The sequence below is a fragment of the Equus przewalskii genome, chromosome 2, assembly GCF_037783145.1.
Source record: "Equus przewalskii isolate Varuska chromosome 2, EquPr2, whole genome shotgun sequence".
Classification (NCBI taxonomy): domain Eukaryota; kingdom Metazoa; phylum Chordata; class Mammalia; order Perissodactyla; family Equidae; genus Equus; species Equus przewalskii.
In genome coordinates, this window is record NC_091832.1 from 106,580,367 (window position 1) to 106,652,455 (window position 72,089).

The window sequence follows — 72,089 nt, forward strand, 5'->3', positions numbered from 1 at the left end:
AAATAGCTCTCCTACATTCTGCTTTTGATTCTTTTTGGGTGTATACCCAGAAGCGGAATTGTTAGACCATACAGTAATTCTATTTTTACTTTTTTGAGGAATAGCCATACCATGTTCCATAGTAGCTACAGGACTTTACATTCCCACCAACAGAGTACAAGTCTCATCTTAACAACACTTATCTTCTGCTTTTGTTTTTTTAATAGTAGCCATCCTAATGGGTGTGAAGCAGCATCTCATGATTTTGATTTGCATTTCCTTAATGATTAATGTTGTTGAACATCTTTGCATGTACTTGTTGCCCATTTGTATATCTTCTTTGAAGAAATGTCTATTCAAGTCTTTTGCCCATTTCTAATCAGGTTGCTTTCTTGTTGCTGTTGAGATGTAGGAGTTCTCTACATATTCTGGATATTAACCCCTTATCAGATATACAATTGGAAAATATTCTCTCCCATTCAATAGGTTGGCTTTTCACTCTGCTGATTGTGTCCTTTGATGCACAGTTTTTCATTTTGATGTTACCCAATTTGTCTATTTTTACTTTTGTTGACTGTGGTTTTTTTGGTCATATTCAAGGAATCATTGCCCAATCCAATGTTATGAAGCTTTCCCCTCTATGTTTTCTTCTAAGAGTTCTATAGTTTTAGCTCTTACATTTAGGTCTTTGCTACATTTTTGGTTAATTTTTGTATACTGTATAAGGTAAGGGTCCATTCTTTGGCATGTGATATCCAGTTTTACCAACAACATTTGTTGACAAGGCTGTCCTTTCCCCATTGTGATCTTGACACCTTCATCCAAATTGTTTGATCATATAAGTGAGAGTTTATTTCTGGGCTCTCTATTCTATTGCATGTGTCTATATGTCTGTCTTTATGCCAGTACTACATTGTTTTGATTAATGTAGCTTTGTACTAAGTTTTAAAATCTTATTCTATTCTTAATCTATTCTTAAATGTGAGCACCTGACCTGGTGGCATAGTGGTTAAGTTGGTGCACTCCACTTCAGCAGCCCAGGATTTACTGGTTCAGATCCGAGGTGTGACCTGCACACTGCTTATCAAGCCATGCCGTGGCAGTGTCCTACATACAAAATAGAGGAAGATTGGCACAGATGTGAGCTCGGGGCCAATCTTCCTCAACAACAACAAAAAAACTTAATATATAAGAAACAAAATCAGTGTGAGACCTCCTACTTTGTTCTTCTTTTTCAAAATTGTTTTGACTATTCAGGGTCTTTTGAGATTCTATATGAATTTAGGATGGATTTTTCTATTTCTCCAAAAAATACCTTGGGGATTTTGATTGGGATTATATTAAATCTGTCTACCACTTTGGGTAGTATTGACATCTTAACAATATTAAATCTTCCAATCTATGAACACAGGATGTCTTTCCATTTATTTGTATCTTTTTTCATTTCTGTCAGCAACATTTTGTAGTTTTGAGTGTTAACTCAACCCACAACTAAAATATACAACTATGTACTGGGGGGATTTGGGGAGAAAAAGCAAGAAAAAAAAGAAATTTAAATTTTAGAGCTTCTCAGCTCTCCCTAGCGAGTTTCTATTTTAGAAACTCTGGCCAAGAGATTGTATGGACCTTTCTAAACATCCTTCATTTGGTTTCTTGAAGCTTGGAATCCCTTTCTGACTGTATGTGGCACATCCTACCTCACCTCACACTCAGAGTTTACAACACTCTTCTCAAACTTTCTGTCACTCCCACCACACCGCCAACTCTTTCCTCATTGGTCAGAATTAAGAACAGAATACCAGTTGTCCCAGATCCTTCTTCCTTCTGAGTGACAAAATTCTCAGCCAGGTGAAGAAAACATTTACCACATACTATGCTTTTAGACTACCTATACCTTCAGCCATGTCTAGTTAATACCCCACTTCTGACAATTTTGTAATCTTTTCTAAGGAAGACTTGATTATTACACTCTCTGACTGGCAAGATAAACTCTAGAATGTTCCCAGAAAAGTACCACTTGCCTCTTCTTTTACATTTATGCAAACACTTTCTCCCTTGTTCCTACCTTAAGGGTAGAGAGCTCTTCTGTGCTTCTCTTTCACTCGGTTAGCTTGCTTCTTTTTGAAAAGGGACCCTCTTTCACTGCTATCTTACAGTCATGAGCATTGGCAACAAGTATCAGAAGACAATCCTACCGTCCCTTTTTGTATTTCCCAGCATATCTTATCTCTAGCATCATCACTTCTACCTCAGTGCCTTTGAGAAAGCTGTTCCCCCAGCGTGAAATAAGTGGCCTGCCCTTCGTCTCTACCTTTCCTGCTAGGCCCAGGTCACACTCTCCTTTCTCTATGCAGCTTTTGTGGATGTGTCTTTGCTTGGATTTGTGGAACATGTCTTTTCTGTGTATGGATGCGGCACTTACCACCTTGCTTTGGGCTGTGGATATTTGTCCATCCTGCCTCTCCAATAAGAGCAGGGATTAGCAAACATTTTGTGCGGTAGGTCAGAGGGTAAATATTGTCCGCTTTGAGGGCCATACAGTCTGTCACAAATATGCAACTCTGTCATTGTAGCATGAAAGCACCCATAGACAACACATAAACTAATGAGCATGGCCGTGTTCCGATCAAACGTTTTTATTTTTATAGACACCGAAATTTGAATTTTATGCAATACCCACGTGTTATGAAATATATTCTCCTTGTGAAAATTTTTCAACCATTTGAAAGCATAAAAACTATTCTCTACTCATGGGCTGTACAAACACAAGTAGTGAATAGTCTTTAGCCTAGGCTGTAGCTTGCTGGCCCCTGAACTAGATTACGAGTTGCCAAAGGCTGAGCTGTGTTTTATGCCATTGTATGCATGCCACAGTGCTCTGCCCAGCAGGAGTTACCTCTTGAGGGCAGGGCCTGGGCCTGTTTCTTCACCACACTCCCCATGACAACCACAGCGCTTGGTATACTGCAGACATAAAAAAAGTTATTGAATGGGGGAATAAATGTTCATTTACTTTTTCAGTTTTCTAGCAGTAAGCAGAGATCTGAGGAACTGGGCCAACTAAAGGTTCATGGGGTTGGGATGGTGGAGAAGGTCAGGAGTAGTGGGAGTGCCTTGTGCGATCAGGCTTGGGTTGCCTTAATAGGGCTGTTTTCATTGAGATGGGGATTGGGAGTGCATGGGCAGGATAGAGTGGGTTGAAAGGATGGGGGAGTGACGGTTAAAGAGGTGTGGAGAAGTGGTGGAAATGAGGACTGGTGCAATTGCAATAGAGGGAAGAAGAACAAAGAGAAAGTTTGAAATTCCAAAGGTGATTCTCATCTTTTTTCATATTTAGCTCCAATACAACACTAACATCAATCAAGTATTATTTTGATTAAAATTCTCCTTCTCTGGCTCCACAGGGCTTTTCAATACATCCCAGGGAGCAACAGAGGGAGCTAAGCTTTGCTTCTCACATCTCCCTGATTCTCTAACACTCCTTCACCTGTTTTGAAGAGTGCTGAGTAGCCCTAGGGCTGAGACATCAAGGGCAGTGCTACTGCTGTCCATAGTAACATGTGTCCACATGGCACAAGGTATTGAATATGGTGACACCAGAGTCACTCCAGCCTCTAAGAAATCCTGCGAAAACTTCCCTGGAACACCTGGGGTCAGGATTGGTGTGCAGTTTTGCTGCTGGCCTTCCTTGATCCCAATACCAAGAGCCAAAGAGATATCTTCCATCTCTGCACCATTTGGGGGCTGCCCTCTGTGACCCAAACCTTCAACTCACAGCCCAGAGAATCATGCTCACAGATGTGGGCTATCACTCCTTCAAGGAGGTTTAGGTAGGCTGCAACCATCAAGACATCGTCTTTCCTTAGGCTTCCTTCAGTAGTCACAATGTCACCCTTTGCTTATCATTGCTTGTTTGGAATGCCAGACATGTTTTATACAATAGCATGAAACTGTTGCATTATTTTTTAAAATTACCACAACAACATTCCCAGATGTTTTCACTAACACGTGGGTAGATGCTATAGTTAGATTTAGACATCCCCTGCATTTCCAACACCAGTACACTCTTAGACATTGGTCTTAGAAGGATCTTTTCGAATACCATGTCTACTCGGGCAAGGGAAACAAAAGAAAAAATAAACAAATGGGACTTCATCAGACTAAAGAGCTTCTGTAGCATAAAGGAAAGCAGGAACAAAACAAAAAGACAACCCACCAAATGGGAGAATATATTTGCAAATCATATATCTGACAAGGCGTTAATCCCCAAAATATATAAAGAACTCACACAACTCAACAACAAAAAAACAAACAACCTGATCGAAAAATGGGTAGAGGATATAAATGGACAATTTCCCAAAGAAGATATACAGAGGCCCAACAGGCACATGAAAAGACGTTCAACATCACTAATCATCAGGGAAATGCAAATCAAAACTACATTGAGATATCACCTTACACCCATTAGAATGGCTATAATCACCAAGACAAAAAACAACAAATGTTGGAGAGGATGTGGAGAAAAGGGAACCTTCATACTGCTGGTGGGAATGCAAACTGGTGCAATGACTTTGGAAAACAGCATGGAGACTTCTCAAAAAATTAAAAATCGAAATACCATACAACCCAGCTATTCCACTACTGGGTAGTTATCCAAAGAACTTGAAATCAACAATTCAAAGAAACTTATGCACCCCTATGTTCATTGCAGCATTATTCACAATAGCCAAGACGTGGAAGCAGCCCAAGTACCCACAACTGATGAATGGATAAAGAAGATGTCCTGTGTGTACACACACACACACACACACACACACACTGGAATACTAGTCAACCATAAAAAGGACAAAATCATCCCATTTGCAACAACATGGATGGAACTTGAGGGTATTATGTTAAGCAAGATAAGCCTGACAAAGAAAGACAAACACTATATGATTTAACTCATATGTGGAAGATAAAAAAATACATGGACAAAGAGAACAGATTAGTGGTTACCAGAGGGGAAGGGGATTTGGACAGTGGGCATAAGAGGTAAAGGGGCACATACATATGGTGACTGACAAATAATAACGTATAACTGAAATTTTACAATGTCATAAACTATTACGACCTCAATAAAAATCAATAATAATAATTAGATCTATAAGTAATAACCTGTGAAGAGAAAAGGAAAAAAAAGAACGTATAACTTACACATACATATAGCATATAACTTATATACTAGTACTTTACATTTTTCCTTAACATATACATGTGTTTCAGTGATATAAATAGATATAACACTACCAAAGCATTATTATATCAATATATACAATTGCATAGTTGTTTTAGTTTCTGCATTTAAAACATAACTGTCAGAGCTGTATTTTACCGATGTTCTCAGCATGATCACATTTACTTACTGAAGTTACTGAACTTTTAAGAGCATCTAAAAATACAGAAAGAATTACAAGTACTGTATATGTATAAATACATGCACATATACACCCCTTTGCACATAGTAAGAATTCAACACACATTTGCCGATGGAATAGAGTGAAGTAACGAAGTAATAAACTGTTAATTAGTGCTTACAGAAAAATAATAAGATAGTACCCTAGAGCATATATGCAATATATATGCGTATTTTCAAAATATTAAAGGTACATGCATTTTTAAAGTCTAGCTTTACTTCAATATTTTAATACCTTTTGCATATAATTTAAATGTTGATTAATAAATTACTAAAAATGCAAAATATGTGAAATGCATATGTAAGAAAATTTCCAAAGTATTAGAATGCATAATATCTAGTCTAATATATTTAATTTTATGTTCAAACATAGCCCTTTTTTACAATATTATCACTTGTAGAGATATATAGATTGTGTTTTAGAAAAAACTGCTTCTATAGAAAAAAAAATTACATTAAACCTTTGGAAATGTTGCCAAGTCAATAATGTTCAAAATATTTGTTGGCTTCAGCAAAGTTTTAATCAGGCTTTCTGGAGTTATTGAAATTGCTTAAGTTGAAACACACAATAGTTTCTACAATCTAAGTACAAATAATGAGGTGAATAAAGCAAAAGAAAACTTAAAAAAAGCAGGAGCCACTATATTACTGTGACATAAAATAAACTTCAAAGCAAAGATAATTATCTGGGACAGTGAGAGACATTATGTAATGATTAGAGAGTCAATGCATCAAAGACATGTCAGGGGCCGGCCCAGTGGTGCAGCGGTTAAGTGCACATGTTCCGCTTTGGCGGCCCAGGGTTTGCCGGTTCAGATCCCAGGTGCAGACATGGCACCGCTTGTCAAGCCATGCTGTGGTAGGCATCCCATATATAAAGTAGAGGAAGATGGGCATGGATGTTAGCTGGGCCAGTCTGTTAGCTCAGGGCTAATCTTCCTCCAAAAAAAAGAAGAAGAAGACATATCAGTTCTAAACGTGCATTCATCAAGCAACAGAGCTACCATATATGTGGAACAAACACTAAGAGAACTGAAATGAAAAATAGACAAATCCACAATTATAGTTGAAGACTCTCTCTCTACAATTAATAGAATAAGTTGAGAGACAGTCAGCGAGGAAATAGAAGAACTCTACCACATCATTAACCAACAGGATCTAATCAATGTTTAGAGAACACTCCATCCAAAACAACAGAATACACATTCCTTTCAAATGCCTTTGGAACATACACCAACATAGAGCATAGCCTGGACCACAAAAAAAAAAAAAAAAAACCTTAACAAATATAAAAGAATTGTAATCATACAGAGTATGTTTTCTGACCACAATGAAATAAAACTAGAAAAAAGAAAGACAACAGGAAAATCTTCAAACATTTGGAAACTAAAAAACACACTTCTAAATAATCCATGGGTGAAAGAAGAAATCTTAAAGGAAATTAGAAAACATATTAAACTGAGTGAAAATGAAAATACAACACATAAAAATTCATGAGACACAGCTAAAGCAGTGCCAAGAGGGAAATTTCTGGAACCCAATGCTTACATTAGAAAAAAGGAAAAATTGCTAGTCAATAAATTAAGCTCCCTCCTCCAGAAACTAGAAGAAAAAAGCAGCAAAATAAGCTGAAAGCAAGTAGAAGGAAGAAAATAATATGAGTAAGAGCAGATATCTATGAAATTGAAAATAGTAATATAATAAAGAAAATCAATGAAGCAAAAAGCTAGTTCTTTGGAAATATCGGTAAGATTGCCAAACCTCTAACAAGATTGACAAAGAAAAAAGAGAAAAGACAAGAATTACCAACATTAGAAATGAAACATGGGTTGCCACAATGTGCCCCACATTCATCTAAAGGATAATAAGAGGATACTATTAACAACTCTACACACATACATTTGATAAATGAAATTTATTAAGTACTCCAAAAACACAAACTACTAAACCTTACTTACAATTTGCCCAATCTGAAATAGATAATTTGAACATCCCTATACTATCAAATTAATTCAATTCACATTTGAAAACTCCTTAAAAAGATATCTCCAGGTTCAGATGGCTTCATTAGAGAATTCTAGCAAATTTTAAAGAAGATTTAACACCAATTCTGCACAATCTCTTCCAGTAAATAAAAAAAGAGGGAATATTTCCCAATTCATTCTATGAATGAAGCCAGTATTACCTGGATACCTGTAAAGGAAAAGTACACTCTTGTGTATCTCTCCTTTAGTCCCACACTACTGCCACACTCACAACATTTCTGACACCAGGTGTGTGGGTTTACCACATATCAAGAAATTCTCTGACATCAGCTTTGTGACCTACAACTGAACTCAATTCTGACACTATATACTTGGAGATAGTTGCTAGAATGGCCAACAGAGCTCAGGGAAACACTTACATTTATTGGTTTATTATAAAAAGCTATGATAAAGGATACAGATGAACATCCAGATGGAAGAGATTTGCAGGGCAAGTTATGTCATAGGAAGGGGCACAGAGTTTCCATGCCCTCACCAGGTGCACCACCCTTCCAGTACTTTCATGTCTTCAGCAGCCCAGAAACTCTCAAACCCTAACTATTGGTATTTTTATGAAGACTTCGTCACATAGACATGATAGATCATTAACTCCATTTCCAGCCTCTCTCCTCTCTCTGGAGAACAGGGGATGAGGCTGAAAGTTCCAAGCTTCTGGTCATGGCTTGGTTTTTAGGGTGACTAGCCCCCATCCAGGAGCCCACTAAGAGTCACCTCACGTGAACAAAAGACACTCCTATCAACTAGGAAATTCCAAGGGATTTAGGAGCTCTGTGTCAGGAACTGGAATCAAAAACCAAATATTAGAAAAAAAGATGCTCCCAGTGTTCTTACCACTTAGGAAATTACCTCGGTTGCAGAAGCTCTTTGCCAGAAACTGGGGGGCAGAGACCAACATGTATTTTTTATTATTTTATATTACCAAAGCCATGCAAAGACAGTACAAAAAGAGAAAATTATAGACCAATATCCCTAATGAAGACAGACATGCAAATCATTGAAAAAATAACAGAATTCAGCAATATGTAAAAATAATTACATACTATGAGCAAGTACTGTTTATTTCGGATACTCAAGGTTGGTTCAATATTAAAAAAAATCATTATAATCCACATTAACAGGCTGAAGGAAAAATATCATATGATCATAGCAATTGTTGCAGAAACAATATTTGACAAAATTCAATGTCATTTATGATAATATTTCTGAACAAGTTAAGAATAGAGGGGACTATCTTCAAATTGATAAAGACCATCTGTTGCTAACATCAAACTTAGTGGTGAAAGACTGAATACTTCCCCCTAAGACTGGGGATAAGGCAAGGATGTCCACTCTCATCACTGCCATTTAACATAGTACCAGAAGCTCTAACCACTGCAATAAGGTAAGAAAAGGAAATATAAGGCATACAGATCAGAAAGGAAGAAATAAAACTTCTCAAACAACATGATCGTTTATGTCGAAAATCCCAAGACATCTCAAAAAAAACCTTCTAAAACTAATAAGTGAATTCAGCCACATTGTAGGTTTCACAATCAACATACAAAGTAAATCACATTTATATATACTAGCAATGAACATATGGAAGTGAAAATTAGAAATACCGTCCCATACACAAATGCTAAAAAAAAAAAAAAGGAAATATTTAAGTGCAAATCTAACAAAACATACACAGGATTTCTATGCTGAAAGCTGAAAAATGGTTATGAAAGAAATCAAAGAAAATCTAAACATATGGTGTGACATACTCTTTTCACAAATTGAAAGGCTCAACATAATAATAGATGTTAATTCCTATCCAAATCCCAGCCAGGCTTTTTTGTAGACATAGACAAGTTTATTGTAAAATTTATATGAATAGGTCCAGGTCCTAGAATATCTAAAATAATTCCGAAAAAGGAGAATAAAGTGAGAAAGAGAAATCACTACCTGATTTCAAGACCTACAAAATAGCTACAGTGTTCAAGACTGGGTGGTATTGGAGGACAAATAGACATATAAATCAATAGAGCAGAATAGAGAGCTCAATAGGTCAACTGTAAAACTGTAAAACTTTTAGAAAAAGACGTAGGAGAAAATTTTGAGGACATGGGATTTGGTGAAGAGTTGTTAGACTGGACATCAAAAGTATAACCAATAAAAGAAAAAATTGATAAATAGGACTTTATCAAAATTAAAAACTTTGATCAGTGAGAGACTCTGTCAAAAGGATAAGCAACAAGGTTCAGTTAGATGAAAATATTTGCAAACCACGTATTTGACAAATGAAGGGTATCTAGCATATAAAAATAACCCCTAAAACTCAAGAGCAAATAAATCAAACAATTCAATTATCAAATGGGCAAAAGATTTGAAAAGACATTTCAGTGAAGGAGATATTGGAATGGCAAATAAGCACATGAGAAGATGTTCAACATTGTTAGCTATTAGGGAAATATAAATTAAGACAGTGAGATGTCACTACACACTTATTAGAACAGCTAAAATAGAAAATAATGACAATACCAACTGCTGGCAAGGATGTGGAGAAACCAAATCTCTCATACGTTGCTGGTGGAAATGCAAAATGGTAGGGCCACTCTAGAAAGCAGTTTGGTAATTTCTTAAAAACCTAAATATACAAACCATAGACTCAATAACCAAACTTCTTGGCTTTTCCCAGAGATATGAAAATGCATGTCCACACAAAAATCTGTTCATGATTCTACATAGCAGCTTTATGTGTAATAACCCCAAACTGGAAAAAAACAGAACGTCCTACTCTGGGTGAATGGTCAAACAAGCTGTGGTACACCCTCAGCAATAAACAGGAACTACTGATATACCCAACAACTTGGATGGATCTGAAGGGCATCATGCTGAGTGAAAAAAATACATATATCAAAAAGTTATACACTGTATGATTCCGTTTATATAACTTTCTGTCAAAAGTATAGGGATAGAGAAATAGTGATCTGCAGGGGTTACACGTGGTGGGGGGAGGGGCTGGGTGCGACTATAAAGGGGTAGGAGGAGGGAGATCTTTGTGGTGATAGAAAAGTTTTCTATCTTGATTTTGGTGCTGGTTACAGGACTTTACACTTGGGATAAAATGACACAGACCTATACACACACATTGCGCGTTTGTCAAATACCTGGTTTTGATTTGTACCATAGTTAAGTAAGTGTAATCAATGGGAGAAGCTAGGCGAAGAATACACGGGACGTCTCTGTACTATCTTTGCAATTTCCTGTGTGCTATAATTATTTTTTTAATACAGAAAAAAATTAAAAATAAATTCTATTTTGCATTGGCTACCTGTGATCCACATTATTTCGTAGGAGGAGAAACCGTGAGACTGCGGAAAACCCCAATACTCAATTTTACACAGAAGCATAACCCGGGGAACGAGCAAGGCGCTGGGCGGCAGAGTGGGGACCGCAGGTTCCCTCCCGCCGAGCGCACGGGAGGCGGAGTCGGCGCCGCGGAGCCCGAGGTGAGCGCGCGCGGCCGAGTTCCAGCCCCGCCCTCGCCGCGCGGAGCTGGGGTGGTGCCCGCCCCGCGCGGCCACCCGGCTGGGGAGCCAGAGGCGCGAGTACGCTCTCGCAGCGCTCCGGGCTCCGGACAGCCGCAGCGCTCGCCTTGGAGAAGTGCCAAAGAAGAACTTTCTTTGCGCTGCAAACATTCTTGGTGAATGGGATAGTCTCCCTCTTTGGCTTCCCGCCTTTTGATTGTGGGTTTGATCCCTGCGCTGCTTTCCTTCTCCCGAACCTCCCGGGGTGCAGCCGGGAGCCCTCCCGCGCACCCGAGTCCGGAGCACAGCTGTCCCGGCCTCCGAGGGAGAGAGGCGGCCGCCGCGCTGGTCCCCCCGCGGCCCGCGCCCCGCCGCGCAGGAGTCCGCGTCCCGGGCGGTGGTTGCGGGGCGGTAGCGGGCGGTGCCTGGGGCTCGGGGCGCGCGTGGCATGCAGTCGCTCAACATCACCCCGGAGCAGTTCTCCCGGCTGCTGCGGGACCACAACCTGACGCGGGAGCAGTTCATCGCGCTGTACCGGCTGCGGCCGCTCGTCTACACCCCGGAACTGCCTGGGCGCGCCAAGCTGGCCTTCGTGCTCACCGGCGTGCTCATCTTTGCCCTGGCACTCTTTGGCAACGCGCTGGTGGTCTACGTGGTGACCCGCAGCAAAGCCATGCGCACCGTCACCAACATCTTCATCTGCTCCTTGGCGCTCAGCGACCTGCTCATCGCCTTCTTCTGCATCCCGGTCACTATGCTCCAGAACATCTCTGACAACTGGCTGGGAGGTGAGTCCGCGCCTGCTCCTTCTCTCCTAATCCTCGGGCTTCCAGGGGACACTGACCTCCCACCCCCCACTCACCGCCACCACCACACACACTATTCTTCTGACTTCTTACATTTCTCTCTGTACCAAATGAATCCAGTGCCCTTTCTCAGAACTTCCTCGCCTGCGCTCACTCGGAGATAAGTTTTTGGCCGCTTTTGATTCGGTGCAGCGTTTTTTCTCCCTGTCCTTTAGAGATGCGGGTTACGGAAGAGCTTGGGAAAGGTTCAGGCAGTGAGATGGGGGTCGGACTGCTCTCCGGTTATTTCAGCTCCCTTTTCCATAATTACCAGAATTTTTTTCTATTTTTAAAAATAAAAGTAAGGTAAAATTATTTCAAATAATAAAAACCGCAACATCCGCTCATTCCCCTAATCTCCAGGCTCGGTCCCCAGTTGCCCGTATGGCTTCCAGACAGGTACTTGTAGTTCAAGTATATACATGGACTTAAAACTTCTTAAAAACAAACATACATTTGCAGAAAAAATATCATGGACTAGTCCTTCTTTTTAAAAGTTGGATTAACAGAGTCACACAGGGAGAAGGAGCACCGAAAACATATCCCCTCCTGACTGATAAAGGAGGAGAGACTCGTTTCTCCTTCGTCCTTAGAAGAGGGGCGGAGAAGCGTTCGGAATCACGGAGTTGGAAGCAGTGTGTGGAGGTTGGGAAGAAATAGACACTGCACGTCCCAGATGAGCCAGTCTTTCCAAAGAGAAACAGCTCGAGAGTGCGTCCTTGTAACCCACATGCAGCAATGCGTTGTTTTCTCAGTCTTATGGTGTACCTGGGGAGGAAGCGTTGGTTGTATCTGCATTTTTATGGGTGGGTGTATTCTTGTGGCCACATCAAAATTCTTAGAAAGTAGTTGGAAATACAGAGAGAATGTGAGAGAAATGGATCATTTTACTTCAAGCCCTGGCATTTCCACCCCTTTGCTAATTCCTTTTAATCTCATGGGGGGTGTTTCTTTCATCCCATCTTTACCAATTTGAGATCTTCGATTTATTTCTCTGGCTTTGTTTTTTTCCATTAATTCGCACTAGGCTTTTTGTTAGTGGATCAGGATGCTAAAATCTTTGATTCTCATCTCACCTATAACATAAATATTTCCAAAAATGTATTAAACATTAGAATACATAGCATTGACTTAAAGTGACACACGATGCAGAAAGTTAAGTTGATTTATGGATTATAGACTCTGCTATGCACTCTGATGAAATCGTTGTACAGAGGCATTTTAAAGTTGCCCAGTACAGCTAACACCATAAAATTAATGGGAAGGGGGCCCACCCGGTGGTGTAGTGGTTAAGTTCGTGGACTCTGCTTGGGCAGCCCCGGGTTCCTGGGTTCCCATCCTTGGCCGCAGATCTACACACTGCTCCTCAAGCCATGCTGTGGTGGCATCCCACACAGAAGAGCTAGAAGGACTTGTAACTAGTATATACAGCTACGTACTGGGGCTTTGGAAATAAATAAATAAATAAATAAAAGAGGAAGGTTGGCAACAGATGTTAGCTCAGGGCCAATCTTCCTCACCAAAAAAAAAAATAATAATAATGGGGAAACTTGCTCATCATCTATAAATTATTTTTGGAGAAAAAGGGCACAGGAGTTTTCATTTCTAAATGTTTGTGAAGTCAGATTTATGAAGCATGTTTGTATTTCTGGGTAATTATAGCTCCATTTGTAAAGGTAAACATATTTAAGCTAAGGGGGGGTCTTATACTGAGAATAGTAAGACCCGAATTACTACTTTTACTCTAATACGTGTTAATTCAACATACCTGGGCCTCCGTTTTTCAATTAAATATTAGGGGTTCTAGGAGCTTGGGAGTGGAATAAGGCAGATCTTCAGCCCCTAGCCGTGTTGGAGAGTGACGCCTGGGGAACACTGCCTGGCGGTTCTTCCCTCCTGAGGACTTAGGTAGGCCTTTCTCAGACTTTCTGCTTTCCTTGCTTCCTAGTTCATGAAGGACATTTCACTTGAGCTTCGAACTGCTGAAAAAGGGTAAAAGGTTGCTTGTGTATTTTACAGGGTTAGTGTGAGGATAAAGTGTATTAGTAAAAATGCTTTGAAAAAAATTGACTATTCCATGAAAATGTAAAGTATTAATTCTATGAAGGAGTGTTTAATTGGAGGTGGCTTATGTTTATCTGGGACCAGATTTACAGAATTAACATTCTTGTAAATCAAGTAACAGCAAAATGGAACTTCAGGGAAGGGGAGGGCTTGCAGAGGACGGGAGATAGTGACGTAAGGAGAATTGATTTGTACCTTATCGGATAGGATGGTCATTGCAAAAGTCCCTTTTAAATTAACGAAAGAGAGTTCAGGGATTGTAATCTAAGAGTTGAACATTAATTCACAATTAATTATTTCTTGAAGCTGTTGAAGATCCCCTTTATTGCAAAGCATTCTACCTTGGGAATACAAAAATGAATAAAGCTCGTCTGTGCTTTTGTGGGCCTCAGAGAATAGGAAATACCCCAAATGAGCAAACATAGGATTTGATAGAAGAGGATTCGCTCTGCTGTGGGGTCACGGAAGAGTCAGAAAGGCTTTACCGAGGCGGGGATGTGCGGGCTTGATCTTGAAGAATAATTCAGGCTGTTTCCAGCAGGGAAAGAAGGATGAGGTGTGCTCTAGGAGCAGGGGTCAACCCAAAGTTTGGAGGAAAAGAAGGTGTGTATTCCAAAAATACAGTGTAAGCCATTTCAAGAATATACGGTTTATATGCGGGATGGTGGGAAATGAGACAGAAAGGTAGGTTAGTGCAACTAGGGAGGAACAAGCATAGTGTAAGATATTTAAAACCTAAAATATGAATACCCCTCAAATTCCTTCAGAGATGAGGTAGGAAATATAAAGCAGTGAAGACCACCAGGAGCCAACAGTGGCGGAAGAGACATTCTGTGCCCCCCTAGAGGGGGCAGGATGCCTTGTCACATCTTCTGTCGTCGTTGTTATTGCTTTTATTATTTTTTTTCAGAGAAGCTGGGAATACATATTTTTATGATATTGACATTTAATTCACATTTAAAAAGTAAAATACAATTGGGTGAAAGAAAACCTCTCTGTGGGTTTGGCCACAAATAATTCTTGGACCTCCAGTTTGTGCCTTCTCCACAAAGCCTCTGTCTCAAACATTTCTGACAATGGCGGGGCTGGGAGGGACTGGTTTTTCTTCCTCTCAGTCCTCTCATCTCCTTCGCTAGGGACCAACAGCACCTGAGTTAGAACCTGCGTTTTTGACAAGATCCACAGGTGGTTCATATGCACATGAAAGTCTGAAAAGCACTGCTTCAAATAATGGTTCTCAGACCTGGCTGCACAGAGGGTCTCCTGAGGGCCTTTACAAATGATGTCTGCCAGCCACAGTCCAGACTAGTTACCTCTGACTCTACTGCACTGACTTCCGGAGCCCACTGTGCACATCTCTATCCAGTTCCCCATTCAAGGACATGTTGTTGGCTTGAAATCGGTCATGGCAGGAGTATTTACATGTGGAAATCGGCAGCTACAAATTAGACCTTTAAAAAAACACACACAGTTGTTTTCCAGCATGCCACTGAGGAAAGACGTTGGGTTTCCTTTTGTGCAGTGATGACACCATGAATGACAGGTGAGACAAAGTGTATTCGTAATCATTTAGTGTGTTTACATGAATTACACTCAGTCAGGAGATACAGCTGGTCATCAGCATCTAGGTGTTGGCCAGCATTGAGCCAAGCTGGTGGACGATCCCTTTTATATACTTCCATTACCATCTTAATGTCAACCGACTTTGGTCTGCCGATTGCCTCGCTCACACACTGCTCCCCAGAACTTCTTCCAGCATGGAGCTAGCAGGAGCGGGGATTCTCTTCCCCCAGGAATAAAAAATAGCATTTGCTTATGATTTTTCTTTTATCACTAATATGAAGATGGGGTTGTGTTGCCATAGCGAATAAGGGTTGGTCCTTGGAAGTTCCATCTCCATCCTTACTCTCTGATCTGTTTGGTCAGATTCCAGCAGTGAACTTGCCCATTGCGCTGTTGGTGCCACGGAATTTACCGAGCCTTATCTACAGCCTGTTCCTCCTCAATTGTCTCTTTCTTCTTCCTCCTTTTATCTCTTTCTTCACAATATCTGAATGTTCCTCCAAATTCACTGACTGAACATGTTCTGTTTTTTCCAACTAAATTCAGTACAATAAGATTTTGCTTCTGAACAATGTTCCGGAACATTTTGCTCTCTTCTCTAGGTTTCCATGAATTTCTCTTTTCCTTCTTTTCTTTCTGTCTCTGTCTCTTTCTTTATGTTGTGCATTTTGATAGTTCTCACACTTCCTGTTATTTTTGGTGTGGGCCAGTGAAGCCCGGAATGCAGTCTCTTCTCTCTCATCATTCGTTTCTGTGTAGTGGCTACAGTCAGGACTCGCACTTTTTTGATGATGATTCCCAAATCAGTATCTAGTCATCATCTTAAGCTGTAGTCTCTCACCTGATCTGAAACCTAAGCATTTACACATGGATGTCTTATCAGCATCCAGCTTTCTCTCGTCCTATCTTGTCCCTCTGCCCAACATCTAAATTATTATTAATAGTACCATGAGTTGTTCTTGTATTCAGTATTTCCTGAGCATCGCTGTGTGCACTGGGATATTGTAGGTATTGAGAAAGCTGTGTCCTTGTGGAATATCCAGGTTTCAGTTAGTGCAAGAGGGGAAGGAAGCATTCAAAGAAAAGATGGAGAGTGCGGTGGATATTGTTGTTGTTAGGGTTCTGGAGTGCACAGTGGAGAAAGCACACTGGAAGTGTTGGGGAGGAGGGAGCTTGAGTCAGAATGGGGGATGTTCAGAGACTGGATTGGGTCCAGGAGTGAGGGATGGGGAAAATGGAACTCATAGTGACTCAGGTAAATGTGAATCTACAGCATGGGGGGATTAAGTTTGAAGACCTCCCAGAAGGAGGTAGAAAATCAGTTCTCATTCTAGCCTTCTTTTGGCTTGCAGCCTTAATAAGGTGAGGTGGGGTGTTTGGGGGAGGAGTAGAGTGGTGGCCTTGCTAGGAGCCTGCAGGGCTCTCTGCCCACTTTCGTCCTGCTGTGGGTGCAGTCACAGCCAGGGGAAAGGATGGTCTCCGCAGGTGCCCCCAGAGCTCTGTGGCCCTCCCTGCAATCCTGCTGTGGGCATTGAAAAGAATTTTTTTAATGGAGGCAGGCAAATTGACTAAAAGCAATTCCAAAAATACCATAAGTAAAGGCAGTCATTGGCAGAAGTGCACATTTGTATACACTTACTACATTTGAAGACTGCTCGCTTGGGTAAGAAAATGTAAAAATTAATTTTCTCAGCATCTGATAGGAAAATTTCTCTTCAAGCAGTGGTTCTCAATCTTAGAAACCCACAGGAATCACCTGGGGAGTTTTTAAAATAATACCTGGTTCCTCCCCCAAAAGATTCTGATTTAATTGGTTCTGAGTGTGATGTAGGTATCAGATTTTCAAAAGTTCCCCAATAGGAAAGATTATAATTTGCAGCCCAGGTTGAGAACCACTGACATAGTGTCAATGCTGACAGCACCAACACTTGAGCTGTTATGAAGATTAAAAGGAATAATGGATGTAAAGGGCTTAAATAGTCACATGTACAATATAGCTATTATATTTTTTTTAAATAGCAATTGGAGTTAGGATGCTCAGAAAATGCAGAAGTAGGTTGCATAAAATGGAGTCCAACATGGAGCTCTGAGGCTGTTCTTCCACTGGACGCGGCCAGTGACATCTTTACTAAAGCCCTTCACGTTTTTGGAGTCTTTCACGATGGATTTGGAAGGAAGTCAAAAGTGATGAAAATGTTGGGATATAAAACATACAAAGAGAGATTAGAAGAATTATTCTGCTGTCTGGGGAATAGAAATCTAATTCTAAATTAGCACAGCCCACAGCAAGGTTTTCCGTCGGTTTTATCCAGAGCCATAGTGGCAGCTGTGGGTGGCTGAGGCAGTGTGAGCTCCCAGGCCTCCTCAGAACAGCCCCTTTCCCTCTTTTTAATAGATAGAGTTTTGCATAAGATTTCACAGGGGGAAAAAAAGAGATTTTCCTGGAAGGAAGAACCAGAGAGAGGGCAAGAAAGAGCACTCACTCTACACAGCTAAAAATTTTAGGTGAGTTTTTAGAGGTTTCTAGCTGATGAGTTGTGAAATGGGTTATTAAAGGAAGTTGTTGATCTCTTATTTGGTCAAAAGATCTTAATTCTTTGGGCCAGTTCAGAGCAGAGGGATGAGACTGCTCTTCTATTATTTGATTAGTGGTTAGAAAACATCACTTACACTTGTTATAATAATTTTCCCTTTTCTGTAACATTTCAGAAACTACAGAGTTCCTGGGGAAATTTAAATATGGTGAAATTGTTATAAAATCAACAGTATTATGGGGCTTTTAAAACATATTTTAATGGGAACGATGAAAGCCTTTGACAAAGAGTTGTCTCATTAGAGTAGAGAAGTGTAAAGAAATAAAAGAAAGAAATCAAAGGGAGGCGTAAAAATTGTGCCTTGGGGCAGCCTCTGGATGAGCTTCCCTGGAGTCAATGGTGTACACACTTTGAGAGGAAAAGATGCCACGGGTCAAGAAAGTCACTCACTTTTCTCAGGAGGTAGCAGGGGATAGTAACAGCAAAGGGATTTCTATAAAAGATTCTCTCTACTTTGGACAACAACATTTTACAGTTAAAATAAGGACAGGAAAGGATTTAGCAATGAGAAAATTTGAAAACCTTCGTTGTGCACTTAGGAGACATAAAAAGAATCCCCTTTTTAATTTGCTTTTCTAGAGCATAGCTCAGCATGTTCACTGACAAGTGGTCAGTTCATTAGGATTTTTGTTTGCAAGTAGAGAAGCCTGACTTAAACTAACTTAAGAAAAAGATAGGATGTTCTGCCTCATGGAACTGAAAAGCTCAGGCTTAGTTCTAGCTTCAGGCACAGCTGGATCTAGGTCCTCCAATAGTGACTCTAGGCCTTTGCCATTCTCCCTCTCTGTGCCCATCTTTACTTCCTTCTGTACTGGTTTCATTCTTGGTCTGTCTTTTGTCAGGTAGTGTGAAAAGTGGTCTCTGGAGTCACATTGTCTTTAAAACGTTCTATCTCAGGCCAACCTAGTGTCATAGTGGTTAAATTCATGCACTCGGCTTGAGCAGCCTGAGGTTCATGGGTTTGGATTGCAGGCGTGGACCTACACACTGCTCATCAAGCTACACTGTTGCACCATCCCACATAGAAAATAGAGGAAGATTGGCACAGATGTTAGCTCAGCGACAATCTTCCTCACCAAAAAAAGCTTTCTGTCTCAACTTAAGTGAGTAGCCACAGATGAATGGATAACAAACAGTGGATATATACACAATGGAATATTACTCAGCCATAAAAAGGAATGAAGTTATGATACTAAGCATTATGCTAAGTGAAATAAGCCAGACACAAGACAAATTTTATATGATTCCACTTTTATGAACTGTCTAGAATGGGCAAATTCATAGAGAGATAAAGTAGATTAGACGTTACCAGGGGCTACCGGGGAAGGAGAATGAGGAGTTACTGATTAATGGGTACAGGTTTCTGTTTGGGGTGATGAAAATATTTTGGAAACAGTGGTGATGGTTGTACAACGTTGTGAATGTATTTAAGGCCACTGAATTGTATATTTTTAAATGGTTAAAATTGCAAATTTTATGTTATATATATTTTACCACAATAAAAAATTTCAAAAAAATGAAACTCCCCTATCTCAGCAGGTAAGAGAGGATCCTTCCTAGTAGCTGCAGAAAATTCTGGAGGATTCCAACCAGCTTGGCATCATTCTTTTCCTCGTAGAGCCAATCACTGTGGACTGTGGCCCAAGCTATGAAATCCTCTGCTCAGCTTTGGTCATGTGCCCCATGCTGGTAGGGAGGTGGAGGTAGGGACCGGGGGTCACCCCTACCTGAATGTCTTGGACTGAGTTTCTACTCTGGAGAAAAACCGGGGGACAGCTCCACTATGGCATCCTGGCAGCCTTACTCCTCTCCACCTAGGCCACATAGACAAGGTTTAACCACTGTCTCACAGGAGTCTTGGCACGATGCCTGGAGACACCTCCTGGAGCAAGGGGAAAAGCCTGGTGAGTAGCCACCACAAGCAGTTCCTTTCTCGACCTTGTGGGAGACTGAACGTTTCTCATCCATCTCCCTAGTGTGGTTTCAGTTGAGCACAGGACTTCCCACTGTGCTCCCATGTAAGGTCCAGCTACAAGCTTTTGTGTAAATCTGTAAAATTACCTGGTCGTACTTTCATGGGGGCTTCTCCCCAGCAGAGCGAACCATTGCCCGTGCTGTCGGTCATCTGGCCTTGCAGGTTTGGTGTCTTCCTATGGGGCTTGGAACTGACTCTGTGTTGATCTCACCTTGCCATCTGTGTAACAAACTTCGTTGTCTCTTTCCTGGCTGACTCTGTGGACTGAATCTAACGACTGCAGTAGTGGTACTTGTGGCCCGTTAGCTGCCACACTGTGGCTTGGGGATGCTTGACAAGCTTGACAGGAAGTTCTCCTGAAGGAAGGTGTGCAGGGTAGATAAGGATGTTTAATAGAGTTGTCCGCATGTGTCTACTGGACTGAGTTCAATATTGGGGACTACAAGCTCCCTGAACATATGTCCTCTGTCTTTGATTTCTTTGATGTCCTCCCACAGGTTTTTGAGATCTTGCTGAACCAGAGTTTTGCATAGCCTCTCCTGTTTCCCTCTCCTGGTCTGGGATGGGTGCTGGCATCTCCACCTGCTGCTCCCACCACATTACATGCTCCTTGGTGGTTCAGCCTCCGCGCTGCGCTATCCCCTTTGCTGGACATATGCTTTCTCACTCTGCTAAGGAATTACTGAAAGTCAGTGCATGGGGTCTGGGACCTTCATCTTGGCAGTTCCCTCTCAGTCTGTGTCTCTCCGAAAGATTCAGCAGAAGCTCAACTTGTTGTTTCCTTTCTTGTCTTAAAACTAAGGATTTCTAATGATTAATTATGAAGTACTCAAGTGCTTATTGTTTTTATCCAACTATGCAAAACTAAATTTGTTCTTCCTGTGGCTGGGTTTCTGAGATATGTATCACCAACTATACCAGAGAGATTGCAGATTATTAAGGACTAATGGGAATCTCCTTAAAAGAGAGCGGGTTCTCATATCCTGGGAGAAATAGAAGAGATAGACAGTTGGTGTACTGAAATGAACATGTACTTTAGAGTCAGACAGTCTTGGTTCTAATCCTTTTCCACCATTTGTGAGTTAGCGTATTAACTCGGTTGTAAGTTACAGTTCCTCGCATTATATCTGCCCGTAGGAGACCAAGCAGAAAGGATATAAAATAATGGATGATTATTTTATAATCATCAACCCCCCCAGTGGTCGATGCAGCAGCAGAAAATACAACAAAGAGGCAAGTTTTACCTCATGCTGTATTTTAACAAAAATATTAATGCATATCCAGTTGTTAGGATTTCTCATTGGATTTCAGTATGAAGCATAAAGTATTTACGTATTTTCACCTATAAAACTTGAAAGTCCTTTTCAATACACATATGAAAAGACACTAACATTATTTTTAAACAACTTTTCCTTGTGAAACTGAAATGCATTTAATAAACTCAAACGTTATAGGTTGGCAAACACAGTGTTGGACGTTGGGACAATTATGTAGTTTCTCTTTGCTATAGTTTCTTCATCTGTAAGCTTGGGAAAACCTATGTCCATCTCATAGGGCTGCTGTGAGAATGAATGAGTCCTGTGTCAGCAACCTGGCCATGCCTTCCAACGAAAGGAGGGTGCTTGTTCACAGCTGCAGAGTATTACTGTTTAAAGCGTTAGGTACGATGGTTTATAGAGTAGATTTATAGCCAATGGGGATGATAGAGTTAAAAAAAACCTGTAATTACCATATTAGTAGTATCTCAAATACATATGATATGCATTTAAATAAAACAATGGTAAATAATCATGTCCATTTATAGGTTATTTTGGTTAATAAAATCTTGAATAATTACCATGAAAATATTTACTTTTATACTCAAAATATGAAAATTCAAACTAGTCACCTGTACTCAGAAAATAGAAAAGAGTGCTTGCTCTCATTTATTTCAGAAGCAGTAAGACATCCCTAGAGGAGGATTAAGTGGTGAAAAATCTGAGGGGGATGATAGGAATTTGTAATTCCTTGCAAGGCTCATATGTCTTTGCAGCCACTCCAGACGGTAGGCACAGTGTTACCACGTCAGTATTAATACAAAGCCGTCCCACTGACTTGTGCCACCGTCTGGTAATGCAGAACCTCAGGGTCCCTCAGCCTCTTTGTGCCAAACTCCACATCCCAATCCAATGGGTCTGTGTACAGTGTTGCCCACACGGTTCGACCCCTAGAGCTCAGATGCTAGTTTGGGACCTGGAGGACAAATTTCTGAAATTAAAAAGTTGCCATGGTCTTTTCCTCAGAAACCTTCTTGAAAATGGGCTCCTAAAAATTGACTCTCAGTAGCTCTGCCCACCACTCCACCCACACTTGGACCCCTGGTACACACGCATACTCAGAGAAGTCCATACTGACTCAGATGTACAAGTAACTGTCAAGCTATTCTACCAATGAAGCAATATGCTTGGCTTTTTTTTTTTTTTTTTTTTGAGAAAGATTAGCCCTGAGCTAACTGCTGCCAATCCTCCTCTTTTTGCTGAGGAAGACTGGCCCTGAGCTAACATGTGTGCCCATCTTCCTCTACTTTATATGTGGGATGCCTGCCACAGCATGGCTTGTCAAGCGGTGCCATGTCCGCACCCGGGATCCGAACTGGTGAACCCCAGGCTGCTGAAGCAGAACGTATGAAGCTAACCGCTGCGCCACCAGGCAGGCCCCTGCTTGGCTTTTTAAAAATTTTCCTTTACTGCAATATCCACAAACAATAAAGGATTTATTTTTATGAGGAGGAATTTTATTGGATTAAAATCTAATCTAAATATCAATATAAACCTGATCCAAGCAGCGATTTCCTCCATGGGTTCTGAGGAAGAAACAATGGTAATGTATTTTAAAAGAGCGGTCTTACTTTTTTAGAGAACAGAGTGATGGAGCCTTAGAAATTAGCACTGGTCTGGGGCTTAAAACAAACTAAGTGGAGACTTAATGAAATAAAACAACACGAGAGGGGCAAAATGTAGATCGTGTTAAAATTTTATATTATCTATAAATAGAATCATGAGGTATAAACTATAGATCTTCACACTGTGTTTGCAAGATGCTAAAACAACTGGTTAATTTCGCCAGCACATTATTCAAATGAGATTTTCACCGTTGAGGAAACAACACATCTGAATTTTATGACTTTGAAGACACAGTTTGTCTATTTTTGGTCTCTTCTGCTAGAATATAAGCTCCGTAAGGTCAGAAACTTCCTCTCTCTTCTTCATCCGGCACTTAGGTTGTTGTTCAGCAGTAGAATGTTCTCAATAGCACATAGGAGCCTCGCGATAAATATTTTTGAATGAATTAATGGATATCATCTTATTTGTCATTTTCCTAATGTTTGAAGCTGTTAAGGAATCAGATGTGTTTGTTTTTGCGATGTGAAGAAGGAGATTGTATTTATCTTTTGTGTATATTATATTTTTGCTTTTATGGTTGCAATGAATGAAGATTCAGTTTACCTCAAGTAATTGGAGTTATGGCAGGGGTGTTTCGTAGCAGTTAAGAAGAGGGGGGGGGTCTCTTGATTTAAGGACAGTGACAGGTAGGTCTCATGAAAACTGACATGGGACCCAAAGCACCTGCTGTGTGGAGCTAGTGTGAAGAATTCAGGAAGCTCTGGGGCTCGGCCATAAATGTGAGTCTGCTGCTCTCCAGCAGTGGACAAAGGCCTGCTGATTAAGTCTGAGGGCTTTTTACTGCCATAATGTTTAATCTTTTGGTTTATTCATTCTTTTTACTGTCTCATATCTTCTGCCTCCTGCTTTACTCTGGTAGGCTGAATAAAATCCTAGTGCTCCAACAGGCCCAGGCTAGCACAGTGTCAAATTCAAAAAAGCTTAGTCCCATGACCAACGCTGAGGTCAAATAGTTTTAATCTTTGCTTATGTGTCTCAAGAAATTTTAAAAGGTTTTAATTCATTATTCACAAAATTATTTCTTAAAACCCCTTTCTTCTGTTCCATTCAGCTCTTTTCTATTACAGTCACTAGTGTCCCACAAAACTTTTCCCAACTGCAAGGCTCTTTCCAGGCCACCCAGACTATAGACATAATGTTGCCACACTAACTAGTATTAATACAAAGCTGTCCCACCAACTTGTGCCCCCGTCTTGTAATGCAGGACCTCAAGCTCCCTCAGCCTCTCTGAGCCACACTCCCCATTGCACCCCAGCGGAGCCTTCCTTGATGAACGTGGCTGCCCGTTATCTTGTGCACATTCCTGCTGTCTAGTTCCTGCGCTCCACCCCAGTTAGTGTTTTCTCATTTTTCCTTCTTCGCTATTCTCCCTGTTTCTGTTCTCTTTCTCTCTGTCTTTCCCTCTTCCTGTCGCTCTCTTTAAATCTCAGATTTATTCATGCAAATATCCCATCTTGATATCCAGCCCCATTTGTTCCACACAATCTGGTTAGTAAAATGGCCCATAGAGCGAAATTTCTCCAGCCAGTATTTCTCTGATTAAGGAGTGAAGGGTAGAGGAGAGAAAGAAACTCGGAAAACTCAAGCATTAGTAAATTTCATCCCCATTTTATTGGTTTGTCTCTTGGTTTTTGACTGTCTCATAACTCTTGTGGCCCCTGCTCGTACTCAGGGCATTTCTGTGTATCCTTTGGCTTCATCTCCCACTGTATCTTTCTCATTCGTTGTTCTCAGCCTGGAGTCCAATATGGTCCAGCCAGCAGAGGGCTATGGGGAAAGGTCAGGGTCAGGTATCCTGCACAGGGCCTCTCCTTCAGCAGAGTTGGTGAGAAAGGCCAGTGCCTTAGGCTGACAGGCTTGGCATAAGAAGTAGGATGTAGCTTTGCTTCTTTAGGAAACCCCTGGAGGCTGCAAAATTCCCTAGGCTTGCATGACTCCAGAGGTTAACTGACTACTTTATTTCTTTTAAATTTATCTGTGAAATTCTCAAGTTTTTGGATGAACAGTTCTTTGTGATAATTTGCAAAGTTGCTTCAATAACAATGATGGGAATTTCATGTCAGATAAGTATGAACCTTGGTTTGTTATCTAAATTGGATTTGCTTTTTATCCTTGGCAGACTTCATTTTAAATGGTTTCTCTTGTAGTAAACATACCAAAGAAAGACTTTCCCTGTAGTTAAAGCAACTCCATACATGTGACCCCTTTTTCTCACTTCCTGGAGAAGGGTGTATAGCAAAAGCAAAACAAAAACAAAAAACAAAACGCTTTTTAAAAAAGAGAAAGAACTGGAACAAAAAACCCACATTTTTCTTTTAGTGTCAGACAATCTTGACTTACAGATGTTACTGACAGATGGGAGTCTGACTATATGAGAATGGGATTTGATTATCTTCTGTTAAAAACCTTAAGGAAATCTCTAACAGAAAAAATTATTAAGTGAGAGGCGTGTGAGCCAAAATTGTACACTGAGCTGTTTGGGTTCTGCATGGCTTTCATACATCTTTTCAACATGTTTCAGTTCTGGGTAGTGACAATGGAGAGTATGGCAGCCAATAGAAGTTATTATTTATTTTAAAAAGTTCCCAATAGAAAGAGGTAAGTAAAAATTGGCTGCTTCACTGGTAACTAGAAGACGCTTTATTTTGGAATGAACAGTCCTGGTTTCTTTTAGTTTGAAAAGGGAGAAGGAGCTCAGTGTGGGCGAAGGAGACTAAGGGAGGAGAGGCTGCTCCTCTGATAAACACCTCCAGCACAAGTCGTTAGGTCAAGTTGTCACAGGACCCACTTGTGGCCCAGTTGCTTTGGTAACAAAAATATTTTAGTCAAGAAATAACGTTCCCTAGTTGCAGAACAGAAAGTCTTTCAAATATGATGCACTTTTCTTGCTACTTAGAGTCAGCTTCATGGACCAGCAGCATCAGCGTCACCTGGAACCTTGTCAGAAACACAGTCTCAGGCCCCATCCCAGACCTACTCAATCAGAATCTGTATTTTAACAAAATGCCCCTAGTGATCCATACGCACAAGAAAGTTTGAGACGCCCTGTTTATAATACATCATTGCTGTGTTCCACTTTTGCTTCTGAAGGACAGGTCATGAAGAGCCTGCTGGTGCTGTGTTAAGGAGTTTGAACTTCGTTTTGGAGCAGAAGCATCACTATTCTGAGGCAGAGAATTTCAAACTAGGAGTTGCAACCTATTAATGAGTCATGAAGTCATTTGGTGAGTCAGGATTAGCAATTTAAAAAAACTGAAATATATTAGAATACAGAATATCAAAGAGCATTGACATAGTAAAACTTATGGTTGTGTGTACACATGCACACACATACATATATGTATATGTATATATATACATGTGTGTATAAAAATATATGTACACACAGTTAGAAATACCTTTAAATTACATGTATGTGTGTGTGCACATATGTATTGTATGTATAATGTAAAGGTATTTCTTGTTGTGGGTTGGAGCCAAAACTGCTACTGTAAGGGGAGTTGAGTTAGAGCAAGTACAGTTGACCATAAGCAAATTAAACCCATCAGAACTCAGCAGTGCCATAATTATGGTCCAATGCTACCCAGTGGCAATACTCTGTTTCAGACAATTCTCAGAATTGGGTTTCTAAACTGGAGAAATTGATTATGTAATTTATAAGGAACATAGATAATTAAAAAGTTGACTTCCCTGTGGTTGGTTGGCTAATATAGTAGTAAGTTTTTATCCATCTTGGAATGTGTTGGTGTGGATGAGACTGTAACAAAGGCAAACTATTTACATTATGTCAAAAGATGTCAGTGTGGCTTAGTGGAAGAATGGCTCTCTTACATATGATTTTTGCCTAGGACCTCCTAGCTCTCTGACTGTTTTTATTACTGCAGTAAAAACAGAGCTATTACTTTTAAAAAAATTTATTGAGTACTCTTTCCAGATGATATATTTTAATTTGGGGGTTAAGCACAGAGATTACTAAATTGTAACATAGGAGCCTTACTACTCAAAGAATTTTAGAAAAATGTTACCCCAACAATTAAAATAGTGTTTAGAAAAATAGAGTGGGAAAGAAGCAGGGAAATGTGAAGGATATAGAGAGGAGATGCAGAAAAGAAGGAAAATGATGACTGATAATCAGCTGTCTTCCAAGTGTAAATATATAGACAAGGAGAGAACAGAGTTGTACTAATTTGGCAAGTAGGGAAGTAATTTAAAAGAAAAAGCATCAATGCTTCCAAACTATTGAGACACACTGAATACTCACTTCTTTTGTAAGGCCCATCCTCTATTCTAGTTATGGAAAACCTGTGGTTGTGGGGGCTTGTTTTTATAGTGACTAAGAACATGGACTCTGGAACCAGACTACTTGCTCCATTGCTTATGGGTTATGAACGACCTTGGGGAAGTTGCTTTATTCCTCATTTCTTCCTCCAGATAGAGATATAGCATTAGCTGCCTGCTACAAGGTGTTGCTATGAAGATTTTATGAGTTACAAGTTAATGCTTATTAGAACAATACCTAGCACATGATAAATGCTCAATAAATGTTACTAGAGTGGAAGTTACTCTTTTAACTTTGAACACATCATCAGTGTGGCCCAGCCATAACCGAGGACACTCCTAGCAGGAATAAGGCATAAACAGGGAAAAAAGAAGAGAGAGAGCAGAGGAGAGCAGAGAGAGACTTTCTTGATGTTGCAGAACTACAGAGGCTAATGAGAGCAGTGTCAGGAAAGAGATAAAGATAAGCATATTAGTCAGGGTTCTCCAGGGAAACAGAACCAATACAGTCACGCGTCACTTAACGACAGGGATACCTTCTGAGGAGTGTGTTGTTAGGCAGCTTCATTGTGTGAACATCCAAGAGTGTACTTACACAAACTTAGATGATGTAGCCTACTATACACCTAGGCTATGTGGTACTAGTCTTATGGGACCACCATCATATATGCAATCCATTGTTGACCCAAATATTATGTGGTATGGCTGTAGTGTGTATCTATATCTACATGTATACCTGTGTGATATATTATAAGGAACTGGCTCACACAATTATGAAGGCTGAGAAGTCCCATAACCTGTTGTCTGCAAGCTGGAGACCCAGGAAAGCAGGTGGTGGTGGTAGTTTTAAAGGCCTGAAAGCCAACGAGCCGATGCTGCATATTCCAGTCTGAATCTGAAGGCCTGAGAACCAGGGACATTGAAGGCAGGAGATCAGTTTCTCAACTCCAGCAGAGAGCAAATCCAACCTTCCTCCACCTTTTTGTTCTATTCAGGCCCTCAACAGATTAGGTGATGCCCACCTACCCTGGGGAGGGCCATCTGCTTTACTTAGTTCAATTCAGCTGCTAATGTCTCCAGAAACACCCTCACAGACACACTCAGAAATGTTTGACCAGACATCTGGGCATCCCATGGTCCAGTCTAGTCAAGTTGATAATATATATGTGATAGCATGTACAATTACCTCTCACAATAAGTCATCTATAAAACACAAACTTCCTTTACAACTAGTCTTTCAAGGAATAAAGAGTGATTCAGATACACAGGGAGAAAGAAGAGAGAAGAAAACAAAACAAAAAAAGACGTAAAACATCTATCAGTTGACATGCTTTTTCGTTACTGTTTATTTGAACGTTATTAGGTATCAGTGGAATGCTAGAGCTAGTTTGTACCAGCTCATGAAAACCAATTGTGTGCATTTCTTCTCAACTTCATGTTCATGGATATCATGTTGGTATTTTGGAAGTGGCCATAGTGAGAATATTTACACCAGGGAAATTAGCAAACACTATGAATCAGGACACTTTTTTTCTTTTAAGTTGGAGAGCTGATTGTTAACATTTATCAGCACACCACTGCTTGTACCCTTGTAAGGTAGATGATAAGCAATTGACGACATTCTAGGTATGACTCACCATCGTTGCTTTCATGCATATTTTCTTTTGTTATCTGTCAATCAGCTTTAATCTAGCATTTTAATTTTGTTTTTTAAAAATATTTCAACTCCTTTATCCTTGTCTGTATTCAAACAGAATTGCTTGCAATATTACTTTGTAATTATATGTTCATTTGTGGGCTCTTGTTTAATGTCTGTTCTCCTTCCATGAAGAAAAGCAGGGAGTGGCTATGTTTTGTCTTGGTCTGCGTTCAAAGAGTCTGGAGTAGTGTAGGACCCGCAGGTGAATGAATGAACAAACGCATGCATGAATGAGAAGATAGAGTACAGGATGCAAGTACTGTGTGATAGACTAAGAATATCCTCCTAAGCCCTCTCTAACCCCAAGGAGCTGCGAGCAATGTTAGAAAGGTGGACAGTGAAGTGAAGGCTCACTCTCAAATCCATTCTCCAGCCCAGTGGTTCTCAAACTTTCCTGCGTGTTAAAACCACCTGGGAACTTTTTAAAACCCTAAGGCTCACTCCTACTCCATAAATCAGAATCTCTCAAAGTGAGATCTAGGCATCAATTTCTTTTAAAGATCTCCAAGTTATTCCAACGTGTAGCCAAATTTGAGGACCAGTGCTTTCTAGGGCCTGGAATCTGGGACTGGGTCTTGGAATTCCCAGAACACACATTTACCTGTTGTTGGGAAGGGTGTCTGAATATCCACCTAGAAGTAACTGCTGAGTATGCAACTGCTGGTGACTGCTTCCATCTTCAGATATGACCTTGTCTGAAGTCTTGGTTATGGCTTGAAAAACATTTCCCATTTCACTTTCTCTCTCTTGCAAAAGTCGTGTATCTACTTCTCTCTGCCTCTTTCTCCTTCCCACTTCCAACTTTCTCTCATTCTTGTTTTCAAGCTCTTTCTTTCTATCTCAGGTTCATAGTGTTGAGTTAATAAAATGTTATCACTGTCATCCTGGGCAATGATCTTCTCTTGTTTTATTATGTATATAAACATAAATATATATAAAAATATATATATATTTTTGAATCCTCATTCCCTGCTTTCATTCATCTCCTCCTGAATAGGTGGCTACAATGATGTGTTTGACAGGTATCCTTAAATTTGTTTGTGTCCTTGTTATGTATGTATAGGTGTGCCTCGTTACTTTGCTCAGTGCTGTTTTCAACACCTATCCATGTTGCTGTGTTTATCTAATGCTTTTATTCTTAGCAGATAATTTATCTATTTAGAGTCTCCCTTTGTACATGATGTAAGAGAGGCACCCTGGCTTATTTTTCTGAATGTAGAGAGCTAGGCTTCTTTATACCACCTATAAACAGTTCACAATTTCTCCATTGATTTGTGATGCCATTTTGATTATAAACCCATTTCCCACCTTCTTCTTTGCTTTCTATTTTGAATCTTTGTCTAATTGCCTGTGCCCACACCAGTGCTATAGTGTTTATTGCGAAGACTTTTGGCATATCTAAATATTGCATTGGGAAAGTCCCTAGCTCCTTTGACCTTCTTTTTCAGAATTGATTTAGATACATATGCTTCTGTTCTTCCATATAGATTTAAAAATAAGCCTGTCAACTTCCTAAAGTATCCCCCTGGAGTTTTGATTGGTATTGTATTCCATTTATGTGTAGTTTCAGAAATAATTGACATCTTTGCAATAATTCATGTTAATTCTGTGTGATAGTAAATCATGTTAATTCTGTGTGATAAGACAGAATAGTGTCCCTCAAAGATGTCCACATCCCAATCCCCACAACCTGTGACTGTGTTATGGTACATGGCAAAAGGGTTCTTATATGGCAAAAGGATCTGGAAATGAGGAGATTATCCTAGATTATCTATGTGGGTTCAATTAATCACCAGGATGCAGTCACGTACCCCATAACGATGTTTTGGTCACCCACTGACTGCATATACGACAGTAGTCCTATAAGATTCGTACCATATAGTCTGGGTGTGTAGTAGACTATGCCATCACCATCTAGGTTTGGGTAAGTACACTCTGATGTTCACATTGAGGAAATCACCTAATGACGCGTTTCTCAGAACGTATCCCTGTCGTTAAGCGACGCATGACTGCACTTATAAAAGGGAGTCAGTAGAGTCAGAGGCAGAGAAGGAGATGTGACAGCCGTGTCAGAGGTCACGGTGCTGCAGGGCTGTAAGCCACAGAACGCAGGCAGTCTCTGGAAACTGGAAAAGGCAAGGAAACAGATTCTCTCCTGGAGCCCTCAGAAGGAATGGAGGTCCTGCAGACCCATTTTCAACATCTGACTTACAGAAGTGTGAGATATAAATTTGTGTTCTTTTAAGCACTAAGATTGTGGTAATTTGTTACAGCAGCAACAGGAAACTAATGCAATCATCCTATGCATAGAGCATAGCTTTCCATGTATTCGGGTCTTGTTTGATGTTATTCCTTGCTGACAGAAACCTGCTATTTTCAGGTATTGGATGTTCTTCAGGGAAGGCTAGGACCCCTTCTCAGCCATAGGAGTTGGATTTCATTAATTTAGGCCAATATTTTTAATTTCATTCTCTTTGTCAATGATTAGTTTTAAAATGGGCGTGCAGCCCATGTTGGCCGTGGGGTCTAAGGCCTTCCTCACTTTTATAAAGGGCTTGAGAAAAATATGTACTTTCCTTTCTTCTTTTGGCCTTTGACTGTTGTTTGAGATGCAGTGCTTAAAGATACTGCACACGTCTTATTTGCACAAAGAAATAATCCTAAGAACAAATGCAAACCCACGCTGAGAAGGGCGAAGTAACCCCATGGAGAGAACCCCGATGGCCGACCGACTGTGGTGAAATCATTCAACTGTGGAATTCACCGCCCTGCTGTTCCCCTACCTCTAGAATCCCTTTTAGTGAAATAATACATTTTCCTTATTGTTTCAGCCAGTTGAGTTGAATTTTCTTTAACTTGCAGTCCAAAACATCCTAATTAATATAGAGAACAAATAAATATAAAGAAAATAAAAATTATTTATTGCAACATCCAGAGATAATTACTATGATCATTCTAGTGTGTCACATTTTAGTTTTTTCCTACATATATTTTTAGCAAAGTGGAAACCTTTTCATGTTTGGGTGATTGTGTGTGTGCACATACATATCATTTGTTTACTGCTTGATTTCAGTTAGTTTTCTGTTTCATTTTAAAACATCCTTTGCCTGATGATTTAATGATTTGATAATTTACATTATATCGACATACCACAATTTATTAAATAAATTAGTTGACATTGGTTTATACTAATTAAAGGTTATTATATGTTTGGTGAGCAACTCAGTACGTAAATTACATAAATCTTCCTATAATTTTATTAAACATTTCTGGGGAAGGACACTTTATAATCCGTTTTGTGGGCTGATCACCTTAACATTCCAGAAGTTTTTTCTAATGCCTAATATGACCTTCTATATTTCTTTCCTAGTGTGTACATATATATAAGGAAAATTCCTCCTTTATTACTTGACAGTGAGTTATTTTAACATTTGGAACATAATGAAACCATATTATTTCTGCTTTATGCTTTTTTGCCCTCATGTTTAACCTGGGCTCACTTTATTGTATTTTTTTTGGAAGTCTAATTATTGCCATTAGTGGAAAATAAAAAAACCAATTCAGTTACTTTTCTAAAACAGTATTTGTAGCTGTTAGAATAATGACAGTTAGAAGGAAAATGGTAGAAAACATATAATTTTACTCTGGTGAACTTATTTTCTGGCACAAATATGCACCCAAAAGGTGCTGCTTATAAAGTAATCCGAGGATGACGCGTTCCAAGGAGAACCACAGAGTTAGTGTGAGCTTTGGCTCCACAAGGAAAAACCTCAAAGTTTTCCGATTTGTGAAGCCCACAGTGGAGGCCTACTCGTCCTAATCAAAGTCTTTCTGAGAACAACTCCAGCGCATGCACACAGAGAAGCTAGTTGTCTTTCATGTTTCCTCATTCTTAAATAGGTAAACCCAACCAGAGATTGTCAGATAGTTGAAGAAAGTTTGCAGAATAAAAGGGAAGAAAATAAACAGATAAATGAAACCCGTAAGAAATGGATTATTTATAGATTAAGTTAGAAATAAACTCTAAGTAGTATTTTCATATTTACAGACTATTCTGAAGGTCTCCTCATTTGATATTTTCCCAGTGGAATTCCTATTGGTTTTTACGTCTCAAACTTCTACAATAAATGTATTACTCAAAAAACGATTTTTTAGCTGATATTTACATATGAAAAATTTATGTCCCCGAACTTAATAAAACATTCTAAAAAAAATGATATATAGGAAAAGTCTCGACCTATATTCCAAATACGGTTGGTAGAACCTCAGAATCACAAGACGATTTGAAAAGCATGCTAAGTGTCCACAAAGGGATGTGTGTGCCGAATGGTGCTGACACTGTGAGAAGCAGCTTATTTTACGAATTCTGTGCAATTGTTACTCTTGCAAAGAAGACTGACTTTGAGAATAGGTCAATGAAAAAGACGTTGAAGTCTTCTGTAAATCTCACACTGAGAAATTAAGTACTGAATTTGTTCAGAATATCAGTCTGAAAAAGTTAATTACAGTGATAACCTGGAAAGCATTCAGTTAAACCACTAGATATTCTTTGCTGAAAATAATTTGTAGGCTACAAAGATACAATGGTAAACGTTATCTTTGAACTTTGTGGAGATATTATTGCCTAATATTTCTTACAGCACCATGAAAAGAATTCTGTAAACTAGAGGAGAGTAAGTAAAGCTCCATTCTGCAACTTTTCATCCTAAAGGATCAACTACCCCCCCCCACCCCCGCCACTGAAGATACATTCAGGAGTTCCTACCCCAGAATGAAAGTGATAAAAAGTCTCTGCTAGTTTCTGAGTTTCATAGTTTGCCTGAAATTGTCCTTTTGCAACTTGTTCACCATGATATCATTTTCCACAACCAATGGCAATGATTACTCTTCAGCCCTCCTCCCCTTTCAACTTTATTCAAGTTTCCTGTCTTCTCCTTTCTTCATGAGTAACAGGTCATCCCAAGTAATTGCCCTGTTCTTGTTGCAAATTTCACTTGCATTTTTCTAACATATTTCTTAATTTCTGTGCGCTGGTTGCTGTGCCTTGCTGGAAAAAAATATTCATGATGCACCATGAAAACACTGCATACAGAGCAGCGTGCAAGCAAACCATTTGATAATAACCGTTCTAAGTGTTTGGCAATAGGGAGCAATATTTTTAGCATTTTACATCTAAATGATGGTTTTGCTGTGTTTTAGGTACACTTAAGGAAATCTGTTGGGAGCGTAATTTGGCATTTTAAATAATGAGAAATAGGCTGCCAGGGCACATTTTCACAGAGAGTGTCTCGTTTTCATGAATAAGTTCCTGATGTTAAGTGGGAGATGTCCGGATATAAGAAGATATTGACTTCATAAATCAAGAGCAAGCTTCTCTGAAAAGAAACATTTTGAACATAAGGGAAAGCCCCTGAAAGTGAAAATCTGATTGCTGAGCTTACGTATAAATTATAAGAACTGGAAGACAAAGACAAGAAAATCTCCATAATGTGGAGCAAATAGGCAAAGAGAATTTATAAAGCAAAATGTACATATATAAGCAAAAGGTATAAACATAAGAGGATCGATCCAGGAATTCCAACATCTGGTTAATAGGAGATCCGCAAAAAATGCACAAAGAAAAGCACAGAGATAAAGGAGTCAGAAGTCCTCAAATTCGAAAGGCACACACAGGGCCAAGGAGAAAGAGTAAAAACTGACTCATGCTTCCACATATCCCCATGACGTTTCAGAATTTCAATTACAGGGAGATCAATAAAAGCTTCCGAATAGTGAACCAGGATACTTATAAGGGAGCAAAACTCAAACTGATAATATAGACACATTAACACGAAAAATGGATGCCAAAAGTTAATAAAGTGGCTCTTAACATTCCAAAGTAAGCCAATATTGAACTTAAAGTTAAATTATAGCCATTTTTAGATCTGCAATAACTTAGAGAGCTTACTTGAAATTTGTTATTTGAAGAAGTTAACTTGAAAAAGATTCATGCAAAACCAGAGTGAAGTACAAGAAATCAGAAGCCGTGAAATTAAAGAAACAGTGGAGAAGGAATTCATTGAAAATGAATTGCAAGATGACAGCTATAGAGGAGTCTTTTAAAACAAATCAAAAACTGCAGTCATAAAAATTGAAAGTCAGTAGTATTCTAGAAGAAGGTCTTAGAACAAATACTGGAATTGATTTCAAGCAGTAAGTATCTTATGTGAAAAGTTGAGATGTAATAGTAAAAATAATGACAATGGTTGAGATGACGACAATGATGATGACAGCAGTAACTGTAGCTGACACTCACAAATGCACTTTATACTTATTATCTCTTTTAATTCTCCAAGAGTCCTATGGGACAAGTACTATTATTATCATCTACATTTTATAGGTAAGAAAGCCCAAGACTCAGTGAAGTAGGGTAATTTGCTTTAGATCACAGAGTTAACAAGTGGTGACTCCAGGATCCAAACCCAGGCAATCTAATTCCGGAGTTCATACTCTAAACCAGTATACTGTGTTGAAGAAGGTGCATGTTTTTCCTTTCAACTAAAAAAAGAAATGCAATCCAAAACCCCAGGAAAAATTAAATAAACAAAAAAACTCTACACAAAAGCTATGGTACAGATATAAAGCAAATTAAAATATGGCATACTTTACAGCAATAAGTAAATTCACAAGGATTGGGACTCGTGACTATAAAATCAGAGAAAGAGAAACCTATTTAGAACATATATATTGGCTTTGTAGTTATAATATTTAAATAGTCATAATAATGAAAATGCAGTTCATAGTTGTAGTCTTTTATAATTAAAATGTAGACCAAGTTCAGAAGACTTAAGATGGCTATGAAACAGAATGAAAAGTGATCAGTCTTGAAAAAGTAAGTGTAAAGTTATAGCTGATAGAAATTTGGAGGAAGAGAGAAACGGAGGAAGGAGGTGAGGTATCATCATCTTACAAAGTGACGGACAAGATAAGCTGATGGAAGTTGATAGACCAAAGAATAGGATTTTAAGTATATTGCTTTATCAGTCAAAGGCAGAGCAAACTACATGCAAGAATTTAGGAAATACATCTCCCAAAACATTTCCAAAGAAGTTATGGAAGACAGTGTTATAACTATGAGAAAGTTAGAAGCTGTGCAGAGAAGCATAGGTAGAAGGCAATAAAAGTGAAACAAAGGCCCATTTATCCTAGAAAGAAGTCAATATATATCATCTAAAGTCAGTGAATCAAGAATAGGCTATATAAAGCAATTTATTTAGAGATGTGAAGGTACCCAGCAGAAGAATTGAAAACAAGCATGTGTCAGGGAGTGGGATGGCAGGTGAGTGGGGATGGGCAGAGGCCTATTCTTTTTAATTGTAGCCCTTCTGATTTTGAACCATTTGCTTATAATTCTTTGCCTAACAAGATATTTTTTAAAAAGAAGAGGTCAAGAAATTGAATTTGTAACTAAAAAGCTCCCAAAAAAGAAGTCTCCAGGCCCAGATAATTTCGCTGGAGAATTCTATCAAATATTTAAGGAAGAATTAACACCACCTTTACACAAACTCTTCCAGAAAATAGGAGAGGAGGGGACACTTCCCAACTTATTTTATGAGGCCTCTGTTACTCTGACACATAAACCAGACAAAGACAGGACAAGAAAAAGAAACTGCAGACCAACATCTCTCGTGAACTTAAGACAAAAAAATTCTCAGTATATTAGCAGACAGAATCCAACAATGTGTAAAAAAGATTATATACCATGACCAAGTGAGATTTATCCCAGATATTGGCAGAGGGGCAGACATAGAGAGCACAGAAATAGAGCTACATAATTGTGCTGAAATGATTTTTGACAAAGGTACAGTTCAGTGGAGGAAGGATTGACTGTTCAGTAGTGCTGGAGCAACAGACGTTCATAGTCCAAGATAATCAAACAGACAAAAAGCACAAAAAACCCTCCTCAACTTAAATCTTACACTTTATACAAAAATTGACTCAAAATGGATCGTAGACTTAAATGTAAAAGTAACACCCTTAGAAAAAAAGTATGAGAAAATCTTCAGGGCTAGGCATAGAGTTCTTAGAGTTCTTAACTGACACGAAAGCACAGTCTTTAAAAGGAAAAATTAATAAATTGAACCTCATTAAAATGAAACATTTGCTCTGTGAAAACCCTTGTGATGAAAAGACAAGCTACAGACTGGAGAAAATATTTACAAAGCGTCTATCTGACAAAGGGCTAGTGTCTAGAACATATAAAGAACTCTTAAAACTCAGCAATAGAAAGACAAACAATCCAATTAGAAAATGGACAAAAGACCTGAAGAGACTTTTCATTAGAGGATGTACAGATGGCAAATACACACATGAAAAGGTGTTCAGCATTGTTAGAAATGGGGCAAAGGAAAATAAAAACCACAATGAGATATCACTACACAGCTATCAGAATAGCTAAAATAAAAAATAGTGACAACACCGCACACTGGCAAGGATGTGGAAAAACTGGATCACGTATACATTGCCAGCAGGAATGTAAAATGATACAGCCACTCTAGAAAATAGTTTGTCAGTTTCTGATGAAACTAAACGTGCAATTACCATGCAACCAGGAAATTGCATTCCTGGGCATTTATCCCAGAAAAATGAAAGCTTGTGTTCACATCAAAGCTTGTATATGAATATTCATAACTGCTTTATTTGTAATAGTCAAAAACTGGTATCTCTCAGGTGGTCTTCAGTGGATGAATGGTTAAACTGTGGTACATACATACCGTGGAATATTAGTTGGCAATACAAAGGAGCAAACTATTGATAAGTGCAACAATTTTTATGAGTGTCCGGGGAATTGTGCCAAAAGAAAAAAAACCAATCCCAAAAGATTATGTACTGTATTACTCAATTTATATAACATTTTGGAAATGAGAAAATTTTAGCAAAGGAAGACAGTTTAGTGACTGCCAGTGGTTAGGCACAGAGGCAGGAGGGCCATGGGTGTGCTTATGAAAGGGCAAGAGGAGGGACCTTTGTGGTGTTGGTGCTGTTCAGCAACTTGACTGAACCTACACAAGAAATAAGGTGGTATACGACACACCCGCACACACAGAGAAATGAGTACAAATAAAACTGGGAAATCTGAATAAAGTCAGTAGATTGTATTCATGTCAATATCTTGGTTGCGCTATTTTACTGTAGTTTTGCTAAATGTTACCATTGAGGGAAACTGGGCAGACTGTCCCAGGGATCTCTCTGTATCATTTCTTAAAGCTGCATGTGAATCTACAGTTATCTCATAAAAGTTTCAATTAATGAAAAGAAAGAAAAAGTGAAAAATATATCAAGGAATATCTGTCACAGTAATGGTAACATAACAAATAATCCTGCTTTGCTTCAGGAAGCATCATTTCAATCATGCAAACCCAGTGATCCCCGAGGGTTCTGTGCATCTGGGTTGAGCGTCTCCCTAAGCAATAGGCAGCACCCACGTGGAACAGGTGTGAGCCTAGTCCAGAAAGGGGCAGGGTGCTGCTGCTCCAGGGCAAGGGTGCTACACTGGGCTGCTCTGCTGCCAAGGCCATCTGACCACTGTTGGAGCCCTGCTCTTCAGTCCCATCTGTATGAGTGAGGATTCTCCAGAGAAATAGAGCCAAATATATATATATATATATATATATATATATATATATATATATATATATGATAATCTCAAAAGAGATATTTACTATGAGAACTGGCTTATGCAACTATGGAAGGTGTGAAGTCCCAAGATCTGCAGTTGGCAAGCTGGAGGCCCAGGAAAGCTGATGACGTAGTTCCAGTCTGAGTCCAAAGGCCTGAGACCCAGGAGAGCTGAGGGTGTAAGTTCCAATCCAAGTCTGACTCCTACAGCAGGAGAAGACCTATGTCCCAGCTTGAAGACAGGCAGAGACAGAGAATCCCCTTGCACGCGGCCTTTCCTTCTGTTCAGACCGTCGACAGCTTGAAGGAGGCTCACTCTTATTGGGGAGGTAAATCTGCTTTTCTCAGTCTACTGATTCAAATAGTAATCTTTTCCAGAAACACCCTCATATATGTACTCAGAATAATGTTTAACCAAATAACTGGATACCCCATAGCCCAGTCAAGTTGACACACAAAATTGACCATCACAAGTCCAGCCCTTGTCAACTTGGCATTCATATGCATCTCTTTAAACCATACTTAATCTCCAGATAAATACAATAACATGGTCATAATTCAGCCTAACATGATACAATTATCCTGCATACAACCAAGAACTCACTAATCCCTTCCCTAGAAGACAAGGTAAAGTGCTGGAGTGATGTTTACTGTTCTCCTTGGTAGCCCATAACTTAAATACAATGTATTTAAAATGTAAAATTAGTAATACTTAAATACTATGAGATAAAGTCAATACATTTTATGTTACATGATAAGGAAATAAGAGAGGGAAAAAAATGAAGATATTTGCTTAATATAGATATTAATATATATGCACACCCAAAGAAACATATTCATAAAACAATAAGTGGGAATACACGTGACAGTTACAGTGCTTGTTTTTGTGACTGGTCACATGGCTGGAGTTGGTATTTGTATCTGCCTTCTTTCAGTACTCATTCTCTATCCCTTTACCTTCAGCAGTCACCTCTCCTGGTCATCGCTCTTTACCTGGTGGAGTGACTTTCAGGTTTGAGCCACTAGTAGTCCTGCCTGGATTGGATTGTTATAGTTTTCCGCTGACCTTAATCACAGGGCATGGTTATAGTAAGAGATGCCCTAAAGGATCTCTTGTATTCCAGATGTGCTTTTCCTATCTCCTTTGTGGAGTGACAGTCCAATTTCCCCCTGGTAGTCAGGATCCATCACCCTAGCTGGCATAGTAACTCTCTTCTTTAACTTCCAGTTCAGTGAAATCATTGTTGTGTCTTCTTGTGGAGGCATCTTTCCCTTTGGAACTAAGACCTCTAGGCCAGCAGAGCATAAGGTTGCATAAACAGGAAGCAAAATTTTGCTAGTGGATCAGTAGGGGTAATAGTGAGAGGTGTCACTTGTATTTCCACCCCTTGCTTCCTGGACCTGTGAATTTTGGCTATGGGGGAAACAGTCCATGTATGGGATGCTGATTCAGAGCATTTACAGGCTTTTGGAGAGCCTTGCTCAAGCCCTGCAAAATATTGCCACCTAGCTGGTGCTGTAACTGAGTCTTCAAAAGGCCATTCCACTGTTCTATCAAGCAAGCTTCTTTAGGATGTTGAGGACCATGGTGAAGCCCAGGGAATTCCATGAACATGGATCTTTTGCTGCACTTCTTTTGCCGTGAAGTGAGTTCCTTGATCAAAAGCAATACTGTGTGGAATACCATGATGGTGGATAAGGCATTCCATAAGTCCTTGGATGATAGTTTCCTCAGAAACATTGCATGCAGGGAAGGCAAATCCATACCCAGAGTGAGTATCTAGTCTAGTGAAAATAAAACACTGCCCCTTCTGTGATCGAATCCGTCCAATTATTGTCACCAGATAGCTGGCTGATCACCCCTGGGAATGGTGCCTTGTCAGGAACTCAGTGTTGATCTCTGCTGCTGGCAGCCTGGGCACTCAGCAGTGGCCGTAGCCAGATGGGCTTTGGTGAGTGGATGGTTTCTGAGTCCATGCGTAACCCCTATTCCTGCCACCATGGCCACTGTGTTCATGAGCCCATTGGGTGATGACTGGGGTGGCGGGGGAAAGAGGCTGACTGGTATCCACAGAACAGGCCATCTTATTCACTTGGTTATTAAAATCCTCCTTTGCCAATGTCACCCCTTGGTGGGCATTCACACGGGACACAAATATCTTCCTGATTTTTTTGCCCATTCAGAAAGATCTATTCACAGACCTCTTCCCCAAATTTCTTTGTCACCAATTTTCCAATCATGTTTCCTCCATATCCTTGACCATTCAGCCAATTCATTCGCCACAGCCCATGGATTGGTCTTTACAAGTTGACGTAAACTTAGCCATCACAACCCCTCTCCTTATTCCTAGATGGACCTCTCACTCTTTCCTGCACTTTAGACAGGGCCAGCAGTGTTTCATTTCATCCAGTGTCTCTTCAGTTCCACTTGGGGGAGGTGTCTTGCTATGGTCTAAGTGTGTCCCCCCAAAATTTGTCTGTTGAAATCCTAATGCCCAGTGTTATGGTGTTAGAAGGTGGGGCCTTTGAGTGGTGCTCATGTCAGGAGGGTGGAGCTCTCAAGAATGGGATTGGTGTTTTTATAAAAGAGATCCCACTGAGCCCCCTAGTCCCTTCCACCAAGTGAGGATACAATGAGAAGTCTGTGACCTGGAAGGGGGCCTTCATCCAACCATGTTGGCACCTTGATCTTTGACTTCCAGCCTCCAGAAGTGTGAGAAATAAATCTCTGTTGTTTGTAAGCCACCCAGTCTGTGGTATTTTGACATAACAGCTCAAACAAACTGAGACATGTCTCCTCTCAGAGCCAGCTAGGCAGCTTCTGTCTTCTTCCCTAAGTCCAGCAAGAATTCTGGAGAAAAATGGCTCATCTTCTTCATTATCAGTTTCCTACTGCAATCTGTATACCGAGTGTTCCTTTGGCACCTGGGAGCTGTAAGTCCCCCGTCCCATCCCTCCACTCTGCAGGAGCTAAGAATCCTTCTGCCTCCTCCTTTGCCCTGAGGCAGATTTCCTTCCCCTAGGCTGTTCCTCCCTATTCCCTGCTACACAAATAGGGCGCGGCATTAGTGGAAAGTTCCTAAGTCATAGGATAATTACTAGAGTGCTTGGTAACGGTCTCATGCTAAATAGGAATAATTATCAGGAGGGCTGAGATTCTAGGAGAGATGGGCCACACGTCCCTTTTAAAATATTTAGCAACTATGGTTCTCCTCTTCAGTCTTTATGGAATATTGTGTAAATCTGCTTTGGGTTTTTATAAATTCTTTAAAATTGCAGGTGACTTATATGCTGGAACCCCAACAAATTAAACTACATGCACTTGGAGCTGCTCCCGTTGAAGCAGGGCTGTGGCTTGGAGCTCCTCTCCCCTCCCACTTTGGGCCTGCCCCTCTCCCTTCTTGGCAGCTCCTAGAGCACCCCTGCAGAAACACAGGGCTCCGTGCACCAGTGATGGAAAACCCCAGCCTGGGTCATCTCTGGGAGGGCCCTCCTGCTGGAGAATTCCATGGTTCTGTTCCTCTGTGGTTCGCAGCCACAGCTTGTATAGCAATTCTGATTTTGGCTATATTTAATTTATTCCCTACTCTCCTGCTATAGGATGTGCTTGAGGGGAATGACGTAGGATTCAGGATTTAGTAAATTTGTTCATTAGTAGCTGCTTAAGAAATATGTTGGACAAAACTAGAAATTTACAGGCTATATTGGGATAGGGTGCATGGATTCTTTGATTATGGCTTGTTTTTTTGGTACAAGAAATTATGGTAATTATGTGCCAGATTATTTTATAATACATTAGACTACTGTTTCAAATAGTGTTTGCATAAAGTAGCCTTTCCTTTATAAAACTGCAAATGTCTATACACGTTTTTTTTAACCAACCTTTGAATAAATTCTTCACAGAATGGTTATCATCATTAGATACTTTCGTGCAATTATTGCTTGTTATATTATTATCTAAATTAATAAAAGAATGTTTTTTAATCTTGTTTACATATGAATATTTTGTTCTTTTTACTCTTTTCTTTCCACTTGGATCCTTTTTAAAGTCACTGTAACACTAGGGTGAAAATATATATTGGCCAAATTCTTTTCAATTTCCAAGTATCATTTTTTAGAAATAATGAGGTCTTGTTTCTATTTGAATCTTTGAGACCTGTACTGTGTATGGTAGGAGATAGTGGCAGGCATGGGGTAGATAAGAGTCATGTCTAGAGCAAAAAGTTCATGTTCTGGAAAATAAAGTTGCATAAATAAGTTAAGGTTGGAAATAGGAGACAATAAATGCTAAACCAAAGCATCTGTTCCTAATCTAGTAGGCAAAGGAGAGTTATTGTAGCTTCTTACACAAGAGGCAGACGTAGTAGAAATGGAAGCAGGAGTGGAGGCAAACTGTAATGGTAGGATTAGGACGGTGGTGTCTTAACGTTAACGATACACAGAAGGAACACTGACCAAGTATTCTACATTTTAGGAAATGTCCTTTCTAGAGAAAAGGTAATAAAAGAGAAGTGTATCAAGTTTACAGTCAGCCCTCTGCGTCCGCGAGTTCCACGTGCATGGTGTCAACCAAATACAGGCTGAAAGGCCTACAATGGTTGTATGTATACTGAACATGTACAGGCTTTTTTTTCTTGTCATCATTCCCTAAACAATACAGTATAACAACTATTCACATAGCATTTACATTGTATTAGGTATTATAAGTAATCTGGAGAAAATTTAAAGTATGCAGGAGGATGTACGCAGATTATATGCAAATACTATGCCATTTTATATAAGGAACTTGAGGTTCCCAGTGGATTTTGGTGTTTGCTGGGATCCTCAGATACGGGGGAGGACTGTACATGGTTACAAGCAACAGTTGATAGCTGAGTAGCTTGAGAAGGGGATGTACTGAAAGGATGTTGGAGGCTCACAGGATCAATGTGAAGCTGGAGGAATGGGCCTGCAACAGGCAGGGGCCGAGGGTGCTCAGAGGTCAGTGGCAGTAACTTAGCCGTGGTCTGTTAGCGTTCATGATCTGGTGAGCACAGGACCACACCATGCACACCTCCCTTTCATCATCGTTGCACTCTTTCAACAGATTAAAAAAATTGAGGTAAATTTGGAGCCAATAGTTTCTTTGTGAGAATCTATCCTGCTCCTGCCTTGTCTTCCCTAGTGGGGCCTCACATAGGGGAGACTTTATGCACCAGAGGAAGTTGTGTTGCTATTAGGAAATGCAAGTGGATGCTGGACAAAATAGGAGAAATAACCACTTGAGGCAGGCTCTAAGAAACACAACTCTAATACTAAAATCAGATAATCCCACAAGAAAAAAGAGAAAGACATCCCAAGAAAACAGTGCCCCAGATAGGGAATTCTATGATTATCCCGGTTTAAAATCGTCATTTATGGAAAGAAATGTCACAAAGGACATATTCTTGCAAAATAGCTTAGACTTACACAGTTCACATTGGGAAGGCTAAAGTATAGGTGGGCTGATTGAAGAGTCATCAGGGAGATTACGAGAACAAGGAGCTGAAAAAGAAGGGGAGGCTCTGTGATAGAAATTTAATGAAAGGCAGAGAAAAAACAAAACTCTTTGATGCCTGTTTTGCTGCAGTCTTCCAGACCTTGAAAAATGACCTCCAAATATAAGAGGGCAAAGCAAAGATGGTTAGAATGAAAATAAACATCCAAAATAATTGATTAGATAGCAAAAGAGCATCCACTCATGTTTGAAAGAACTCAGATCTTCAGCCTAGGTAAATTACACGCCACAACACTAAAGAAACTTGGAGCTGTGATCAAGCAAACACTGTCAGTAATTTCATAGAAAGTTGGTTGGACACTTGTCAGAAGTAATGAGTTGGGCAATTGCTGTCTGGATTCATTAAAAAGGGTAAGATGACAGATTACAGAACCACAGGTTGGTGCAGAATTCTTGAGTGGATTATTAAATAGACGATTTGTGAGCATGTAGATAAGAAAACTGCCACATAGCATGGGTGCATTAAGATAAGTGAGGGTGATATGGTGGAAAGAGCTGGAGTCATTTCACTGGGGCTCATGGCCTCGTTCTGTCACTAACAGCTGTGTGGACATGAGCAATCACTGAACTCCATGAGCTGCAATATCTTTAATTGGGAAATAAAGTTGTTGAATTAGATGTCCTTTAATGGGCAGTTTAGCCACAGAGAATCTGTCACCTCCAAGTGTGCAAAATTTACCTCCATTCTTTTAATCTGACTGATGATAAAAGAGCTGCCATTTATTAAAGAACACATTCTATACTGGATGCTTCTGTCATTTTATGAAGTACTCACTTTGGTCCTATGACAGGTGGGTAGTATGAATCCCTTTTTACAAATGATGAAATTGGGTTGAGAGTAGCAAACTAACAGATGAGATGAGTCAGGATCAGAGTGTATACTGGTATCAGGGAGTCAGTTGACCAAGCTCCCATGCTATTATGATGGACAAGATGAATAGATTTAGGATGGATAACACTAAAATGAGACAACTCTACAATGAACACTACAACAATAATTCTTATTTGTTTGGATGGTGATACCTAAAATGTGTTGCTAATGGATCCATGTCCATTTCATGGAAAGTTTCTTTTGGTGTACCTTTAACCTTGGCCTGTCCAACTTTTTTTATGAACAATTTGGTTGAAAACATAGAAGAAATTCTGATGAAATTTAAAAAAGAATAAGGGAAATATCCAGATGAATAATTTACTCACATATTCATTTATTCAATTATCATATCTAAACAAGATTGGAGGTAAACTAATTCATTTACAGTATGATCAGCATTCAAACAGTGAAAGATATTATTATGGAGTGTAAATTTCTGCACTTAGCATCTAAACTATCTTGCTGGACAGGGAACGGCTTTAACTTTGATTCGGGTTGGGATTTAGGGAACTGGAGCAGAGGTGGAGAGTGGGTAGGATCGGCTCTTGGATTGCCATTTGGAGCTTCCAAGAAGGACTGGAAAGGGAGCATCTAGACTGATCTCTAAAAATATTTTTTTCTCTAAGTCACAGGATGGGAATTAAGGGAATCTTGGGTTAACAGAATTTTCTGTTAAATGGACCCAATTCATTTCAAGTCGATTCAAGTTCAAAAGAAACCAACCATTTGAAAATCCTAGCACAAAAGGCTGATGTAAATTGTGGTCACGGTCACAGGAGAGGGTGTTCAGACTCAGGCAGGCAGTATATTCCTACAGTCTTTGCCTCAGCCTGAGCGTTCTGCTGCCTCCTGAGCACAGTGGATTCCCTTCTGGATCACAGAGTTACCAGCTAGAGAAAGTGCAACGGGAGGCATCCAGGGAGTTGAAAGATCTGAAAAGCAATCAAATGAGGAACAGATGGGGCAACAAGAAATGACTTAAAAGTGACATGAAAGCTTCTCTCAAATGTAAGAAGAGCTGCTGTTTGGAAAAGATAGTTGGTTAGTTCTGGAACTCTCAGAAAGCAAAACTGGAGGAAGGGGGCGGAATCATGAAAAGCACTTGTTCTGATGAGAGCCTCTCCAGAGTCGAACAGAGGCATCTTTAGAGGTTGAAGCCTCCTAGTGACTCATTCTCTTCAATTCAGTGAATGTTGGTTGAGAACCTTCTGTGTGTGTTCCGAATGCTTGGAATACATCAGTGAAGAAAGCAGACAAAAGTCTTTGCTCTTGGAGTGTTTACATTCTATTAGGAGTGGGGAAACCATCAATAACAATAAGACAAACAAATCAGTAAATGATATAGTATGTTGGAGTGTGAAAGAGTTACAGAGATATAAAATGAGAGGTGAGGAGGTGGGAAGGGAACGTGGCAGGCTGCATGACAACTATGGTTGTCAGGGTAGGTCAGCTCATTGAAAAGGGGACACAAGGACTTCAGTGAGGGATGTGAGAGAGTTATCTTGGGAAGAACATTCCAAGCAGAGGGAAAAGCCATGCGAAGGCCTGAGGTGGGAGTGCGTCAGCAAGGAGGTGTTGAAGCAGAGCGTGGCAGAGCCTTTGTGGGAGAAGGTGAAGAGAGGATTTCTGCTTTGGTGAGAGCTTGGACTACGTGATTTATGAGGTCTCTTCCAGCTTTTTATATCCCTTGAGTTATGATTCTCTGAGAGTTCAGAATAATTGATCTGGTAGCAGTCAGCAGGGCAGATTCAAGAGCAGAGATGGCAGACCAGGACTCACAAATACCAATGGTGAGGGAGCCAGACGGATAGCGTAAACATTTAAAAACATTGGCAACGTGTTCAGATATTTTAAAAATATTATGTAAACCAAATGAAGCATGTTTGCAGGCCAAATCTTGCCCAGAGGCCACCAGTTCGAGACCTTTGCATTAGAGAAAGTGAAGTCAGTTAACAGTGGAATGGTGTAATCCAGATATAAAGTCTTGGACAGGAAGTCAAAGGAGAACAGAAGATAAAAGAAAAAATTTGGAAGTCTCTGATGAGAATTATTCCTTACTTATGATTTGATGTGGAACCAAGAGGGGAGAAAGAATCAAAAATGACTCTGCAAGACCAGTTCACGCTGACTTTGCTCTTTCTCAAGCCAGAGTCACACTGATTTTTGTCTGCCTATTATCAGTAGTCAGATACTTACTTGTCCTCTCATTGTCTTATATATAATTACATATAATTTAGGAACTTAGAATCCAGTTAGGGGGAGAAAACATCACCAATGCAAACATTCTCAATTGTTTTGGGTCTATAATGTAATTATAGTCATAAAATTTTAAACAGAGACTCAATTAATTAACTGCAATAATTAAAAAGAGACAGAGAAAGCTTTCATTCTTTTTGATGTGTAACTTGTCCTGTTTCCTTGTTGCAGGTGCTTTCATTTGCAAGATGGTGCCATTTGTCCAGTCTACAGCTGTCGTGACAGAAATTCTCACTATGACCTGCATTGCTGTGGAAAGGCACCAGGGCCTGGTGCATCCTTTTAAAATGAAGTGGCAATACACCAACCGAAGGGCTTTCACAATGCTAGGTGCGGCCATGGGATGGACCAGTGGCAGAGTTAATGCCATTCTTCGTTATAGAACAAAGAGAATTTCTTCAAAGTGAACTATATTTATAAACAAGAGGAGTAATTTCTTGTCTAGCTTGTAGGCATTGGGGTGTAATTTCAGGATTTCAGTTCTTTCCCCATTTACCCTTGCCCTCACCCCTTCTCCCCTTTAGGTCTACCCCAGTACAGAAAAGTTCTCATTTCAGATTTATTTCTTCAGTTAAGTCTTGAGCTTTCAAGCACTACTTTCAGCTGATCTAAGATAACCTATTAGTGGCGTCGCCCCGTTCACATTCATTAGATTGGTAAACTGTCATGCTGAGGTAAGAGGTCTCTAAGCTCAGATGCCCTTGTTAGGGCAGGTAGACTTTGATAGGGGGCAGGAAAGGTGTTTTCAGAAAAGCAGAGAATAGGCGTGCTGCCCAGAGGTGGCCCCAGAGGTGAGTACACAATAGTGGAGGCTGCAGAGGGAGCACTGGGTACCAGATACTGGAGATGCTGACAAGACAAATTCCACCCACATCATAATTTAGTTTTAGGCATTTCTGAATCTTCAGCTTGCTGACCCACTCCTGGGTCAGCAAGACCTGATGCGCATGTAATTCATGATAGATGGTTAACTTAAGGCAGTGTGGTAAAGCCTAGCAGAGTAACATGGAAGAATTTCTCTATCCAATAACTATAATTGAGTCATTTAAAACCCTAATATGCTTCACAGTGGTCTGAATGTATTATAGCTAAATAATCAGACATTTAGGAAGCGACTAGTAGAATAAACAAAGAAGGTAATTTTTACTAATGTCTCACTTGAGAAGAATGAGTAAACATCCGCAGTAAGAGTTTATCCGGCATGGGATAGCGGAATTACAAAAAGAACTCCTGAAAGCCTTGCAATGCCAAACTCATTTTAAGTAGTTTGAAATGACTAGATAAACCAAAATAGGAGGGAATTGTTAGTTTTAGTTAGCTGTTTTCAAATTTATGTCACATCCTTCCTGTAAAGAATTCACAGACCTCTTGACTTTTAATAATTGACATCCTTCTACCATCAGCATATCTGAAAACATCACTTGGGTGTGGAAAGAGGGTAAGGAAAGGAATACGTGGAGGAGAGAGGTCATTAAAAAAAGAAAGAGGCAGAGGGAGCCTCCACATCTGGAAGCAAAGATGATAATAGGCAGTCAAGGCAGTTCCTACTCAAAAAGTCATAGGAGACGGGAAGCTTTTTTTAAATCAAGTAGATTCATCTCCCCATGAATATAGGGAGCCTTTATGGTTAGAGAATTACGCACGGATGTATTTTGTTTCACTGAGTTGTGTTCTGATGATCTTAACGTTTTACAGGTGTGGTCTGGCTGGTGGCAGTCATCGTAGGATCACCCATGTGGCATGTACAACGACTTGAGGTAGATTTGGGGCTGGGACTGGTAATCAAATTATTAAAATGTTTTCCCATTCCTCTTAAGTGTAATTATTTTCCTTCCTGCAAAAGCATTATAGCAAATTTGTATGATCTCAATTATTTCACTGGAGGTTTTTTAAGTGGAATAGAATAATTTATTTAAAGACTTTTTCCTGGGGCCAGCCCCATGGCCAATTGGTTAAGTCGCCCACCCTGCTTAGGTGGCCCAGGGGGTGGCCCAGGGTTCTCTGGTTCGGATCCTGCGCAAACCTACACACCACTCATCAGGCCATGGTGTGGCAGCATCCCACATAGAGGAACTGTAATGACCTACAACTAGGATATACAACTATGTACTGGGGCTTTGGGGAGGAAAAAGAAAAAAGAGAAAGATTGGCAACAGATGTTAGCTCAGGGCGAATCTTCTTCAGCAAAGAAAAAAAGGAAAAAAAAATGTGATCTGAGGACTTTCCAGCCCTCTGATGAAATGCCATGGATGAAGCCTTGCAGGAGCCCTATAACTCTTCCAGTCATTCAGATAATAACATTCCTCTGGTCACTTTCAGTCACAAGAACAGTGACTGGTCACAGAGCAGTGTTCATTCCATTATTAAAATGTCCAGTCCAGGGTCACAATCACGTAAGTCCATATTCTCAGTCAATTTAAAACATCTTCCTTCTCCCAGCGTGAGCCATTTTGGAGCCTAGAATCCTGCAATATGGAGAGGGCTATGGTCCCTTCTCTGCTTCTTTACTTTTGTGTTTTCTTTCCTCTCCCCATTCAGTTGGCTGCCCTCTGGCTCTTGGGGAGCTGCTGAGGGGAGCGGGAAGTGGAAGGGGCAGGTGTCCTCTGGTGTCGGTGCCCTCTGCATGTGACTGCTGCCCATGGTTCACTCTTTACTTCATGGGTTTCTCAAAGATAACACCACTGAGGCCTCTGACTGCTGTTCCCTTCTCCAGCTGGCTACTCAAGGAAGACGCTTCAGCTTCCACACACAACTGTATGTGGCTGGCTCCTTTCTGGGAGGCTGTCCTTATCTCCAGCGGGAAACACATACTGATGGAGCCTTTTATAAATGACCTGACCCAGTTCCCATTTGTGGGGTCTAATTCTAGTTCATAGGACACAAGGAGATTTGTCCATGTTTTAATAAAATTATTTTATCATTTGCTCTAAATATATTTTAAATATATAGCTCACTCATATGCATAGAAAATGGATATAATCCAATTGGCAAAGTCAGTCCTCACTGTCAGACAGATGAGCCAAATCAGATTTGCTTTCTGTCAGGAAAAAACATGATTTCATTCTTCAAGTCAAATAAGTGTATTAATATCCATCCCCACGGCCACCTTCTCACTCCTAAATTCTATTAGAGTGTGTGCGAGCATGCACAGAGCCTGAATTTCACACCTGGATAAAATAAAACACCACTGACTTCATTTCTACCGTTGTTTTTTGCTTTGCTCTCACTGAGCTGTCTCTCAGGAGTGATGCATTTGACAATTTTCAGGGGATGGAAGCAACGAGATGGTTAAATTGAAATTCTGATCCCTTCTGCTCCTTCACTGTATGAAAAATGTGAATTCACAACATCTGAACACCTGTCAAAAATATCTCTTTTCTAATGCCAACTTTTACCCTAAATAGAAATATATTTAATACAGCGAAAGGCACAAAGCGACAGATTTTTGGTGCCTTCATCACGGCGGCATCCTGACATCAGTGATTTGAACCATCTCTTTCTTTGGTGCCCCATAGTAAGATTGGGGCTGGGTGAGAGACATAACTTATGTAAATTGGAAGAAGAGTGATTAGGAAAAAGGCACTGCCTAAGAAAATGCCTGAGGTTGGATGTTGACCCAGCATGACGCTCCAACCGCAGGTATTCTCTTAGGCAGTGCAGTTTTAGAGAAGTGCACATCTAGAAATAGAAGATCTGAAATTGATTCCCATATAGCCGTCTGGACATGTCCTCAGAAAGCGTTTGCTTGTCCCAAGGCAATGTGCACCTGTTGGGAGACTGCCGGTCTAGCCCTGTGCTTTGACGTGTGTCAATATGTGGCCCCAATGCTTGTTGGCCCTTGAGGGCTCTGCCTGCAGGCAGTCAGAATGAATTTCACTTCAACATCCTATTCCCAGAGAGTTTGGATCTTGAAATTATTATTCAGTACGTGTTTTCATTCCTAGTTGTATCTATAAATAACCCCTACATCAGAACTTGAATTTTCATACCTTTGATGCATATACCAGAAAGCTTTTTTTCCCCCATTCAACTGACTTTGAAGATTAGTGATAAAATTTACTGAGAATGGAGGCAGAAATATGTCCAAAATTCTTCATCAGGAAATCTTTAAAGTGACTAAAATGAAAATAGTTTTGATAAACTCTCTAAGTTTTATTCCTGTTATCTAGAGAAATGACTTTTGAATCTACTTTAAATGTTTAGTTTGTCCTTTACTAGCATTTGCTGTTATTATTAATATTGTTATTAATAATTTTTTGAACTCATAAGATGAGCCTGTCAGAAATAGTATTAATAAACAGACATTGCCATTCTGTAATATATATACCTCTAAGGCTTGTAATTGAGTCTGAATATTTTGTAGATAGGCTATCCTGTGTAGATTGGCAATAGCTTGAATCCCAATTTCTCATTCATCTCATCATCGAAAAGCTACCAGTTGCCTTTCTGAAATCTTTGCCAGCAGCCTGATTCCTGCACCCTGAAACCGCCGTAACAAAATGCAGACTTGCAGTACCTAACAGTTGGAAGAACTCTGATCCCTTGTCAAAATTTGTCTTTTAAACAAGCGAGGAAGCAAAATAGTGTAACACTAAACTAGCTGGCATGCCGTACAGAATATTTTTTCACGCTGAATCTGGTCATTGTAGTGCTCTCTTGCCCAGTTGGAAAACTTACAATTATAATATAAAAGTTGAAAGAGACAAAAAATTGAACAGCCTATGGACCTCAATTCCATTTAAAATCAAAGAAAGCATAAAACTCTTAAGAATTGAAAGTAGTAAAGTCAAAGAATCACTTCACAACAAAAGAACAATCAAAATTTTATCTCATTTGAAATATGTACCCATGGTAAATATGGAAGGATCTGACAAATCCTGCGTTACAATCGTACTTGGCTGCTTTCTGCTCTTTTGACGTGGACTAGTGGGTCTTTCTAACTGAATTATTCTTATTTTAAAGATTAAGTATGACTTCTTATATGAAAAAGAACACATCTGCTGCTTGGAAGAGTGGGCCAGCCCTGCACACCAGAAAATCTACACTACCTTCATCCTTGTCATCCTCTTCCTCCTGCCTCTTACGGTGATGCTTATCCTGTACAGTAAAATCGGTTATGAACTTTGGATAAAGAAAAGAGTGGGAGATGGCTCGGTGCTTCGAACTATTCATGGAAAAGAAATGTCCAAAATAGCCAGGTCTGTTTAATGAAATATTCATCTCTGTTTCAAGTGTTTTTAATTAGTTGCGCTGGAAGAGACAGCGGCCAGGGATTTCAGGATAATTGGGCAATTTAGTCAAAGTGTCATTTGTAAGTTACGTTCAGCACATAGGCTGACTTTAAACTTCCGAGATTTTATGTATGGCAGGAAAAACCAGCAAGATTACAAGCTCCCCACTCAAAGGGAAGCCACCAGTATAGATAGACACTTGGAATTTAGAAAATTGTTACATTTTTATCTATATGTCAATAAGACGTGGTAGGAAGAGCCGTGGGCTGATGTCAAGACCCAGTGGTCCTGGGTGCTCTCCTCTCTCTGCCACTCAACAGCCACATGATGTGGATCAGTCTCCTTGCTCCCGAGGCCCCTGCTTTCCTCATGTGTACCAGGGAGCATAATAGCCATCCTTACTTCCTCCCACCCAAGGATGATGCTGAAATACGTGAGATGATGTGTATGAAAATCTTTTGGAATCCAGAGTATGTTATTTACTTTAAATTTATTATTATTGATATATTTTATTTCTACCTGAGAGCTTTGCTTTCTGATCATATGCATTAATAGAAATTTCAAAACACAATTGACTGCTATGGTCCTTGTAGTCCCAATGGTTTATTTTATAATCTACGCTGAATGCCTATTAAAAACGAAAACAAAACCTTACAAGAGGTCTAGGGGTTTGATGAGACTTTTATCATTTCTTCAAGTGTGCAGCGACCTCTAGTGCCCAGTGTCTGTAGAGAAACCCTCCCTCTCAGGGTACAGGGTCTGACTGCCTTTCACCTTGGGGCTGACTTAGCTCTCCCACCTCCTCCGGGAAAAGGCCTACCGTGTTGAAATGAGAAATAATGAATTTGAATTTTTATAAACTTAAAGCACCATGCAAACGTGTAAACCTCTTGCAGATGTTAATCTCCTTTACAGGAGTAATGGAGAAAACTAGTTTGAATCCCTGGTTAATCATATTATTTAAATAAATAATAAAGGATTACATTTTAATTCTATCCTGAGGGAGTCCCATAGTTTTCTGTCTCAAGCATGGGTGCTCTTCAATATAAAATGAATAAGAACTTAGGCCCTGAAGTTAGACTGCCTACGTTTAAATCCAAACTAGCCCTAATTAGTTTAAATCTCTTACTAGCCGTCTGACTTTGCAAATTACTTAGCCTGCTCTGTGCCTCAGTTTCTGCATCTGTCAAATGTCTTGTTGGGAAGATTAATAACAAAATCCATGCCAAGCATCTAGCACTAGACCCATGATCAGAGCATACATCATAAGGATGTTTATAATATGATAAATACATGGATGAGGGTAATAGCAATGGGAAAAGATGATAAACAGCCCACAATTAACTTATCATGAGCTTCACTAATATTTGAGAAATTATGGTTGAGAGATTTAGGCTCAAAGTTTATTTAATAGCTTTGCTATCAATTTGCCACATTTGCCAAGGAGAAGTTAACCAATACAATGTATATCCTTATGAGTCCAGAAAGAAGAAGCGAGCTGTCATTATGATGGTGACAGTGGTGGCTCTCTTTGCTGTGTGCTGGGCACCTTTCCACGTCGTTCACATGATGATTGAATACAGTGAGTGTTTACCATTCTCATTTGATGGAAGTTGTAGTTCATTTCCTGCTAGAATGGACAATGAATCATTGAAGTTTGTTGCTATTCACTTGGGTAATCAAATGTTTAGTAGGTTTCTTTCATGTTTTCAGTGCCACCAGATCATTATTGGCAGATAATTATGTATGACTATGACTAAATCTTTCATAATTACAGAAGATAAAGAAAAGCTTTGGAGATTCTTGTCTCATGCCGCCCCTTCTATTCTCCCTGAGTTATTTAAACATTGGGAGAGGTGTGACATCCTATGAGTGTTCCTATTTAGGACCCTTGACTTGAACCACATGAATTTGATAACACCTAGGATTTCAGCCAGATCCTCAGTGTCCTCTCTCTGATAACCTGAGACATAACATGCTTCTCAGATGGTTGTGTTTCTCTAACACAAGAACATTTGAAGAGAGCCGCTGCTTCCAGTGTACATGAAGCTTGGAATCAAGTTGAAATGTACTGAGTCCCCTAACATGTGCCTGGCACTGGGCTGTGCTTGTAAGCCTAGATTCCCTAAGAATGAAGATTCATCACAAAGGTGGTTTTTCTTCAGACATCAGACGGCCTTACCCAAAGCGGTCTTGAGAATTTTTCACACCTTAATCATTTGTCCAAGTGTAAGTGTTCGCTAAAGACAGATGATAAACAGGAATTTTATTTTATGCTCATTAAAACAAATATACATTCTAAAGTATCACTTTTTATTTCAGGCAATTTTGAAAAGCAGTATGATGATGTCACAATCAAGATGATTTTTGCTATAGTGCAAATAATTGGATTTTCCAATTCCATCTGTAATCCCATTGTTTATGCATTTATGAATGAAAACTTCAAAAAAAATTTTGTATCTGCAGTTTGTTATTGCATAGTAAAAAAAACCTTATCTCCAGCACGAAGGCGTGGAAATTCGGGAATTACAATGATGCAGAAGAAAGCAATGTTTTCCCGGAGAAAGAACCCAGTAGAGGAGACCAAAGGAGAAGCCTTCAGTGATGGTAACATTGAAGTCAAATTGTGTGAGCAACCAGAGGAGAAAAACCATCTCAAACGACATCTTGCCCTGTTTAATTCTGAACTTTCTGAGAATTCTGCTTTAGGCAGTGGGCGTTAAATATAACATTGTCTTCATAATTAATGCCATTCATATCTTAATCTGACGAGAAAATTATTTTGAGCAAAGGTCAAAGGCTTTTTTAATTCTTAGAATGATGAAAAGAAGGAACTTTAAATCATTTTTCCATAAAAAATATGACATTATACATAGAAACAGAATTATGAACAATTATTAAACCATCGTTGTAGATTAGAAAAGTGAATTTTTAAAAATCTTGTGCATAAATAAATATTCTTGGCTAGCGTGTTTCCCCCATGCAGTCAATGGAATGTGGCTTTTAATGTCTTGCTAAATTGGACGAGAAAATAACAGCTTAAAATATAACTTAAAATATCTTTTTGTCTTGAAAAAGTTTAATAGCTGAACACTAGAATGTAATTTTTAGTGCGCTGTGAAGCTTGCTGATACAGTCTCTGCAAATGAGGTCTTTTCAAGAATCGTACAGTTGAAGAGGGAGAAGCAGCAGAATGATGGCTGAATGAGATTTAGAGGACGATGCCTGAGCTTGAGCTTCTTATAGCCCGACCAGTTACCATTGCTGTGATGACTGGCGAGTCATTTGACCTCTTTAAGTCGCCATTCCGTCCTGTGTAAACTGAGATGGTGCCTCCTCTCTTTCAGTCACTGCCGGAACAGATGAGCATGCGCAGGAAAGCACTGTGTCCTCGCAAACACCGTGGCGTTCTGAAACATCAGGGTAGCTCCTTGTGTCTCAGGCCTCCGCTTCCTCCTTCCTTTTCCTTTCTGAGACTTGCCCTCAACCCTGCCCACCTTTCCACTCGTGCCTATTTTGGAACTGATGTCTCTAATCAAAAGAAGAAAGTTTCTGAGATCCCCTTTTATAGGTTGACTGTAATATATTTAGACCAATCTAACTATCTCAAATATTTATATTTTTAAGCCCTTTATTCTCACTAGTGGGATGGCAGAGTTTTTGTCATGTAAAAAGGCTTCTAGGTGCAGTTAGTAGACGAGAGAATCCATTACAAGCCCATGCCGTTTTATTGTGCCCAAGACTGACCCCCAAGAGAGAGCTGGGTCAGAAAGAACAATTGCATTCCCCATCCATATTCTTCACTTAAATCACCCTTAAACTCAACTCCTCTCTTTTTAGTCTTCTCTTCCTCCTCCCAAATGTCAGGGATCCCGTGGCCACCATCCTCGTGCTTTGTTATTTCCCTTTCAACATCTGAGATTCCAAAGTCTGGTCACAGCCTCACGGCCAAAGTGTCTCTTCTGCCTCCAGTTTTCCAGCCAGGTAATAGAAAGGAAGAGAAGCTCGAGAACTCTCAGGGTATTTCACTTGAAAGGTTTAAGGTTTGAGAACCAGAGAACCGTTGCCTTTGGGATCTTTCAAGATACAGACATTTAATTTTATACGTGTGTTAATGTAAGCACATTATGTAACGTAAGTTAATGGAAGTCAAGGATGAAACTGTGGTATTAGCAAACAATGTCAATATGACACAGGAAAGTTAACAAAGTGAAGAAAGAACAACTCTCTGATGATTTGGTTTGTGTTGAAATGGACTCACTATGGGTTGTTTATGTACACTGTCCTCCAATTATGCCTAGTTACTCTGTAGCAAAACAATGATTATCATTAAATCATTAAACCATTAAAAATGAATCAGATTCACTGATTTGGGTTATCTTGTTTTTCAGCAAGTATTCATATGATTGTTCCTAAATTTGATGTACACATGCTCCAAATATGACTTAATGAAAAACAGCTAAGTCAACATGGTTACTCACCGTTTAATTATTAAAAATAGTCTTTTTAAATTGCTAAACATTGCAGAGCTTGATATAAAACCAGTTAGATTTTAGATAATAATTTAAATATTTACTGTAAAATGTCCAGACAGCCTGTGAAAGCCCTTCTTTTTTTTTTTTTTTTTTTGCTCACATTGCATTAATGCTGTTTCAGAAACATAGATAGTTATAGCACATTTTTTTGTCCTTTAAACATGTAAACCTTCTGCTCTGTCATAGAAGTTTGAAAGAGAAATCTAGTCCAGCCCATTACTGAGAAACTCCAACCATCAGCCAAAGCAGCTCCAAATCCGGTCTGGACACTGGGTCCGGACGGTGGTGTGGTCCCGCGTGGGAGTCCATTGAGAGTTCACCCTGCGTTTGCACAAGGAGCCCTGCTTACGGCCTTTCTTTCTCCCTCCCTTACTTCCCAGTCCCCTGAGTCTCTCCAACCTCTTTGTCCTCCACCCAGGGATCTGCTCTTTCCCCCATTTTCGCTCTGCCCCAAGCTGTCGCTCATTTTATTCCATCTGGTTTCCCCTTATCAGGTCCTTGGAGTGAGAATTGAAAAGATCTCTTTGGATCCAGGAGGTGGGATTGAGGAGGGCGACGGAAAACTAGCCTTCCACTTATTAGCATTTGGGTAAAATATCTATGAAATCAGTGAAAAGATATGTATCACTGCTTAGCCCTTTATTTCCTTATGACTCATTATGCCAAAAAGAGCTCTGTGGATTTTTTCCAATCTACCAAAGCATACTTGCCTTCTCCTATGGTTTGGTATGAGTCAGGACACCAGTGCTATGCATGCTAGTTTGACTAAAGACTAATTTCTAAACCGGAAACAATTTTTAAAAGAAGAACCAAGTTTCAGGACTTGTACTACCTTATTTGAAGACATTATAAATTCCAACAACCAGGAGAGTGTGGCACTGTGCTAAGGATAGACACATAAATAAATGCAAAAGAATAGAGTTGCCAGAAGTAGATGCACACATATATGGTCACCTTATTTTGACCAAAGTGGCAACATAGTTCAATGGGTAAAGGAAAATACTTCAAACAAATGGTTCTAGAACAATGGGATAGCCAAGTACTGAAAATAGGAGCTTTCTCCTTATACTATGTATAAAAATTAACTCATAATGCATCATAGACTTAAATTTAAGAGCTAAATCTATAAAACTTCTAGAATGAAACATAGAAGAAGATGTTTGTGCCCTGGGTTAGGTGAGACAAAGATTTCATAGACAGGGCACTAAAGGCAGGACACCTCCAAGAAAGAAGTGAAAAATAAAATGAACTCCACCTTAAAAAAGACTTGTGCAGGAATGTTCATAGCAGCTTAATTCAAAATAACCAAAAACTGGAAATAATTCCAAAGTTTATCAACTAGTGAATAATTAAAACTTTGTGGTGGGCCAGCCTTGTGATGTAGTGGTTAAGTTTGCAGACTCTGCTTTGGTGGCCTGGGGTTTGCAGGTTCGGATCCTGGGTGCAGACATATGCACCACTCATCAAGCCATGCTGAGGCAGCGTCTCACACACAAAATAGAGGAAGGGTGGCACAGATCTTATCTCAGGGCCAATCTTCCTCACCAAAAAAAAAAAAAAAATTCATGGTAAAGCTATCCAATTGAGTATAACTCAGCAATAAAAAGGAATTAACTATTGATACATCCAACAACAAGGACCAAATTCAAAAGTATTACGCTAAGTGAAAGAAGCCAGGCAGAGAAGACTATATACTGTATGATTCCATGTACATGAAATTCCAGAAAAGACAAAGCTATAAGGATAGAAAAAAGGCAAGTGGTTGCTAGGGGCTAGTTAAATTTAGATAATTGAATGCAAAGGATGAGAGACTTTTTTGGATGATAGAAATGTTCTATAGCTTGATTCAAGTTGCGGTTACTTGACTTTATACATTTGTTAAAAGTCATAGAATAGTGTGCATTAAAAAGATAAAATAATTGCATGCAAATTATACTTCAATTTTTAAAAATACATAAGGGAATTTCAGTTTGAAATGCAAAAATGCCAAATCCTTATATTGGTTCCTTAACCTGTAGAATAAGATCAGCTGAAAAACCTAGTGGAAGCCTTTGACATTGCCCTACCGCCCCCACCACCAGCAGCCAAGACAGTAAATCAAAAACAGTATTGCTCCCCAGGGTGAACAACGGAGATTAGCGCCGCTCTCAAAGATTTCAGTGATGTAACCTGTGCCCATCATATCCCCATTTAATTCGCCAGTCGAACCCCTGCCAAGCCTGGATGGATCACAGTGAATGACAATGGACTACTGTGAACTTAAGTCATAGCCCCAAGCGCTGCTGCTGTGCCGGCTGTGGTATCTGTCCTGGAGCAGACTGCCCCAGCTCTGGTGCACTGTATGCAGCTATGGATCAGGCAAACGCACCGTTTTCAATGCCTACTAAAAAGGAGAATCAGCAGCAAGACAACAACAGTGTACATGCCACTGTTTTAACCAAGATTATGTTAATTTGCCTGTTACCTTACAATATAGTCCCAAGGGATGTGAACTATCTGGATATTCCACAGAAGGTCATTTTGGTCATTATACTTATGACATTAAATGACTTCGATCTGATAAGTAAAAAAACTGGCAAGGACTCTCCTTTCATAATCACATGTGCCCCAGAGGGTGTGAGATGACAGAGACAAAACTTAAAAGGATTTAGAGGCTGCCACCTTGGTGAAGTTTTTAGCGGTCTTAGGTTCTGGGAAATGCCAGGACATAGCTTTCAAAATAAATGACAGATTTTTGAACCTTGAACCTCCTACCACTAACAAAGGATAGCTGGTAGACCTCTTTGGGCCCGGGAGGCATTATATTCTGCTCTAGCGAATACTGTTTTGACCAATTTATTGGTGAAATAATCTGCTGCCAGTTTTGAGTGGGTCCCAGAGCGAGAAGGGGCTCTGCAGCAGTTCTAGGCTGCAATACAAGCAGCCCTGTCACTTGGACCATATGACCTAGAAGATCCAGTGCTCTAGGTATGAGAAATTCTGTCACCTAGATCATACGACCCATAAAATCCCATTGTACTGCAAGTATCTGTATTAGGTAAAGATGTCATATGGAGCCTCTGGAAAATTCCAGTTAAAGAGTTGCAGTGCATATCCCTGGATATCTGGAGCAAGCCCATGTCATCTGCAGCAGAGAACTATTCACCATCAAAACGAAGCTCCTGACATGCTACTGGGCCCCAGGGGAGACCGAGTGCCATACCAACCATGTGGTCAAAACTGCCTATCATGAGCTGGGTGCTGTCACGTGCACCAAGTCATATGTTGGGCAGTCCCAGAAACAATTCATGATAAAACGGAAGTAGTGCATCCAGGATCAGTGAGAGCAGGTCCAGAGGGCACAGATGAGCTGCACAAACAGGTGGCACATTCCTCCCTATCACTCATCAATCTTGCACCAATGGCTCTCTCTTCTTTAGCTCATGCCTATGGTCTCACGTTTGTTGGGATTATCAGTTAGTGAGGGAGGTGTGTTGAAGTCTCCCACTATGGTTTTTCATTGGTCTGTTTCCTCTTTTACATCAGCCAGCTTTTGCTAATGTGTTAAGACTGTATTATGAGGTACGTGCACATTTAGGAGTCTCACGTCTTTCTTTATGATTGGCCACTTTATCAGTATGAAATGTTCCTTTTATCTCCAGTAGAAACAGGGAAATTTTCAAAGAAAAAAAGTATTATCAAAAGACCCTCTTTAAATATATTTAACAAAATGTTAAAATGGTGTGTACTGTTGTTCATCAATAGAAACAATAACTCAGAAACAGGAAAAGCCTGAGTGCCTACCAATAGAGGAATCATCAAATACATTCTGTTACATCCATAGGATCTTTATTTTTAAAGAATGTGTGGCAGGTGAAGTCATACTAGTAAAATGCGAAAACCATACATTCAGGAATTTCCTCCTAATACTCAACCTGACCCCTTCCACTCCCCTTAGAGTCTGTAAAGGTGAAATTCCTTTCTTTATCACTCCATAAAGAGTCAGTCTTCCATTCTCGGCTCACTAAAGTAGCCTTAACATGAGCTTCTGCTTTATTGCCCTAAAATTCAACCTGGAGCCATTTAATTCCATTATCTGTAAGACTAGCAGATTCTTTAAATACCATGTTTGAGAAGTTATTGCTATGAGCAGTGAGTAAAAAAGCAGTTCAGCTACTTTTCGAATGTAGTATTTGTAGGTTTTATGGGGAGTTCTTGAAGAAATGAAACAAAGACAGACCCACCCGTTAAAAAGTGTAGACTGACTGTGTGTTGTTCTCATTCACTTGTTCAACAAATATTTTTGGAGCTCCTAATGAACGTCAGACCTAGACACCCTATTTCCATTTCAAGATCAAGAAAATCATGGTACTCTGAACTAGATGAGTCTGTAAAGGGTTTGTTGGCAAATGAGAGAATAAGGGAAAGTCACAAAAATCAGGTGAATCCATAAATTTTAAAAACATACATAGCTTTACTGGCTTAAATCTCAGACCCTTTTTCCTCTTGTTCATCAAAATTTTTGTTTTCCAGAACTGAGATTATGATTCATCTATAAAAGAAAAAAATCAGAAAGAAATGAGAGAAAAATGACATAAAATGTACTCCTGCTTGAATCACTAGACCCAGGAGTAAATGAACTACATTCTGACGCCACTTTCTTCTGGCCGCTAAGCCAGATTCCTCAGCTGCTGCTACATTTACGAGACTTTGTTAACTCAGGAAAACCTAGATATAAAGAAATTGTTTTAAAATTAAGTTTTAATGAACTGGCAAAGGCGATTTTTGAAAAGGGGATTTGAAGAAAAAAGAGCCTCTGGGAAACCTACGGTTGTATCTCTTCTCTGTAGGGAGTGGGCATTTCAAGTGTAATAGTTTTTCTCCAAACTCCACAAGCCTGAGTGGGTTCCAAAATAATTAAGGAATAATTTCTTGTTGAAGATAGCAGACTGTGTAAACATGTTTATTTTCCCTCCTCCTGAGATCCTACCCAAATGGTAATGAAAGAACGACAAAATATGTAAACCAAAAATAGTGATGAAAAAGAGAGGGTAGTCACAGTAGATGAGAATTTTGTTTGTTTGAGGTAGATTAGCCCTGAACTAACTGTTGCCAATCCTCCTCTTTTTGCTGAGGAAGACTGACCCTAAGCTAACATCCATGCCCATCTTCCTCTACTTTCTATGTGGGACGCCTACCACAGCATGGCTTGACAAGCAGTGTCATGTCCGCACCCGGGATCTGAACCAGCGAACCCCGGGCCTCTGAAGTGGAACGTGTGCGCTTAACCGCTGCGCCACCGGGCCGGCCCCAGTAGATGAGAATTTTAAATAAATTTCTTGAAAAAAAAACCTGGATGTTAATTATGAACATCCAAATTGTGAAGAAATATAGAGGAAATCACAGAATAGACTATACCCAGAATAGACCACAATACGAGGTGAAAATTATTCTCTTCAGCAGAATCCTAGAGAGACTTGGGATCTTTTAGATGGTATTTGCATTGGAGAGAGAGTTGGCTGAAAATAGGAGAATTCACTGATTCCATGTCTACAGAACAGTTACCCACTGCAGGCCATCCCATCATATGCTGTGAACCGAATGGCCATCAAGGTGTTTACCTCTCAGTCCTGAACACTACTGCCCTCCAAACAAACAGAGATCTTCACCTGAAAGAAATTGAAGGAGAAATATAGCAGTTATCGTGAATATTTGCAGAAAGCTCAGTGATCTGGAATGCTACAATGCAAAGTGTGATGACCAAATCCACACCCAATTACCCTAAATCGAAGACAGCCAGCCACTTGCCACCCTCAGCCCGTCCGCAGAGCTGGATCAGCTTCACATTTCCACATTCTTAAAGGATCAGCAGACATTTTAGAAAACTCTGAAAAATGAAGGAACAAAACTGAAGTAAAGAGATAGCATATCTAGAAGAATTAAATAATTCAAGGTAGCATAAGAGAACTTAGAAATGAATTTAATTCGTTTTCTCCTAGAGATTTAAGAAGATGTTGCCTTATAAAGCCATAACTAAAGCATACTTAAAAAGGGAGGCATTGGATTAATAAACCTCTGGGAAATTAGAAATAGATTGCTGAAATTAAAAGTAGATAATTTACTCATCATTATTTCCCATATATTTAATAGGAGCCGCCACAAAACTTCCTTGAAAAGTGTTTTCTAAAGTATATTCTGGGGCTGGCCCCGTGGCAGAGTGGTTAAGTTTGCGCGCTCCGCTGCAGACGGCCCAGTGTTTCGTTGGTTCGAATCCTGGGCGTGACATGGCACTGCTCATCAAACCACAGTGAGGCAGCGTCCCGCATGCCACAACTAGAATGACCTGCAACGAAGAATATACAACTATGTACCAGGGGGCTTTGGGGAGAAAAAGGAAAAAAACAAAATCTTTAAAGTATGTTCTGTGGCAAACCTCTTGAGGCTCTGTTTATCATTTCACAGTGCTGTCTGCAGACAGGTGGCACATTCAAACCAAGTAATCTGAGGCAAGATCAATAAGGGGAGCATTCGCGAAGGAGTGAGCAGGGTGCACAGAAACAAAAGGGTTAGTGCGGTACCAGCCTCCAATACCAGCAAGGCACTCTTCCCATCCTGGGACCTGAAGAGGAGACAAGAAGATGGGGGAGGAAGACTAGAAGGAGGAGGAAGAAGACAAGGAGCAGGAGGAGAAAAAGAAGACACTGAGAGAGAGCGAGAGCTGTGTGGAGAGAGCTCCCTAATAGGAGCTATGGCCTTGGGTAGAGGCATGTGGCTGCCCACCCTCGCCTTCACGGAGGGCGCCGTGGACTTAAATACGCTGACCCGACTCCTTCTTCCCTCTGATCTGCTGGTGGTCTCCACTCCCCAAACACAGTCAAACTTGGGAGCCCCTTGACCTGGGCATGGAGCAGAATGCTGCACAGTGGATGGTTCCGGATGGGCAAATGGAAAATATCCAGTACATGTATCCCTGAACATATGTGGATAGAAAAGTCTAAATTCTAAGTTCATTTCTTCCAATAAGTCTAAATCTGTAATGTTTTGTCTTTTTGATACCAATGTGGCTGTTTAGAATTCTCATGTCAGTCTAAGATAACTTCTTTCTCTCTGGCATCTTTTAAAACTCGCTCTTTGTCTTAAATCTTATAAAATTTCACTATTGTGTATTTAGATGTGTATTTTTTCTTTGGCACTCTTTGTGTACTTCCTACCTGAAGTTTCTAATCTATAATTTTGAAAAATTCTTAGTTATTATTTCTTCAAATATTTTCTTCCCTTTATTTTTATTTTTCTTCTTGGATTTCTATTCTGTGGGTTTGCAACTCCATATTCTACTCTCCATTTCACTCAATTTTCACTAATGATTTTTTTCATCCTTTTGAACTTCCTTGATGTCTTCTGGGAGAGTTTCTTAATCTGATATTCTCACCCAATAATTTGTTCTTTTTCTGTATCCACTCTGCCTTTGGATCCCAAACTTAACAATATTTTTATGTCAAATGTTGTATTTTTCATGCTGAGTATATCCATTTGATTTTTTGTTATAATTGTTAGTTTCTTCTTCATATCACGAGAATCCTTCTTAACATTTCTTGAAAGATATTTGTGATGCTTATTTTAAACTCTTGATCTCCTCGTCCCATTTATTTTGCACTAGACAACAAAGGCTGTGTCAAATGAGAGATACAAATGTTACCATGGATATTTAGAGAAGGTCCTGGAATAGTAAAATAGCTGAAATTTGAAGGATTTAGACGCATTGTTTTGGATTGGTCTGGGGAAGAAAGAATAGCCTTGTAAAGCAAGTAGTAGAAATAAAGATTCCTGGAGGTAGTGAGAGAGAATTTTACAAAAATTCAGATAAGATGGTTTTAAAGCAAAGCCATCTACTATGAATAGGGAATAGTGCTTGGAGGGTTAGACTGTGTCGAAATGGTCCAGAGCAGTCAATTACAGGGAATCCATCAACAAGGCATGATTGAAAGGGTCACTGAGTGAGAAGGTGGGCCAGATAAAAGTAAGTTTATCACAACTTAGTGGGCAACCAAGGCAGCATGAGCTTATAACATTTTTTAACCATGCCAAAGACTAAATGGCTTTCCCTGGGAAATTCAGATCATCAGAGAAAGTGAATACTAAAATACAAGGTGTTTTCCAGAAAATGTAATAGCTGTTCTAGTCTAAATAATGGAAAAAATGACGAGAAAACCGAAGAAAATAGAAAGTGAGGAGGAGGAGAACTGATTCGGACGGGAATGAGTAGCTATGAAGGATCACCCCTCTGTGGTCAGGCACAGCTATGGGGTGAATACAGAAGGAGGTTGGGAGGTGTGAGATGTGGCACAGAAAACACTGGTAGAGGAGACTTTCGTGAATAGATGAGATTGAGGATTGTCTGATATCACTCTTCCAGTTGAAAATTTGATGTGACTGAGCCTCTGAACACTGCCTTTCCTTCGTCTCCCCTCTGGGTGGGGAAGGGGTAGGGATCTTTCTCTCCTTTGGGGCTCTGGACTTGCTGGTAATAAGGTCCTCTGAGAATGGAATCTCATTGAGGCTTTCAAACTTTGGTAGGAGAAGTGTTAGCCCCTAAGATTGCCCAGGAACTGATTGAATCTTTGTGTTTCCATGGTTATAGAAAACATCCTTATATTGACCGGTCTTTTAGAAATACATGCCCATATCACAAGAGAGAGAGGGTAAAAATACATGGCTGAATCACTTCCAAGATGTTACTATTTCCTGGGGGGAGAAAAGCAAGTAAAAGCACGTATTTTTATGTTTCCTGCACCATCTTTCTATGTAAAGGACAAAATCTTATTGTCTCTGTTTCTCCCTGAAGAGCGCGGCGTGAATCGATCTCTCTCCCAACCCTTAGGCACTTTTTGTCCATAGCACATGTCTGGCGATTAGGCCTGCCCTGCCTCCTGTTGCTGTTTTAGATCTTGTTAGCTTTTGTGTCCTCATGTAACAGATATACACACAGACAGATTTCTGTAAAAGTGAGGGGTGGGTAGGCTGCTCTGGTTTTGCCCACTCTGGATAACGGAATCTGAATAACCATAAACATACGCATATAAGCGGCAGGATTTTTCAGCAAGTCACCAAATTTCCAGCCAGTCAATAGTAACCCTAGCCACGGTGGGTAAAGACACACATTCTGTTCTGTGACGTGCTGCTCAGGCCTCATGGTCTCATCTGCTGAGGCTTCCTAGGCTTGTTTGAGGCCCATATTTGTAGGTTTGGGGCTGTGTTTTATTTTATTTGTTCCAAATATTGAATTCAATACCTCTGCCACCTGCACCACTGAAGGGCTGTGGGATGGCCTATAGTTCTTTCTCTCTTATCTGAGTTCACTATTTCCACCAGCTTTTCTGTTGATGTCAATATTTTTATGCCGTGGTGGCAACAATAATTGAAGGGCTTTGTGAAAGCACTGTAGCGGGCATCTGTTATTTGTTGTTTTTGCCGTAGTGAAAACATTCATCCTTTTTGTGGTAAAAATTTCCTTTGGGAAATCACCCCTTCCCCGGGAAGACTACAGCATTTGACTGGAATTGTCTCTACTCCCAACTCCAGGAGTGCTCCATGATTAGTATAAACCACAGCAACTGGTCGAGGGGTGGGCACATGGTCCAGTTCTGGCCAATGAGAGTCAGGCCCACAACATTCTTGCCAACTTTGAAGGAGAAATGCTTTTACTTTCTTGCTGGACTCAGGGCAAGTGTGGATGCAGCCATCTTGTGAATAATGCCACATGGTGACTTAGAATAGGCCTCCACTGAAGAAGTGAGGCACAAAGTGGAAAAAAGAGAAACCAGGCCCCGAATCAAGCTTCACTAAGGGAAAACAGCTCCTAGAATGCTCAAATATTTGTGTCAATAAATTCAATTTTGCTTAAGTCACTTGCAACTTTTTGTGTCATTTCCAACTGAAAAAATATAAGTCATTGTAAGAATAAAGCTGCTTTAAACATCTGTGTGCAAGTTTTTGTGTGGACATAGTTTTCAAAACCCATTGAATGAATCTGTTGCTGATTGCTTGGAGTTCAAAGTGAAAATGAAAATGACCCCTGATTTACTACTGTCCTGATATTTTCCATGTGTTCATTCATTCATTTATTCAACACATTTATTGAGGGCGTAGTCTGTATCAGACTTTTTTAGATTTTGTTAGATTCTGAGAATAACGTGCTGAGCAAAAAGAGATATGGTCCCTGACTAGTGGCGCTTAATGGCTACTGTGGAGGCTAGATGTATGAAAGAGAAACACACATCGAAATCAAGACAGCAAGAGTCAAAGAGACTGAAGAGATACTTGGCAGGTTGAATAGACAGGCTTTGCTGGTGCATTGGCTATGGGGAGTTGGTGTAGAGGGATGGATCCCAGGTTCCCATCTAATATCACAGGTTAGATAGTGGCATCATTTACTGAAATGGAAGATCCCTGAGAGAGTAGGAAGTTCATGCCTTCCACATGCTAAGTTGTTTTGCTTTTGAAATGTCCAAGAGATCCCAAAAGGCCGGTTAAGTGCATTGGTAAAGGTATTAAACATTTTTTTTGCCAAATGGCTTAGGAAATTGCTATTTAATTATTTCACACTCAATAATGTTTGAGTTGCAACTATGTCTTATGTTGCCAATGACTCTGTAGTCTCCTTCAAGGGAAAAGCATATATATTCCTATACATATGGTATACAAAGCACAGGGCTCTGTACTTCACAGTGGTAAAATATTTACTAGTTGATTTGAATTGATATGTATGCTTATTTTATCCCCAAGTGTCGTATGAATTTATTCTCATTCTGTATTTATAAACAACTTATATGGCACAGCAAAAACCCAGTGGTTCTAAAGTGCATGAGATACTTATTAAAGCTTTATTAAAGATAAGGATGCTCTATAGGAGAACAAGGTTGTAAGCACATGAACTGCGACACCGGATCATTCCTTTTGAGAACTTCATAATTTTTTCTTAACTTATTTAACACTTTATGTCTCTTGATCATGAAATTCTTGAAAATTCTGGTGGGAGATCTCAGATCTTCAATTAATGAAACTTTTGTGCTAGCCAGAGTAGGAAGCCAGAATAAGGGATGAACAAAGGTCTGGGTCAGAGTTTAAATACCATTGTCCTCCAACGTGGTGTGTGGGAAGAACTGAAGGGGGAGAAGCCCTTGTTAATTCCCTGGTTATCACCAAGACTTCACCGAGGGACGATAGTCACTGGGGCACTTCTGCTCTCTCCAAGAAGACAGAGCCTTTTAACCTGGAAGGAGGGACATTCATGACGCCTGGAATACCTTCCTGTGCCCTGTCCCCATCCCTCGTCTAGTTAGTCATCTGTGGAATAGTGGAAAGGACATGGGCTAAGGTCATATTCTTTAGTTCAAATCCCACCTCTGCCACTTGTTTGCTGAATTGGCTTGGGTAAGTTGCTTGATCTCTTTGATTCTCACCTTTCCTATTTATAGAACGAAGAATATATACAGAATATAAAGATTAAGGAGACTTGGGAGCTAAAAGTTTAAAACCTAAAATTCAGAAATGTAGAGCATACCATATTAATTTACTTACTTTAAGTAAATTAATAAATTAAATCTAACCACAGAGTGTCCACGTTACAAGGCTGGTAGGAAATTCAGTTTTTAAACATTGAGTCACTGGTTACTCCTCCTGCAAATGTTAATTTATTTATATTTTGCTGCTCTGGAAGTTTGTACCTTATTGTACAGGTTTAATTTAAATGCCTACTCAATTAGAACTAAGTTTTTCCAGCAACATGATTTTCTAAAATAAGGACAGATTAGACACATAATTAAATGATGATTAAAGAGACAGACTGTAAGCTTTCTTTTGCTAAAAAGAATAGAGAGTTGGGCTTCATAATAAAAATACAGAAATTTAAGTAAAGAAATAATTTAAATTGGAGTAACTCAAGCAAATTTTTATCTCCAACGGCTGTTCAGGGTCATTTATCTGATGATTACCTTGCTTTTATAGATCAGTGAGAGTACAAAAGTCAAGACCTAAAAGGAAAGCAGGTATTCTGATTTTGTCCACTAAAATTTAGATACTACTTTTCTCAGATTATGAATCTTCATTGCCTCGCATTTGGAAAATGTAGTGGGAAGAATAGTAAATAGATAAATCCATTTATATTTGGTATTAGAATGAAGTATATTTAAATTACAATTGTGCTAGATGTTGTGATTGTGCTTGATATTAGAATTTTTATCACTTGGCCAAAACAGTGAAATTGTCCTTTATGTACTTTTAATTTAGTGTGTACTTATTAAGTGCCTACAGAGGTTGATACACTAGGCATGCAACACAAAATAAACGCTCACCCTGGGAGCTTATAGTCTGTGTTGGTGAAGGAAGGGAGAAAAAATTCAGGTAAAATGGACAAGTTGAAGCAAACAACACAGCTACAAAGGAATGGGCTGGTTTGGAATTGGAGGAAGAGGGCTATATTGTAGGTGGTGGTGAATAGAAATCAGGAACAAGCCAACGCTAGAACTGACTGTAAATTGGAAGGAAAAAGGTCTAAATGACCAGACATATTTTCTAAAAGTATTTCGTACTTTTGCTCAAAATCTGATTTATGGGATATTGAGTTTCTACGCCTAGAAAATTTCTCTAGATGTGTTTTTTCTGTCTTCTACCAGTTTCTATTATTTTCCTATTATTCTGCTTCAAGATTTTTCTGAAGTATTTTTCCCTTACGTTTTATGCATAAGAATGATTGTTTAGTCTTCAAATTAAGACGAACACTTTTCCAAGTGGAACTTCTTCGTTAAACTCTGTCTTGCTCACATCTTACTATGTAACATTTTTCTTATCTTCTCTGAGAATATGATAAATATAATGAATCAATATATATAAATAATTATAATATACAATATAATTATAATATTATAATAAATTAATAAATAAATAAAACATATTGTGCTGTTTTGAGGATTAAGAAAACATTTATGTAAATGCACGACACAGTAATGCATACGAAAACACTTAGTTATTGCATTGATAATATTTTCCTCCCTTCCTTATTCTACCTCTGATTTTTTTTTGTTTTTGAGAACTCACTCTTTCCAAGAGATTATTTCTGAGAACTAAACATTTGAAATACTTGACTCCTTCCTGGTTGATAAGAGGAAGAAACACTCTAAAGGAACGTGTGAAGAGTTAGATTTGTTTCATTTTCATAACAGTAAGAAAAATTATTTTTTTATTGCTTAGCAAAAAATATTTGCCTTTGCTTTTAAAAGAAACCTAGAATTTTTTATTGCAATGTATTTCACTTACCATAAAATTTACTTTTAAATATTCAGAATAACCCCAAATTAAAGTCTTGTACTCACTAGCCGTCACTGTTCACTGTGCCCTCCCTTCTTCCAGCCTCTGGAAGCCACGAATCTATTTTCTGTCTCTATGGGTTTGCCTATTCTGACATTTCATGTGATTGATCATGCAATATGTGGCCTTTGTGTCTGGCTTCTTTCACTTAATATACCATTCATCATGTTGTCTTATGTAACAGTAGTTCATTCCTTTCTATGGATGAATAATATTCTATTGAATAGATATACCACTTCTTTATCAATTCAACAGTGATGAACATTTGGGGTTTTTTTTTCTATCTTTTGTCTATTATGAATAATACTGCTATGAACATTCATGAGTAAGTTTTTGTTTGAACATGTATTTTCAATTCTCTTGGATATATACCTAGGATGGAATTGTTAGGTCATAAGGTAGTTCTATATTTAACTTTTTACGTAACTACCAACTGTTTTCCACAGTAACTACACATTTTACATTCCCAACATCAGAAGTTAAGAGCTCGAATTTCTCCACCATCTCACCAACACCATCTCTTCCAATTTTTTGATCATAGACATCCTAGTGAGTATGAAGTGATATTTCATTTTGATTTGTGTTTTACTAATGACTAATGATGCTGTGCATCTTTTCATATGCTTGTTGTCCCTTTGTATATCTTCTTTAGAGAAATGTATATTCAAATACTTTGTCCGTTTTTAATTGGATTATTTATCTTTTTATTGTTGACTTGAAAGAGTTCTTTATATATTCTAGATGCTAGCTCCTTACCAGATCTTTGATTTGCAAATCTTCTCACTCATTCTGCAGGTTGTCTTTTCACTTCCTTGATAGTGTCCTTTGATATACAAAAGTTTTAAATTTTGATGAAGTCCAATTTAGACATATTTTCTCTGGTTGCCTGTGTTTTATGTCATAGCTAAAAAACCATTGCCCAAGCCAAGGTACCAAAGATTAGATCTATTTTTCTTCTACAAGTCAGCTCCTACATTTAGATCTTTGATCCGTTTTGAGGAAGGAGTCCAAATTCATTCTTTTTCATGTGGATATCCAATTGTCCCAGTGCCATTTATTGAAACGCCTATCCCCCACTGAATGCTTTTAGCACCTCTGTCAAAAATCAACTGACCAGGGGGGCTGGCCCCGTGGCCGAGTGGTTAAGTTCGCGCGCTCTGCTGCAGGCGGCCCAGTGTTTCGTCAGTTCGAGTCCTGGGCGCGGACATGGCACTGCTCGTCAGACCACGCTGAGGCAGCATCCCACATGCCACAACTAGAGGAACCCACAACGAAGAATGCACAACTATGTACCGGGGGTTTTGGGGAGAAAAAGGAAAAAATAAAAAATCTTTAAAAAAAAAAAAAATCAACTGACCAGGAACATTTAGATTTATTTCTGGATCCTCAATTTTATTCCATTGATATATATGCCAATTTTTATACCAGTAACACACTATCTTGATTAATGTAGCTTTTTAATAAGTTTTGAAATCTGAAAGTATGACCACTACTTTGTTCTTCCTTTTCCAGGTCGTTTGACTATTCTGGGTCCCTCACATTTTCATACGAATTTTAGCACTTGAAATTGTGATGGAAATTGCATCGAATCTGTATATCAGTTTGGAGAATATTTCCATCTTAACAATATTAAGTCTTTCAGCTCATGAACATGTGATGTTTTTCTATTTATGTTTTCCTTCATTTATTTCAATAGTTTTATACTTTCAGTGTACAAGTTTTGTGCTTCTCT

At 39.6% G+C, this 72,089-nt stretch overlaps 1 protein-coding gene across 1 annotated transcript; it reads left to right on the forward strand.

Annotated features, from left to right (window-relative positions):
* Positions 1–10,958: 10,958 nt before the first annotated feature.
* On the forward strand, positions 10,959–56,833 carry QRFPR (pyroglutamylated RFamide peptide receptor). Its single transcript, XM_008512786.2, has 6 exons — positions 10,959–11,758; positions 47,422–47,580; positions 48,946–49,007; positions 52,213–52,448; positions 53,966–54,063; positions 54,804–56,833. The coding sequence occupies exons 1-6, from the start codon at positions 11,419–11,421 to the stop codon at positions 55,202–55,204; spliced, it is 1,296 nt and encodes a 431-aa protein (XP_008511008.1). The 5' UTR covers positions 10,959–11,418; the 3' UTR covers positions 55,205–56,833.
* Positions 56,834–72,089: the final 15,256 nt, after the last annotated feature.

Bases quoted from the DNA above. Each gene is read 5' to 3' on its own strand.
- QRFPR (XM_008512786.2), top strand. From the start codon at position 11,419: ATGCAGTCGCTCAACATCACCCCGGAGCAGTTCTCCCGGCTGCTGCGG. The intron at 47,581-48,945 runs GTGCGGCCATGG...AACGTTTTACAG, and splicing joins AAGGGCTTTCACAATGCTAG to GTGTGGTCTGGCTGGTGGCA. The intron at 49,008-52,212 runs GTAGATTTGGGG...CTTATTTTAAAG, and splicing joins GGCATGTACAACGACTTGAG to ATTAAGTATGACTTCTTATA.